This window comes from Pelodiscus sinensis, chromosome 30 (genome assembly GCF_049634645.1).
Source record: "Pelodiscus sinensis isolate JC-2024 chromosome 30, ASM4963464v1, whole genome shotgun sequence".
Lineage (NCBI taxonomy): Eukaryota > Metazoa > Chordata > Testudines > Trionychidae > Pelodiscus > Pelodiscus sinensis.
The window spans coordinates 12,410,317-12,481,328 of NC_134740.1; the positions used below are offsets into that span (position 1 = coordinate 12,410,317).

General features: G+C 48.6%; 5 protein-coding genes across 5 annotated transcripts in view; 2 read left to right on the top strand and 3 right to left on the bottom strand.

The window, feature by feature from the left end:
* Positions 1-14,876: 14,876 nt before the first annotated feature.
* Positions 14,877-15,824, top strand: LOC102456689 (olfactory receptor 6C75-like). The gene has a single exon (XM_006115843.2). It carries the CDS (start codon positions 14,877-14,879, stop codon positions 15,822-15,824), a length of 948 nt encoding a protein of 315 aa, XP_006115905.2.
* A 6,576-nt stretch (positions 15,825-22,400) lies between these two features.
* On the top strand, positions 22,401-31,882 carry LOC102456442 (olfactory receptor 7A42-like). The gene is made up of 2 exons (XM_075912169.1): positions 22,401-22,457; positions 30,908-31,882. The coding sequence occupies exons 1-2, from the start codon at positions 22,401-22,403 to the stop codon at positions 31,880-31,882; spliced, it is 1,032 nt and encodes a 343-aa protein (XP_075768284.1).
* Positions 31,883-43,059: 11,177 nt separating this feature from the next.
* LOC102455940 (olfactory receptor 11G2-like) lies at positions 43,060-44,118 on the bottom strand. The gene has a single exon (XM_014569894.2). The coding sequence runs from the start codon at positions 43,990-43,992 to the stop codon at positions 43,060-43,062; it is 933 nt and encodes a 310-aa protein (XP_014425380.2). The 5' UTR covers positions 43,993-44,118.
* Positions 44,119-55,038: 10,920 nt separating this feature from the next.
* LOC106731286 (olfactory receptor 11G2-like) lies at positions 55,039-55,971 on the bottom strand. Its single transcript, XM_025181106.2, has one exon. It carries the CDS (start codon positions 55,969-55,971, stop codon positions 55,039-55,041), a length of 933 nt encoding a protein of 310 aa, XP_025036891.2.
* Positions 55,972-68,314: 12,343 nt separating this feature from the next.
* The window catches only part of LOC142821306 (olfactory receptor 10A4-like), a 3,329-nt gene continuing 631 nt past the window's right edge, over positions 68,315-71,012 (bottom strand). The window contains 2 exon segments of the mRNA XM_075912170.1: positions 68,315-68,919; positions 68,922-69,308. Coding sequence (XP_075768285.1) covers positions 68,315-68,919; positions 68,922-69,308 — 992 coding nt within the window.

Genomic DNA, 71,012 nt, shown 5'->3' on the forward strand with positions numbered 1-71,012 from the left:
ACACACACCCTGCCCCATTGTGTCTCCACACCAGCTGCAGAGCTCCAAGCACCCCTCGGCCAGCACGTGCCTGGGGCTCTGAGATCCAAAGGGGCAAACACACTGGGCTGGGTTAAATGGGAGCCAGGCACATGCCAGTGGACACGTTCCCTTTAGTTCTGGGGGCTTGGTGAATGTTTCTTATTCACTTTCAGTCTGTCTCACCCTGTTTCATGAGGTGGCTAACTCAGGCATGTCCAAAGTCCGGCCCGCGGGCCAATTGCGGCCCGTGTTCCGGTTTAATACGGCCCCACAGGTAATTTGGCAATATCTATCTTTTATGGCCCCCAACGAATCCATATGTATTGAGATGAATACATTGTAAAATCTCAGTTAATGTCAGTTGGTCTAAATCAGTTATAAATATATTTGGACACAACATGTATACTTGGTGTTATGTTCCTGTTCATATTTTTTTAACTTAAAAGTTGACAGACAACCTTTATTACCAATAATATGTAATGTACTTTACAATGTTCCTGACATATATTTCAGCTTCCTGGATTTTTTTTTCATCTGGCCTTCAGATATGAAAGGCAGAGTGATTTAACACCTGTTTAGATTTGTCATCCATATGACGAAATAAAAAGTATACCGTTTGCAATAAATTTTGCATAAAATAGTTAATTTGCATTTAATTTTAATGGTTCAAAGAATGTCAGGCAACATGGTCGGCCCTCACGCATGTTCACTTCATCAAATCTGGCCCTCTTTGAAAAAAATTTGGACACCCCTGGGCTAACTCAACGTGTGTGGATTCTAATTGACTCAGTTCCATGCACGTGGTTTATCACTATTTTGGAGTCAGAGCCGGATTATAACTGGAATAAGTTTATTCCTGGAGGCTCCAAGTCACAGCTGTAAGTGTGTGCAGGGGTCAGCCAGGTAGAGGAAATTGGATATTCAGTAGAGTAAAGGAGATTTTTAAGCATCGCTGATCTCTACAAGGAGTGTATGGAGAGCTGAAGCAAGAGACCTTCTCATCTAATCCATCAGAAGAACAGAGATTTCTACTGATATCAGTTGTCCGGGCTTCAATTTCCATTGAATGAGACGTTTCTTTTCCTTTTTGCTTTGTCTTTGGGTGAAAACTTCTCCTGCTTCCATTATTCCTCTTTTACATCTATTGTTTTCCTTGCTTTCCCCTTGGGGTTAGTCATACATTAGTCCTATACCATTGTGGTGTGTTTCCATCAAAATAAATATGAACTTTCCTCTCTGCAACTGTTTCCACTTCCCACCCTTAGAAATACGAGATGACATCATTTCAGATGAAGGAGGAATTGCCAATTAGGGGAGACACTAACTTCTGTGGAAAGGAATAAGGACGAAATACACCGAGCAGTGCTGTTGGATTGGTAGGAACCAAAGCTCAGCCTACAGAGATAACTGAAGTCTACCAATGGCAGCAGAGACCGTTTTTACCCTACATTTTTAAATTGTATAAAATTGGAAGATAGGGTTGGGGTCAGAGTGCAGCTGGCAAGGGATCGTAAGTTTGAAGGTGAACATAACATGGGTGCTGTAATTAGAAAGGGAAAGCGCCTACTAAGGCATCCACCATCTCAGAAGGAACGCGATTGCTTGGTCAAGCCGAAGAGGGAGTGGAAGAAGGTAGAGTCTGTGACCCTACACCTCAAATTCTTCAAGTTGTCTGATGATGGGATTGGAGCATGAATATGTAGCATTTCTTCCAGACAGGTCATGATTTCCTGAATAGGGTTCTCTTAGTTGTATCTGTATTTGTGCCTTGTTTTTGTATCTGTACTTATGAGTATAGACTAAGTATCTTTACTTCCAATGTTTTTACAGCTGGGTACCTCCCACTCGGGAAGGTGCTAGTCTGACCGTTGGGAAGGGTTGTTGAGGGCAATCAGCCATAAGGCAAAACAACAGATCTTAGGAGAAGCTTATCCCTCCTGGTGAGTCTTCTTGGGAATGCTCCAGAGAGCCTGTGATTAACTCATGACTCTACAGGGCCATGTGCTCAGCCCATGTGACTTTGGGCTCCATCTTGGGATGTCTGTGTTTTTCCACAGCCCGCTCTAGGGAGCCATAGCTGAAACAAAGGGTCCCCATTTTTTTCTAAAGCTACAAAAGGCAGAGTGAGGTCAGCAGTTCTTCAATCCCTGTGAAGGAGGACTCCTGGAACGTTCGGCGGAAGGAAGACTGAACCGAGGGCCGTGCGGGAACCGGGCGATGGGGATTTCCCGCTGGCATACGGAAGTCTGAAAAACCCAAGCGGCAAAGCAAATACAACTTGTGCTTTGAGAATCTGCCTGGCGGCTGGTTATGACCAGGCAAGTTGGGAATCTGCTTGTTCCTTCTGATTCTGAGACGCTGTTTGGCTTCCTTTGTGTGTGCTGTTTATTTCCTGGTAATCTGCTGTGATCCCTTGTCATTCACAAACTTGTGTGTAGTTTTACCTAAACTGGTGAGCCTTCAAATTTAGTGTGTGGGGGGAAATCTCAGCGTGGCGAGTACAAGTGGTCACCTTCCACTTCACACGGAGGGAGAGGCAAATGGGATAACAAATTCCTACTGGTGGGTGGTTTGACCTGACGAGGGTCGTACAGCGGTGGTGTCAGGTGGCTATCCTTATGGTTGCTTCCCCATTGCTGTTTCATTCCGCGGCTCGTCAAAGAGCCGGTGTGTAACTACAGCCGGGTGTATCCAAACCCGTGTAGATGATACCTAAGAAGATAAGAAGGGCCAGACTGGGTCAGACCAATGGTCCATCCAAACCAGTATCCTGTCAGCCGAAAGTGGCCAATATCGGGTGCCCCAGAGTGAGGGGAAACAACAGGGATCATCACTTGATCCCTCCTCTGTCACCCGCCTCCAGACAAGCAGAGGCTAGGAACGCCATTCCTACCCATCCTGACTAATTTATGGACCTAACCTCCATGAATCTATCTAGCTCTTTTTTGAACCCTTTTAAAGTTCTAGCCTTCCCCACATCATCTGGCAAGGAGTTACACAAGTTGACTGGGCTCTGAGTATTTGGAGAAGGTGTAGGACCAGGAGCAAGTCTGTAGCTTCCCACAGCTGCCTAGTGTGTGTCTGATCCCAGACTGGTGGGTGAGGGCGCTCCATGAAACACCAGTACCAAGTAACAACGTGGGGGCACCGATCACAAATGGGTTACAGGGGAAACATACCTAAGGAAGAGCAACTACGCAAATTGCTTATCTTATTTCAACTCTCTTTTGAAATATCTTATTTTGAAATGTGGGTATCTACACAGAACCAAATTTTCAAATAAGACACTATTTCGAGCCATACTTTATTCCTTGTGCAACGAAGTTTACCAGGGTGGCAAAAAAGCATGCCCACTATATTGAAAAATATTTCAACATAATGGGCAGCTTATGTAGACGCAGGGTAGCTATTTTGGGATGCCGATTGGACGTAATCCCTTTTTCACACTCAATTTTGCACTCTTTGGGTGTGTGTAGGCTACTATACCTGCGTCTACACTGCCGCTGAGTTCTGTTGACGTAACGTCAACAGAACTCAGCAGTTTTGTTGACGGCTGTATACCTCATTCTACGAGGAATAACGCCTTTTGTTGACAGAGTTCCGTCGACAGAAGGCATTATTGCATCTACACTGTCCTTTGCGTCTACACTGCGATGTCGACAAAGCGGCTTGCTTTGTCGACAGAACTGGGTGTAATCTGGATGCTCTTTGTCGACAGAAGCTTTGTCGACAGTATCTGTCGACAAAACTTCTGTTGACAAAAGCCCGTAGTCTAGACATACATTTTCTGTCTATACAGCTCTTCTTTCTTCTCCACTTTTTCACTTTTCACCAGGCACGTTCTCACATCTGGATGAAAACAATCACTTTCTTCTTTCTTTTGTGATGAGTTCTCATGTTTATTTCCTGGATGTGGGTTTGAATTTGAATCTCTGTTCTGCCTATGTAAATCGACATAAACCTGATGCAATTTACGCTGGAGAATCTGAGACCAATTTATAGCCTCTCAAATGGTGCAATAATTTTTCTTTGAACCTGCTAGGATAGGGGATCACTGAAGGACCCCTCATACAAACCATAGGTCTTTAGTATTTTGCTTTTTGTCTTATGATGTGTATCCGTGCTTAACTTTGAAAGGGCAAATCCCTGCTCTGCTAGAGCTGAACAGAAAGTCTTTGTGCTCTTGTGCTCAAAATAGCCATGTAGCATCGGCAGCACAGACCAGATGCCCTGACCCAATGCCATCTGAGATCCAACAGACGTACACAGGGGTGAATCCCATAAAACTGTCTCTGCTGACCTGTTCTCCCTGACAATTTTACCCTGGTAACTAGATCCTAGCTGGGAATGACGCCTCCCAGCTGTAGGGTAGATGTATCCCTGGTTGAACATTAAATATCCTCCATTTCCAATCCACTCATTTTTGCTCTGTCCTCTAGATTGGCCGATAGGACACTGAGATAATGAAGCCTCAAAGTATTTAGTTAAAGACCAAGGCAGTGAGGTAGGGCGTTTCTGTCATTCATTAAGATTCAATATTCTAGGTTCCCCTATTTTGGAAGCTTGCCAGTTTAATGGAATGTGTCTTCCTCTGCTAATGGATAACTTCATTTTTCAAGTGGTGAGATGCGGAGGCACAAAACTACTGCCAAAAGCTTTGCAGGAATGTAGCCAACCGCACCAGCTGTCTATTTCTACTGTGACTATTTCATGCCTTTTTGTTTCTAGATCCAAAACATGGAAAAAGCAGAACAACGGAATCAAACACCCATTGTGGAATTGATCCTTGTCGGGTTTGGAAACGGCCCTGAACTGCAGCCCCTCCTCTTCCTGCTGTTTCTGGTGATCTACCTTGCAGCTGTGGCCGGGAATTTCCTCATCATTGCACTAGTGGTGGCTGATCGACACCTTCACATCCCCATGTACTACTTTGTGGCCAACTTGTCCTCTGTTGAGATCTGCTACGTCTCCACCACCCTGCCCAGGCTGCTGGCCAGTCTCGCGACGGGGGACAGAACCATTTCTCTACACGACTGCTATGTGCAATTCTATTTCTATATTATCCTCTCCAATGCAGAATGTCTCTTGCTCACGGCCATGTGCTACGATCGGTATCTAGCGATCTGCCATCCCCTCCGCTATGCCCCTCTTATGACCGGCTGGGTCTGTTGCCACATGGTGTCCTGGGCCTGGATATTCGGCATTTCCTACTGCATCATGATGCACATATTCATTTTGCAATCAAGATACTGTGGTCCCAAAGACATCGACCATTTCTTTTGTGATTTTGCAGTCGTTGCAGATGCGTTCTGTGGTCCCATCACAAGGACTCTGCAACTGCTGGCTTTTTTTTTGTCCATCATATTGACTATTGGGGTCTTTCTACTGACCCTGATGTCCTATATTTGCATCATCGCCAGCATCCTGAGAATTCCTTCCAGCACTGGGAGGAAAAAGGCCTTTTCCACCTGCTCCTCCCATCTCATTGTGGTGATCGTTTACAATGTGAGTGTAATGGCAGTCTATGTCGTTACGCTGTTCAATGCTCCTGCGATTGTGCACAAAATTATGTCTTTCTGGTTTGCAATCATGATCCCCTTGCTCAACCCTGTCCTGTACTGCCTCAGAAACAAGGAGGCCCATCAGGCCCTGAGGAATGTTCTTCTGAAAGTGGCTGCTTTCAGACACAGGCCTGAAGTGTGAAAGGTCACATTCTGGTTTATAATAAAGTAGATATGAAGTGTTGTATTTCTTTACACATGGCCCATCTGAGTCCTTGAAAACAGGATCTTTTGTTCTTTCGTTCTTTCGCGGCACACCTCCGACTGCACACTGGAGCACAGTTTGAGAAACACTGATCACTGTCTGTTGAACCTGCTCTTCAGTATCTCCATTGATGGTGGTTCCACAACCTCCCCAGGCAATTTATTCCAGTGTTTAACTTCCCTTGCTGAAATTTAAGCTCATTGCTTCTTGTCCTACCCTCAGAGGCCAAAGAGAACAATGTTCCTCTCTCCTTGTAACAGCTGTTTTAGAAACTTGAACGCTTTTATGTCCTCTCATAGAATCCCAGGGCTGGCAGAGACCTCAGGAGGCATCAAGTTGAGCCCCCTGCCCAAAGCAGGACCAACCCCAACTCCATCATTCCAGCCAAGGCTTGGTCAAGCTGGGACTTAAAAACCTCCAGGGATGGAGATTTCACCCCCTCCCTAGGTGAAGGGCCCAAATCCCAGAAGGCCTTGTTTGTAGAACTAGGTATGAAACAAGCTGAGACAGCAGAACGTCAGGTGCAGAGCAGTAGTTGGGACCTTGTCGTGAATGATAGACACAAAACTCGTCGAGAGTGGCCTCAAATGTCTGCTTCTCAAGTTCAGGAGGAGATTGCAGTATATCCTCCCCACATAGCAGCCAGCATTTGGGGAGGGGAGACGGCCACCATGAGTAGCAATAACCACCCCTCACAGATGCCGATCCAATCCAAAGGGGTGTGATCGATCAACAAATTGCCAATGCTGTGTATTGTTTACTCTTCTCTTTTATTTAAGACCACAGAGGAACATACCTGCGAGCAAACCTGTCCGGAAGATGCAACCCATCATTTCAATGGACCTGGAATCAGGATTTAATCTACAGCTGGTCCCCGATTTACGAACGAATTATGGACCAAACACTTGTTTGAAACTCAAAGTGTTCGTAATTCGGACCCCCTGCATTTAAATGCAACTGTGCTGTTCGTAAGCGCGGATCACGTTCGCAACTCGGGGACCGGCTTACAAATGCTAAATGGGAGGTTTGGTCGTAAGTACGAATGGTCATATATCAACCATTCATAACTTGGGGACTGGCTTATGAACGCTTAATGGGAGGTTTGGTCGTTAGTACGAATGGTGATCAGTGTTTCTCAAACTGTGCTCCAGTATGCAGTCGGAGGTGTGCCGCGAAAGAAAAGAAAAGAAAAGAAAAGAAAAGAAAAGAAAAGAAAAGAAAAGAAGTACTTACTGCAAAAATAACACTTGAGCCATAATCCCTGATTATTAGCATACATGGAAACGTGACCCATGGGTAGAGCAATGATGAAATCTTTTAGACTATTGGCTTATTGCATCATTATGTCTCTGTGTGTGACATAGTGGGGGGTACCTTGTTCGTTGCTATGCTGGGCAGTGGGTTGTGAGTGACCTCCACTGGCTGCTGGCTGCAGCACGGCCCAGCAGGGCAGGGGATGAGTCATTATGCAAGGGGGCTTCGAACCTGTCTGACGAGTTATCTCCCAGAGAGCAGAACAATGGGAAGAAGGGGGGTGGAGCCCTGGCTGGGGGCTGGGCTGGAAGTGAGTGAGTTAGTTTTTCTGGCTGGGATCATGGAGGAAGCAGCCTAGGCAATGGGCTGGGATTTAGGGGCCCAGGCTCCCCCATCTCAAGAGGGGCTGAGGCATCCTAGGCCTGCCCTGGAACCAGATTACATCTGTGCTGTGCTGTATCCTGGAGAAGCAATAAACTCCCTCTATTCTACTGGCTGGTGGAGTCTGTGCACTATGGGGGTGCAGGAGATGGGAAAACCCCAACGCGCCATCACACTGTGACGTTGCATCAGGGTTCCCCCCAATCCTGCAGCCCTGTAGCACCCAGAACAGACTCCGCCAGCCAGTCGAATACAGAGGATTTATTGCTTCTCCAGGGTACAGCACAGCATAGAAATGATGTGGTTACTGAAGTCAGGGCCAGGATGCCTCAGACCCCTTGGGGTAGGGGTCCATCGCCCCTAGACTCTCAGCCCTCAGCTTAGGCTGTTCCCTTAATGTTTCCAAGCCAGCAACTGCCTCTTCCCCCGAAACCCAGTGTCCGTCTTCGCCTCCCTCCCTTTGTCTCTCCCTCTAAGAAGCGCCTTGTTATCTCCTCGGGCTGGGCCTGGGTGTCTGTGTTAATATACATTTGGGTGAGTCAGTGGGAATCTCACATCACAGCGCATGGGAACACCGGATTACAGAGCAGACAGAACCTCCCTACGTCACAGTCTCCCTGCTAGAACCTATCCAAGGGGTCGGGAATGCCCACCCTGTTGTTTCTCCCAACCATTGGCACCCTATATAATCTATAGTGATCCATTGTTGCATAGTCTCACTGAGCCTAGGAAGCAAAGTGACACTCCACCAGCACTGTGCGTCATAAACCTTCGTGCTTGTATCGACACAGTGTTGAACTTCTGTTCATTTCACACCCTTATAGAAATACACATCTTACTTGTGTTTCTTATGAGTCAAGTCAGCAGTGTGATTTGAGAAAATGCAGTCTTTACCTTTGCTAAGAGTTTGTGGGATTGGAGTGTTGGTTGAACACATTTGTGAGTCTGTTTTTGTAGGGTCAACTGAAGTTGCCTTAGATTGTCCAATCCTCATTAATACATGTATGGATAAGCCGGACACTGGAAAATGATTGTGCTTTATCCTTTAAACAGTCTTGCGATTTCCTGTCTTCAATCTGACAGCTTTCTGGGAATGTAGGTGCTATGTCCCATAAAATTCCCCCTCTCTGAGTCATGCCTGAGAGCAGGCTTCTTCACACCACACCCTCTCACATGTCTGTCCTGCTACCCAACACCACACCGACCCTGGCTTCATTCAAGAAAGTCCCACCTGGACTGGCTAACTAGGAAGACAAAGGCAATGGCTGATCTCTCTTATGGATCTTGCCGATTCTTACAAATGTTTTCTGGGGACCTCTCGTGTTACTCCAAGACACTGAGCCAGCTGTCCATGTCATGGTGGAATCCCAAATGATGTTTCAAAGAACACATCCATCCAGATATTGCCACTCTGCTCCAAAGTATGAGTTAATAATTGACTAGCAATTGCTAATATCAAATTCTCAAGTATTCTGTAAAAGGTGGATACTTGGAGGATGAGCTCCATATATGAACTCTCATAGAATAGAACTATATTATTATTTTTTATTACTAGTGGTTGTCTCATCACTCTGTTCATAAGACGATCGCTTGAGACAGTCCAGTTCTCAGTAGATGGATAGAAGCCCTTCTGCACTCACCTTCCTGGGCCAGTGAGCAAGAAACTGCAGACACCCAGGTCTCCCAGTGATCTGCGAAGGCTTGGGACACAGAGCCACTAGAGAGACGCCCCTGACCCAGCCCCTCTGGTTTCCTGCCCTCCCATCCGGTACTTCAGATACTGCATTAATCTTCACACTATGGAGCTCTTCTGTAGCTTTCGAATCGAGAGGTCTCACAGTGCTTTATAAAGGATGCCTCTTTCTTTGCCCCCATTTTAAAGGTAAAATCTGAGGGGCAGAAGGAAGCAATGATTTTCCCACCACTAGGCAGCGGGATAGTGGCCGAACTGACAACAGGACTCCGGTCTCCTGCATGGGAGTCCAACGCTCTAGGTCAGTGGTCCCCAACCTGTGGTGGTGGCCGGGCACCAGGGGGCGTGGACGTTCGCCCGCCGGGCGCCAGGGGGCGGGGACGTGGACGGGGGCAGGGCCCCCCCCCATAGCTGCGCCCGGGGCCGGCGCCCCCCCTCCTCCAAGCGCCCAGGGCTGGCACCCCCCCTCCTCCACGCGCCCGGGGCCGGCGCCCCCCCTCCTCCAAGTGGCCGGGGCCGGCGCCCCCCGCCCCAAGCGCCACGCGCCCGGGGCCAGGCCAGCCCCGAGCATGTGGCGGGTGCACACGAATGCCCCCGCGGGCGCCATGGCACCCGCGGGCACCGTGTTGGGGACCATGGCTCTAGGTAGTAGGCCACATTTGCCTTGCGTAGCTACTGTGGCAAAATGAAGAAGCTGGGATAATAAATGAATTTTGTGGTGTGTCCTGGCACTAATTAAACCTAGATACTAATGGACCAGGAGCATCAGGCTTTGACAGGCTCTCTGTGCCACTGGTGGATCCCCAAATCTTCTACTTCTACCACTGGATTGACTCAGCCCCGGTGTCACAGCCCAAAGAGAATGCTCTTTCCTGATTAGTTGTGGCTAAATTAGCTCACATCATATTATATGTATAGTTGGGGTTATTTTTTCCAATGTGCATTACTTTACATTTATCCACATTAAATTTCATTTGCCTTTTTGTTGCCCAGTCACTTTGTCTGGTGAGATCTTTTCAAAGTTCTTCACAGTCTGCTTTGGTCTTAACTACCTTGAGCTGTTTAGTATCACCTGCAAACTTTACCACCTCACTGTTTACTCCTTTCTCCAGGTCATTTATGAATAAATTGAATAGGATTGGTCCTAGGACTGACCCTTGGGGAACACCACTAGTTACCCCTCTCCATTCTGAAAACTTACCATTTATTCTTCCAGCCTTTTCTTCCTTCTGGGTATGTCTACACTACCTCCTAATTTGAACTAGGAGGGTAATGTAGGCATACCGCACTTGCAAATGAAGCCCGGGATTTGAATTTCCGGGGCTTCATTTGCATGAAGCCAGCTGGCGCCATTTTTAAATGCCGGCAGTTCGAACCCCATGCCGCGCGGCTACATGCGGCACGGAGTAGCTAGTTCGGATTAGGCTTCCTAATCCTCATGGAAATTCAAATCCCGGGCTTCATTTGCAAGTGCGGTATGCCTACATTACCCTCCTAGTTCGAATTAGGAGGGTAGTGTAGACATACCCTTTGTTACTCCTGATGATCTTCTTCTCCTTTTCCTTCTTGAACCCCACGTTATATAATTAAACTTGAGTCTTGCTTAGCTATACCGTAACCAATTATTTTAGTATAATTTTACTAACCAATCATAACAAAATTACCTAACCAATCAGACCCCACCACCTTAACTGATTTACACCTAGCAAAATTAATTATCCAGCAGACACAAAGAGTTACAAACCAGACAGAGATCACACAGTCGAACAATAGGACAGTGTAGTGACAATGCTCATAGGGAGAGGGTTCCACAACATCCTCTATTGAGAAGCAGTTTCTTGCCAGACAGAATGGTGTTATGCACAAATTTCTTTACTGATCTTGAGATCTGTTTCTTTATTTGGTGACACTGGGGGACCTCTCAGGGCGATGTCCCTCCTCACAACCTGATGTGACACTTTGTAATACAATTTAGATGGAACTGTGAGGATGTGACTCCAGGCCTTACAGTAATGGCTGCTACTCTTCAGTCCGGCTGCAGAAGGCGGCTTTGGCTCAGGCCTAGCACAGGCCTTCTAATATGGTCAGGTACAATGTTCAGAAACTGCTCCAGGGTGATCAAATGCAGCAGTTTCTCTTAACTCCTGTTTACTTTTGCCCCCCATCACCCACCTTTTAACCAAGCCCATCATCTTATGAGCACATTCCATATAAGAACAATCATTAGACATATTAAAACTCCTGAACTTAACCCTGTGAGATTCTGGGGTAACCCTGAACCGATTCAGAGCATAAACCACCAGTAGTCTAATGCTTCTTCCTCCCCCATGTCACTGAATACCTCCCTGGCCTTGCCAGTCAGTCTGGTCATCAGGATAGGCATGTGCTGCTCATCTGGGATCTGGTTCATGTTGCAAATGCACTCGAAGGTGGCTAAAAACTCCTTAATATCATCCTTATTGTTGAAGACGTGACAGATCTTTTCCCAAGCCCTGTTGGCAAGTGGGGATTGGCTCTCAGGTTGCGTACTTCTTTGTTGCAGATCAGCTAATCGGATTTGGGCTTCCAGCTCTTCCATTCGATGTGCAAGGGCCCTCTCATGTTCCATCTCCACTGTCTTCAAAACCTCTCTCGGAGCATAACTCCTTCAGGGACTCTTTGTCCTGACACTCATATTGTTGCTGACTTATTTCAGCTGCTCTTTAACCAGCCCAACTCTCAAAACCAAAAATCAAATTTAGACAGCGTGGGGTTCTTGATCCAAAGCTCAATTGACCAAGATCTGTGGATCCTGCAACTAAGATTCTCCTAGTTGTATTCTTGCCTTCTTTTTGTGTCTGTAATTATGAGTATGGATTTAGTATCTGTATTTCCAATGTTCTTACACCTGGGTACCTCCCACTTGGGAAGATGCTAGGCAGACCATTGGGAAGGGTGTGTTGAGGGCAATCAGCCATAAGGCAAAACAGCAGATCTCAGGAGAAGCTTATCCCTCCTGGTGCGCCTTCTTGGGAATGTTCCAGAGAGCCTGTGATTAACGTTTGACTCTACAGGGCCATGTGCTCAGCCCACGTGACCCGGCTCCATCTTGGGATGTCTGTGTTTTTCCTCAGCCCGCTCTAGGGAGCAGTAGTTGAAAAAAAGGTTCCTCACCTTTTTCTAAAGCTACATAAGGCAGAGAGTGTGGTTAGCAGTTCTTCACTCCCCGCACTGGAGAATTGGAGGAAGAAAGTCTCAACTGAGGATCGTGCAGGAGCCGGGTAACAGTTATTTCTAGCCGGCGTTCAGAATCCTGAAAAACCCAAGCTGCAAAGCAAATGCAACTCATGCTTTGAGAATCTGCCAGACGGCTGGTTATAACCTGGCAGGGTGAGACTCTCTTCATTCCTACTTCTCGTTTTTTTCATTCCTACTGACTCTGAGGGGCTTGTTCTTCTTTGTTTCTGTTTGTTATTTATTTCCTGGTAATCTGCTCTCATCCTTTGTTGTTTGTAGTTTTAGCTAAGATGGCGAGCCTTCAAATTTAGTGTTTGGGCAGAAATCCCAGCTTGGTTAGCAGTAGTGGGCATGTTCCTCTCCACACTGACAGAGGAAAACGGGATAACAAATTCCTGCAGGTGGGTGGTTTGACCTGACTAGGGTGGTACAGCTCTGGTGTCACGGGCTGAAGAGCTGGTGGCTATCATTACAGTTGCTTCCCTATTGTTGTTTCATCTAGTGGCTCGTCATAGAGTGAGTGTGTACCTACAGCTGGGCGTATCGAAACCCGTGTGGATGTTGGAGAAGGTGTAGGGCCAGGAATAAGTCTGTTCCTTGCCACAGCTGCTCTGTGTGCAAGTGATCCGAGATTGGTGGGTGAGAGGTCTCAGTGAAACCCCAGTTCCAACAGTGCAGGGGAACCGATCACAAATGGGTTACAAGAAAACGTGCCTAAGAAAGAGCAACGAAAGGCTCCCAGATTCAGAACACACTGGGCCAGTCTGAAAGTCCATCTGCCCCAACGTTCTGTCTTCTAACAGCAACAAATGCCAGTTCCCAAAGCCATAGCGTCTTAGATGCTTAATGGTGGAAGAGGAGATAGGAGGTCATGCAGTCTTATCCTCTGCTCAATGCAGGACCTACTGCAGCAGGTCTAGGAGCTTGAGAGAGAATGAATGGATCACGTAATTAACAAGTGACCCTTCCCGTGTCGTCCATCCCCCGATCAGTGGGCACAACCCACTTCTTCAGACATTTGGTGCGGACATCCTTTCAGTAGCCTGAATGTAAGTCAGTGATTACATGGTGTCAATCACTGTGTAGGGGAAAAGCAAGAAGGATTTCAGATGTATTGGCTCTGAGACTTTTGCTTTCATAGCTGAGAACTGCTACTCCAGTTTAGACAGATCTGGTGTTTAATGCTCATCACATTGGGAAAAATAAAAGCTCTCTGGGTGCGTCTACACAGCACCCTACATTCGAAATAAGAGACGCAACTTGCGCTATGCAACTTGCGTATCTTATTTCAAATCTCTTTCGAAATAGCTTATTTTGAAAATTGGCGCGTCCACACAGCGTTACGTTTTGAAATAGCACTCTATTTCCAGTCATCCCTTATCCCTCGTAAAACGAGGTTTACAGGGATGGCGAAATAGTGTAACTGTTATTTTAAAAAATATTTCAAAAGAGCAGGTGGCTGCAGTAGACGTGGGGCAGCTATATTGGGATACCTCTGGTATCCCATAATAGTTGTGCAGTGTAGATGTAGCCCCTGTTTCTCACACTCAGTTGTGCTCTTTCTGACTACACAGCTCTTCTTTCTTCTCCACTTTTTCATTTTTCACCAGGCACGTTCTCGCTTGTGGTTTAAAAAAAAAAACGACTGTCTCCTTTCTCTTTCGATGAGTTCTCAAGTTCATTTCCTTCGCACAGGATTGGATTTGTAACTCAGTTCTGCCTATGTAAATCCACATCAACCTGATACAATTTACCCTCGGGCATCCTAGGCCTATTTACACACTCTCAAATGATGTCATGTTTTTTCTTTGAATCTGCTGGGATATGGGATGGCTGGACAGACCCTCATACAAACCATAGCCTCTTTGGCATTTAGGTTTTCATTTTGAGAGGTGTATCTGTGCTCAGCTTCAACGGTGCAATTCTCTGCTCTGCTAGAGCTGCAAACAAAATCTTTGTGCACTTGTGCTCAAAATAGCCTTGTAGCCTCGGCAGCGCAGACTAGCTACCCTAACCCAATCCCATCTGAGATCCAAGGGATGTACACAGGTTTATATCTCACACCATTGCTGCCCTGTTCTTATTGCTGATTTGATGCTGCTAGCTAGATAAACCCCAGTGCATGTTATCCCAAGTGCAGGGTAGACATACCCTTATTTGAACATTAAATATCCTCCATTGCCAACGGATTGACTTCTGTTGTGTCCTCTGATTGGCTGATAGGACACTGACATGATGAAGATATTTCTAAATACCAGCCTCAACATATTTATTTAAAGATCAAGAGAGTTCAAGTCAGTTTCTGTCAAGGCAAAGACGTTTCTGTCATTCACTAAGATCCAATGCTCATGGTTCCCTTATTTTGGAAGCTCAACAACCTAATGGAACGAGTCTTCGTCTGCTAATGGACAATTTCCTTTTTCAAGTGGCGAGAGGCAGAGGAACTAAACTTCTGCCCTTAGGTTTGCAGGAGTGTGGCCAACAGCACCAGCTGTCTGTCTTCAATTGTGAATATTTGATGCCTTTCTGTTTCTAGATACAAAATATGGAGACATCAGAAGGACAGAATCAAACGCCCATTGTGGAATTGATCCTTGTAGGGTTTGGGAATGACCCTGAACTGCAGCCCCTCCTCTTCCTGCTGTTTCTGGTGATCTACCTTGTAGCTCTGTCTGGGAACCTCCTCATTGTTGTGCTAGTGGTGGGTGATCGGCACCTTCACACTCCCATGTACTACTTCGTGGCCAACTTGTCAACCGTGGAGATCTGCTACGTATCCACCACCCTGCCCAGGCTGCTGGCCAGTCTCACGACTGGTGACAGAACCATTTCTCTTCACAGCTGCTATGTGCAATACTATTTTTATATTATATTGTCCAATGCAGAAGGTCTCTTGCTCACAGCCATGTGCTACGATCGGTATCTAGCGATCTGCCATCCCCTTCGCTACGCCGCTCTGATGACTGGGAGGGTTTGTTGCCACATGGTGGCCTGGGCCTGGATATTCGGCATTTCCTACTGCATCATGCTGCACATTTTCATGCTGCAATTAGTATATTGTGGTCCCAAAGACATTGACCATTTCTTTTGTGATTTTGCACCTGTGAAAGATCCGTTCTGTGGTAACACCAAGATTCTGCAACTGCTGACTTTTTATTTCTCTGTCATATTAACTATTGGGGTCTTTCTGCTGACTCTGACATCCTACATCTGTATCATCGCCAGCATCCTGAGAATCCCTTCACGCACCGGCAGGCAAAAGGCCTTTTCCACCTGCTCCTCCCACCTTATTATGGTTACTGTTTACTATGTGAGCTCAATGACAGTCTATGTCGTCGTACTTTTCAACCCTCCCGCAATCCTGCACAAAATAATGTCTGTCTGGTTTGCAGTCCTGATCCCCGTGCTCAACCCTGTCCTCTACTGCCTGAGAAACAAGGAGGTCCATCAGGTCCTGAGAAAAGCTCTTCAGAAACTGGCTGCTCTCAGATAAAGGCCTGGATTGTGAAAGGTCACATTTTTGGTATATAGTAAAATTGAGATGCATTGATGTATGGCCTTACCCATGGCCCATTTGACTCCTTGAAAACAGGAAATGTCTTCATTCCTTCTGCATTCTGAGCTTTTACCTTTCACACCTTTAACTTCCCAATTCACTGTGCTGTTACTCACCCTAAATCTTTTGGCCGGAGAAAGGGGTGTATAATTGTGCACCACGACACCTCCTGCTGGTCAGCCCTGGAGCACCCCCCTGTGGTCTATTTTCTGCACCTTTGGATCCTTCCCCGCCACAGGACCCTCTCACTGTGGGGTCCTCGCCTCAGGGAACCTCCAACCCCCTACACCTACGTTACCTCAGTGACCCACGGCCAGTCATCACGTAGCCCACCTTCAGCCTGACACAGCCACTCTGCATAGGCAAGGTGGTGGGGTCCTGCTGCCTTCTCCTGCCCTAGCTACCTGCCTGGAGCCCTAGTATGCTCAGGCCTTGCATCCGGCCCTGCAGCCTGGGAGCTGGCCTGGCGAGAGCTGCCCAGCTCTGCTTGCCTTTCCCCAGCCCTCCTCTAACTACAGCCCTAGTATTCTCAGGCTTTGCCGGGGAGTGGGGACAGGCCATAGTTGTCTCGCCTCAGCAGCCAGGTCCCTCCTGCTCCCCGACCAGAGCAAGAGTGTGTGTCCCCGGAGCCCATATTTATACAGCCCCTGCTGGGTCCTCATTGGCTTTCTCTGCCTCAGCAGTGGGCCTTGGTGTTCCTGGGCTTGGACTTGCTTCCTGTCCCAGGAACTGTTCCATGGTAAGAGTGAGCAGGCAGAGCACAGCAAGTGAGCACGACAGCCCGGCCTTGTGGTCCAGCTTTGCTTTCCCAGAATGGCGGGAGACGTGACCAGTCAGTGGCTCACTGAGCTCTAATTGTCGTTTTCTGCCATGGTGCAGCAGGCAAGACACACTCAGTGCCCTTTCTACCCAGGGTTTGGTGTCCTGTGGTTCAGATACAAGTCTGAGAAACACGACTGTTCCTTTCTCTTCTTAGATCGGCCACCCCGGACGCTTGAAATGTTGCAAACTAATTCGTCCTCATCTGGACTGGGATGTATTGAAAACTGTGGTACAATGACACGCAAGCACTTCCAGCAAAATGGTTTTTAAAGCCCTGCTTGCAGACTGGGGAGTTCTGCATGGAATCAAAGGTTGGGGTTGTCGTGAGTCTCTAGCGAGCCCGCCTGGAATGGTCACTTGCCCATTTAGGCATCACCCTGCTTGGTTTGTCTGTATTTGTGTTCTTATTTCTCATGGGTGTAAGCTCCAAGAAATAAAACTTTGTGCAATGTAACCTGTCCCTGTATTTTCACTCCACCTCCATTCCTCCTACCTCTGCATCTTCCCCTCCATCTTAGGAATCCCTTCCACCATGGCCGCCTCTTCTTCCTTGCACTATTTTAAGGCCTTTGGATTATTGTCGATAAAGTCCTGCTCACTGAGGGACCAGAACTAAGGTTTCTCTCTTTTCCATAGAGTCGTAATAGAGAGGTAGCCTTGTTAGTCTGGTCTTGATAAAACAATAGGAAAAACTATGCAGCACTTTAAAGTCTAACAAGATGGTTTAATAGGTGACGAGCGTTTGTGAGTGAGGCTGCACTGGCCTGGCTGCCTTTTCCAGATGTTTATGGTTAGGTTAACATGCACCGTAGACAATGGACCCAACTCAGTCAGTAGCATGGGATCCACAACGGCCCCCTCGGCCGGACAAAGGGAGCTCCTTTGGGTATATTTTTATACACAGACACAAACTAGTTACACAACCCTTCTGACATAACAGGTTGCCACCCTGTGATGTTAGAATCAAAGAATCCCAGAGCGGCAGAGAAATCAGTCCAGCCTCCTGCCCAAAGTACGACCAACCCCACCTAAATCATCCTAGCTAGAGTTTTGTCCAGTTGGGTCTTAAACACCTCTAGGGATGGAGACTCCACCCCCTCCCTAGGGAACCCATCCCAGTGCTTCCCCACTCTCCTAGGGAAATAGTTTTTCCTAATATCCAACCTAGACCGCCTCATCTGGAATATGTTTATGGCCTATTCTTTCCACTGTTGCTATCTACGCCTCAGGCCTCACACCAGGCCTGCCATGCATGGGCTTGTGTTTCAGCTCCTCAGCTTACTATATTTCCCCACTCTTTGTTTTTTCTGGAGACAATGTTTACCCCTTATCCCGGGAAAGCACAAGGCATGGCCTGAAGGTGATGCTAAACACTGTGGCCATCTGACTTTGCTCTTCACACGCTCATGGCCCCTCTGTCCTTTGGCCTGTACATTCCCTCGTATGACCGATGGACCAATTTTATTTGGTCAAGAACTAACACAGCTCCTTTGTTTCTTGGAGTCCTCTTGTGACAGGAACAAAAACCAACCAGTAGAGCACTCCCGGCCTTATGTAGGGTGAGGATGGGAAGGGGGGGGGGTCTTTGCTTTAAAAGTGGATTCCCAGATCAATGTGTGGAAAAATGCAGATATTCCAAGATGGAGTCTGGCACCATTCAGCCTGGTTCCCTGACCTGAGAGGGTATGTCTACACTGCATCCCTCTGTCGGCAGAGGGATGCAGATTAGGAAGGTCAACATTGCAAATGAAGCAGGGATTAAAATATTCAGCACTTAATTTGCATAAAAATGGCCACCATATTTGCCGACTCATCTCTTGTCTGCAAAAAGCAGCAGTCTAGAGGGGGATCTGTTGAGAAAGAAAGCCTTTTTTGAAAGATCCCTTATGCCTCCAGCAAAGAGGTTTACAGTATCAATAGGCAATGCTACCCAGAACAAAATAACTCTTAAAGACCTTACAGACTGCTCTTGTTATCCGGAGATACTCTGTGACTAAATAAAACCTGATGTTTACACATCAAACCACCTTGGATTTAAGATGCTCTTGGAGCGTCAGAGTTAGACGCTCATGTCCCCTTGATTTTCAATGGCAATCTGGTGCCTAATTCTGCTAGGTTTGTTTGAAAATGTCAGCCAGAAAGTAATAGGAAGTTCTCAATGGTTTTCAAAGAAAATGCCCTCCTGGCTAATATGTATTACGGAGGGTTAGAATCATAGAATCATAGAACGATAGAGCTGGAAGAGACCTCAGGAGGTCATCAAGTCCAGCCCCCTGCTCTAGGCAGGACCAATCCCAACTAAATCAACCCAGCCAGAGCTTGGTCAAGCCGAGACTTGAATGAACTGATGCCATTCTGTGTATTCATTAGCACGTGAGTCTCTGTGTACACTTACATGTTCATAGATACTCAACACCTACTGACTCCTACCCAATCAAAGGGTGCAGAGTGCTAAACAAAGAGATGATGAGAAACAGGATAAACAACATGAGATGTGTTAGTGCTTCACCTATTGCTCTCAAGTATCTCAGGCCTGGAGCTGGAGCGATAGGTTTGACACGTGTCCACGAGGATATTGACCAAAGTGTCCTCACGTTTTATGATACTTACATGGAAGCCAAAGCACCTGGATTCATGTCAGTGAAAAGCCCAGCTGAGTGTCCAACCCCTTGAGTTCCCCTGTTAGCAACAAGTGGGGAATTCAGAATTTAAATCACTGATGTGTAAACACCCCAGACATTCCTGGAGGGACTCTAAACTTCAGCTTCACTAATTTATCCCCCTGAGGTGGACAGTTTGCACTGAGGACCGTTGGGTATTCATTAACAGCAACCTTGGTGGCATCACGTCTTCTGAGCTATCAAAAGGAAGTTGCAGGGAGTTTTCAATCGTATGGACCAAATTGTCCCCTGGTGTAACTCCTCTCATTCCATTACTATTCACCGGGCCATCACACACTGTCCAAACACTGCAGCTTCTCAATGAAGTGGATGATACAAGTCTGAAGAGAAGACAGAAGCCTTGTGACCATTCTCACCAATCTATGCTGCACATAGAGGAGAGGTGCAGTCCCAACACAGGCTGTAGAGACAAGCACAGACACGGGGAACTGGGATTGGAGGCCTGGTCCTTTCTGGCCAAAGACTCCGGACTGGAATGTGCCGATAAGAACCTGGCCAGATTTTCAAAGCAGCAGGCCATGTGATACACTAAATGGACTTTGGCTTTGAGCAAGTAGAGGTGCCTAAATCCCAGAATCTGGCCCCAGAGGGATCCTTTAACCTTCCCCTCAGCTGTTCGCAAACTCTGCAAGGGTCTAGCCTCAAATTGCAGCCTGATTTGTACAGTCGGAACCACTAAGGCTTTAGATTTCTGTCTCTGGCCATGTGCTGGGCTCTGGACATGTATGTCCCAGAGTTCCCTCACCTACTTTACTGGAAGGGCTCAATGCGGTAGGTGAGCTGACACAAGAAGTTCCCCAGGTCCAATGTCGGCAGTTCGGCCAATGGACTCAACTCAGTAACATGGGATCTGCCACTGCCTCTTAGGCCGGACAGAGCTCTCTTGGTGAAATAGTTTCTCCAATATACAACCTAGGCCATCCCCCACTACCAAGTGAGACCATTGCTCCTTGTTCTGCTACCTGCCACCTACGTCTTCTCTTTTCTAACCTAAACAAGCCCAATTCTTTCAGTTCTTTTAGTCTTCCCTCATAGCTCATGTGCTCTAGACCTTTCTTCATTCTTGTTGCTCTTCTCTGGACCCTCTCCAATTTCTCCTCATCTTTTCTGAAATGCGGTGCCCAGAACTGGAGGCAATACTTCAAATGAAGCCTAATCAGGGTTGAGCAGAGCGGAAGAATGACTTCTCGTGTCTTGCTCTCAACGCATCTGTTAATGCTGCCCAGAATCATGTTTGCTTTTTTTGCAAGACGCTGACCCCCTAGATTCTCTTCTGTAGGATTCCTTCCTAGACAATCGCTTCCCATTCTGTCTGTGTGACATGGGTTGTTCCTTCCTAAGTGGAGCACTTTGCATTTGTCCTTATTAAACTTCATCCTATTTATCTCAGACCATTTCTCCACTTTGTCCAGATCATTTTGAACTATGACCCTATCCTCCAAATCACTTGCCACCCCTACCAGCTTGGGATTATCTGCAAACTTAATAAGCATCCTCTCTGTGCCAATATCTAAATCGTTGATGAAGACATTGAATAGAACTGGTCCCAAAACTGACCCCTGCGGAACTTCAATTATGATGCCATTCCAGCAGGATTGTGAACCATTAATAACGACTGTATGAGAATGGTTCTCCAGCTGGCTAGGCACCCACCTAATAGTAGCCCCATATAGGTGGTATTTTCCTAGTTTTTTTTATAAAAAGGTCATGCAAGACTGTATCAAATGCCTTACTAAAGTCTAGGAATACCCTGTCACCCAGGAATCAGTCCTTTCAGCTGGTCACCTGGGAACTCCTTCAGCCCTGGAGGCCCGTGTCTCTCCCCCGGTTATGTATTTTCTATTTCACATACATCAGGTGTGTCCCACCTCCTGGTGAGGCTGGGAGAGAGAAGAGAAAGCTAAAATTCTGCAAGACGACCAACAGAATTGGGTGTTTCAATCCCCTAAGCAGCCTGTGAGGGTGGCCTACCCCTCTCTGACCAGAGGGATTAAAGTGGGCTAGAGGGAGCCTGCTCAGAGCCCTGACCAATGAGAGAGAAGCTTGTAGGGAGCAAATCAGAGGGCAGGTTGCTGGGACAGGTGTGTTATAAAGAGGTTCCAAGAAAGCAGAATGAAGAAGGAAGGAAGGAATTTACTGTTTTCAAGGACTCAAATGGGCCATGGATAAGGACATACATCAGTTCATCTCAATTTTACTATGTACCAACACCTGACCTTTCACATTCCAGGGCTGTGTCTGAAAGTAGCCCATTTCAGAAGAGCATTTCTCAAGGCCTGATGGACCTCTTTGTTTCTCAGGCAGTAGAGGACAGGGTTGAGCACGGGGATCAGGACTGCGAACCAGATAGACATTATTTTGTGTACGATCGTGGGAGCATTGAACTGTGCAACGACATAGAATGTCATTGCGCTCACATAGTAAACTGTCACCCCAATGAGGTGGGAGGAGCAGGTGGAAAAGGCCATTTGCCTGCTGGTGTGGGAAGGGATTCTCAGGATGCTGGCGATGATGCAAAGGTAGGATGTTAGGGTCAGCAGAAGATCACAATAGTTAATGTGACAGAGGAAAAAAATGACAGCAGTTGCAGAATCTTGGTGTCACCACTGAACAGATCTTTAACAGGTGCAAAATCACAAAAGAAATGGTCAATGTCTTTGGGACCACAATATACTAATTGCAGGATGAAAACGTGCAGCATGATGCAGTAGGAAATGCCGAATATCCAGGCCCAGGCCACCATGTGACAACTGACCCGGCCAGTCATCAAAGCGGCACAGTGGAGGGGATGGCAGATCGCTAGATACAGATTGTAGTACATGGCTGTGAGCAAGAGACATTCTATATGGGAGAGGGTAGAGTAGAAATAGAATTGCACATAGCACTTGTGAAGAGAAATGGTTCTGTCACTGCTTGTGAGACTGGCCATCAACTTGGACAGGGTAGTGCAGATATAGCAGATCTCCACAGATGACAAGTCCACCATGAAGAAGTACATGGGGGTGTGAAGATGCCAATCAGCCACCACCAGCACAACGATGAGGAAGTTACCGGCTACAGCCGCAAGGTAGATCACCAGAAACAGCAGGAAGAGGAGGGGCTGCAGTTTAGGGCCGTTCCCAAACCTTACAAGGATCAATTCCGTGATGGGCGTTTGATTCCGTCCTTCTGCAGACTCCATATTTTACATATAGAAACAGAAAGGCATCAAATAGTCACAGTGCAACACAGACGGCTCGTGCTGTTGGCAACACTCCTGCAAACCTAAGGGCAGAAGTTTAGTGCCTCTTTATCTCACCACTTGAAAAAGGAAGTTGTCCATTAGCAGATGAAGACTCGTTCGAGCTCCCAGAATAAGGGAACCATGAGCACTGGATCTTAGTAAATGTCAGAAACGTCCCACCCAACTGCCTTGAACTCTCTTGATCTTTAAATAACTATGTTCAGGCTGGTATTTAGAAATATCTTCATCATGTCAGTATCCTGTCAGCTAATCTAGAGGACATAAAATAAGTCAATCTGTTGGTACGGAGGATATTTAAAGTTCAAACAAGGGTACGTCTATTCTGCACTTGGGAGGTGTCATTCCCAGCCAGGGTAGCATGAACTAGCTTTGATCTAGCTAGCAGCATCAAATCAGCAATGAGAACAGGGTAGCAGAGGCAGTCATGTGGGATATACACTCGTGTACGTCCCTTAGATCTCAGATGGGATTGGGTCAGGGTAGCTAGTCTGCACTGCCGAGGCTACAAGGCTATTTTGAGCACAAGCAGAAATCTCTAATGGACTATGGAATTGCACCTTCAAAGTTGAGCACAGACACACCTCAGAAGATGAAAACCAAAATGCCAAAGAGTCTATGGTTTGTATGAGGGTCTGTCCAGCTATTCCCTATCCCAGCAGACTCAAAGAAAGAACATTGCACCACTTGAGAGGGTATAAATAGGCCTAGGATGCCCCAGGGTAAATTGTATCAGGTTTATATAGATTTACATAGGCAGAACTGAGATACAAATCCAATCCCGTGTGAAGGAAAGGAACTTGAGAACTCATTGAAAGAGAAAGGAGACAGTGGTTTCGTTTCTTTTTGAACCACAAGCGAGAACATGCCTGGTAAAAAATGAAAAAGTGGAGAAGAAAGAAGAGCTGTATAGACAGAAAGAGCATAATTAAGAGTGAGAAACAGGGGCTACGTCTGCACTGCACAACTATTTTGGGATACCAGAGGTATTCCAAAATAGCTACCACACATCTACTCAAGCCGCCTGATCTTTTGAAATATTTTTTCAAAATAACGGGCACACTATTTCACCATCCCAGGCTTTGAAAATCTGGCCAGGTTCTTATCGGCACATTCCAATCCGGAGTCTTTGGCCAGAAAGGACCAGGCCTCCAATTCCAGTTCCCCGTCTCTGTGCTTGTCTCTACAGCCTGTGTTGGGACTGTACCTCTCCTCTATGTGCAGCATGGATTGGTGAGAATGGTCACAGGCTTCTGTCATCTCCTCAGACTTGTATCATCCACTTCATTGAGAAGCTACAGTGTTTGGACAGTGTGTGATGGCCTGGTGAATAATAATAGAATGAGAGGAGTTACACCAGGGGACAATTTGGTCCATACGATTGAAAACTCCCTGCAACTTTCTTTTGCTAGTTCAGAAGACGTGATGCCACCGAGGTTGCTGTTGATGAATACCCAATGGTCCTCACTGCAAACTGTCTACCCCAGGGGATTAATTAGTGAAGCCAAAGTTTAGAATCCTTCCAGGAATGTCTGGGGTGTTTACATTCTGTGTATTTAAATTCTGAATTCCCCACTTGTTGCTAACAGGGGAACTCAAGGGGTTGGACACTCAGCTGGGCTTTTCACTGACATGAATCCAGGTGCTTTGGCTGCCATGTAAGTATCATAAAACATGATGATAGTTTGGACAATTTCTTCATGGACACGTGTCAAACCTATCGCTCCAGCTCCAGGCCTGAGATACTTGAGAGAAATAAGTGAAGCACTACCACGTCTCATGTTTAATCTGTGTCTCATCATCTCAGCACTCTGCACCCTTCACTTGGGTAGGAGTCAGTAGGTGTAGAGTAGTTATGAACATGTAACACAGAGACACTTGCACCCAGAGAATGGCACCCGGGAAACCTTCAGTTGTCCTCATGAGCCTGTAGGGCATTTTTTTGAAAAGAGAGTCAGAAATTCCTATTCCTTTCTGGCTGAGATTTTCAAACAAACCTAAACAAATTAGGCACCAGTTTGCAATTGTCAATCAATTGGACTTGAGCTTCTAACACCAATAGGCCCCTTCATAATCCAACATGGTTTGATCGATAAACATCAGGTTATGTTAACTGACAGAAAGTATCTCTGGGGAGGAAGAAGAAAGGCCTGTAAGGTCTTCTAGAGTTATTTTGTTCTGGGTAGCATTGCCTATTATTGTGTGGCCTATACACCTAACGTCTACACTGGTGGTTTCTTGTGCAAGAACAGGTGTTCTTGCGCAAAAACTTGCCAGGCGTCTACAGTGCACGTGCATTCTTGTGCAAGTAAAACAGAAAACAGGGCTTCTTCCGGAAGAGTTATTCCTCTCCCCATGAGGAATAGCAGAGAAACACAAAAGGAGCTGGGGATAGTTCTTGACTAAATAAAACCTGCTCATTGGTCGTACGAGAGAATGTGCAGATTGAGGGGCAGAGGGGCCATGAGCGTGTGAAGAGCAAAGTCGGATGGCCACAGTGTTGAGCCCAATGGCTCACCTTCAGGCCACGTCTTGTGCTTTCCCAGGATAAGGGGTAAGCATTGTCCCCAGAAAAACAGAGTGGGGAAATATAGTAAGGTGAGGGGCTGAAACACAAGCCCACGCTGAGGCCTAGATAGCAACGGTGCAAATAATAGGCCATAAACACATTCTAGATGGGGTGGTCTAGGTTGGATATTAGGACAAACCATTTCCCATGGCAGGTGGGGAAGCACTGGGATGGGTTCCCTAGGGAGGGGGTGGAATCTCCATCCCTAGAGGTTTTTTAAGTCCTAACTTGACCGGCTTGACCAAGCCCTGGCTGGGATGATTGAGTCAGGGTTGGTCCTGCTTTGGGCAGGGGCTGAACCTGATGCCTCCTGAGGTCTCTGTCAGCCCTGGGATTCTTTGGTTCCGACATCACAACATGGCAACCTATTATGTCAGGGGGGATGTGTAACTGGTTTGTGTCTGTGTATAAAAATGTACCCAAGGGAGCTGCCTTTGTCTGGGGGGCAGTGGTGGATCCCATGCTACTGACTGAGTCATGGCCATTGTCTCAGGAGCATGTTAACGTAACCCTAAACCTCGGATTCGGGGAAGCTGTTACTCTGTCGCGTTTCCAGTAAACCAGGCTGGTGCCTTCAATACTTATCTGGTTTGTGGTCTTTGGGAGTCTCTTGGGGTCTGCTCTAGTGGCTCTTTGTGTGAGTCGGCACAACGCACAGAGGAACATATGTACCTTGCAGAATGGCTAACCTCGTGGATGGAGCAGGAGACCCGTCAGGGATACTGGACTATTCCATCTACTTATGCACCATCTCCACCTTCTTGAGAATCCCTTCCACCACAAGTCAGGAAAAGGCCTGCCCCTCCCACCTCATCTCTCTCACACTATTCTATGGGACTTTGACTATTGTCGACATGTTGCCAAGGTCCAGTTCATTGAGAGACCTGAGCAAAGGGTTCTCTCTCTTCTGTACGATGCCCATATCGATCGCCTGCAGAATACAAAGTGCATTTCATTTTAAAAGAGGAGAAGAGGTTCTGCCTGTTGAATACGTTAGAGGAGGGTAGCTGAGTGAACAGAAAAAAAAGATATAGACTCAGGTTGTCAAAGGAGTTCACAGAAGTTATTTAAAGTTCCAGGGAGTTGGACTTGTCAATTCCTTTAGACTTTTTGCCAATCCCACTGAATTTGGAGGAGGACAGAATCAATGGGGAAGAGTCCTGGGTAGATTTGTGCTGCAAGTTTTAGCTTTTTGGTTTATTTTCCCACATTCCAGGAGTCTGGACAGCAATGAAATAGCCCCATGAACCCTCATCTGCTGTCACAGGACAGTTGTAGTTCTTCAGTGCCCTGGGCTATGCCTAGATTGCAGGCTTTTTTTGGAAGGAGCTTTTCCAGAAGAGATCTTCTGGAAAAACTTTGTCCGAAAGAGAGCATCCACACTGCCAAAGTGCACCAATAAAGCGATCTGCTTTTTCAAAGGTAGCGTCCACACTGAATGGACACACTCTTGCATTTCAGCTGTGACTACTATCAACAGAGTGGCCATCAGGGCACCTGTGCTTTCTCCTCTTGCCTCTTCTTCCAAAAGAGCTCCCTCTTCTTTGTCCACACAGGCCTTTTTCCGAAAGAACAGTTTCGGAAAATGTTTTTTTCCCTGTAGAAAGAGGATTACGAATGTCAGAAAACCCTCTCTGTTTTTTTTATTTTCTTCCAAAAGAACGTAGTTGCAGTGCGGACATCATTCAAGTTTGGTAGGGAAAACGGATGTTTTTCCAAAAACATTCAGTAGTGTAGACGCACCCCTGGGAGACATTTTGGGAATGCATTCAAAAATGCCTTGTCTTTCAACCCCGGAAGTAACATCCTGCAGTGTAGCCTGGGGCTTTCATAAGTCCTCAGTTCTGAGCCAACCCTGAGTCACCTTTCCCTGTTACAAGCATTGTTATGAGGACTGGGTTGTGAGGTCACATGGTTAAACTAAACCAGTTGGTCCCACCATCAGTCCCAGTAGAGCTGTAGACTCTCACCACTCGTCCGGCCTGTGCAGCTGTGTGAGGGCCTGCTCTGGACCAGCCTAGCCAGCCACAACTGGGGTTCACAGCCAAGAGCAGACTAACTAATAAGCATACCTGTGAGATCCATTCTTACCGGTACGCTTTCCAGTTACCTATAGAACATCCCTATCTATTATTACAATGCCACCAGAGCATAAATATGAAGCATTTTGTGCCAGACAGCTCACGTCAGGTGTCATCGGCATGGTGATGATTTGGGGAATGTGCTGACACAATTTGTATTCCTGCCTTAGTGTTGTATCGCAAATTATGAATAAGGATCATGTCTCTTTATTCCCCATGTATTTATACAGTGGTACCCCCTCTGGGGAAGGTGCTGTCAGTGCAGACAGATCGCTGAGCCATGTAACAAAACATTAGGGAAATAACAGGCCTCAGGAGAAGCCAAACTCCCCCAGCGTGAGCCTTTCTGAGAACTCTCCAGCGAGCCTAAAATTAACAGTCGTCGTGATTCCACAAGGGCAGGGGATCAGACCGCTTGGCTCCAAGTCTTGGGATATCGCTGTTTTTCCACAGTCCAGTCTGGGGAGCTATTTTGAAACAAAGGATCCTACACTTTGCCAGATTTATATAAGGCAGGGGGTGAAATCAGTGGTTTTCACTCCCCATACAAAAGAATTCCTGCAGAGACCTGAGGAAGATGGACTGACCTGCGCAAAGGGCTGGATCCAGGTTAAAAGCATCGTACCTGCTGTCTGGAGACCGGAAAACCCCAAGCTGCAAAGAAAATGCAACTTGCACCTTGAGAGTCTGCTAGATGGCCACTGTTATCTCAGGGTGAGAATCTGTCCTTCCTACTGACTCTGATCCGGGCATGCTGCTGAGTTTGTCTTTGTTTAGTTGCTGATAATGTGCTTTGACCGGTTTGCTGTCCCATTCAGATTAACTCCAAACAGTGTATCAGCTTGTTTGTAGTTTTACCTAAATCAGTGAGGCTACGTCTACACTGCAGGATTTTTGCACAAGAACAACTGTTCTTGTGCAAAAACTTGCAGAGCGTCTCCACTGTACGTACGTTCTTTCACAAGTAAATTTATAGTAAAGCGCCGGAATATAGGGCTTCCTGTGCAAGAGTTATTCCTCTGCCCACAAGGAATAAGTCCTCTAGTGCAGGAGCTCTTGTGTAAGAAGGCAGTGTGGATGGGCAACAGGGGTTTCTTGTGCAAGACACTCCTATGGCTAAAATGGCCATCAGAGCATTCTTGCACAAGAGAGTGTCCATAACGCCATGGATGCTTTTGTGCAAAAGCACATCTCTTGTGCAAAGGACATGGCAGTGTGGACGTGCTCTTGCATAAGACCTTTTGCACAAGAACTCTTCTGCAAAACAGTTCTTGCACAAAAAGCCTGCAGTGTAGACGTAGCCTGAGTGTTGAAGTGAAATGTCTGGGGGGAAAATATGACCTTGGTCAGCACATGTGAGCGTTACCCCCTCTGCGGTAAGGGGCTGGGAGAAGAGGGTAACAAATTACTACCGATCAGTGGTTTAACCTGGCTGCCGGTAGTTCTCTTGCCTGTAACTCCCCTTGTGCCGTGTCCAGTCAGGGAGCCTGGCTCATCTCTGCAGATGGGTGGGTCCCTGTTGTGTGGGTGCAGGAGGAAGGGCAGGAGTGGGGTGTTGTCTGCCACTGGCCACAGCAGCACAGTGCGAGCGGGATCCCAGGCTGGTGGCTCAGAGGCTCAGTGGATCCCCAGTTCTAGGTAGAACCTTGGGGGCCACAGCCCAGATGAGCTGTAGGAAAACCTGCCTAGGATGAGCAATGGGCGGCTCTCGGATTTGGAACATAAGAACGGCCAGAGTGGGCCAGTCCAAAGCTCCATCTGCCCCAGTGCCCTGTCTCCCAGCACTGGCTGAGACCAGCGGTTTCGGAGGGGATGAACCAAAGAGGCAGGAATCAAGTGATTCATCCCCTGTCACTCTTTCCTTTCGTTTTCTGCTGTATTGGAACTAGATTATGGGGAAACATGTGATTGACGTTAGGTATGTACTTGTACAATGAACCAAACTAGGCAACGTCAGTTCATCTCCAATTCATCCCAAGTCACGTAACACTGTCCGGTGGGGGTGATACTACTGGAGAGAGCCTGGTGTTTGTTGGGCTGCTTTGGGAATGTCATCAGATAGGTGCTTCCCCTCAAGTCAGCTCCCCTTCTGCAGCCTTGTCAATCATTTTTCTTCTAGCAGATGCAAAACAGAGGCCAAACCGCCCTTTACCTCACAACCTCTTACCTCTTATTTTCACGAGACCTTTGCAGCTCCAGCAAAGACGCGCACTCATTGAGTACATTTTTGGGGTCAGGTCCTTTCTAGTGGGAAGGCAACAGTTATTTTCCCCACATCAGTCTCTCCTCTCCACTCTACAAATATACACTAGCAGAGTACAGGCGTGGTTTACAATACAGCCATCCACTTCCTCCTTTCCCGTCCTGCTTACTCAAGTGTTTGCCACTCACCAATGTCCCTGTGCATTTCTACCCCACATGCAGAATGAATTTTGTTAGGTGAGGTAATCTCAAGTCTCTGCAAAACTCATAAGACCCTCACAATCAAGAAATAATCTAGATATTAAACATTTTTTGCAGTGAGAGTGATTACTCCCTCCATGACACATTAGACTTTGGAAAGTTCACTACTCAAAGAATAAAATGGAAGTACGAGATGGATTGCACTGACTAATTCAGAAACTACAGTAAGAACACAAATGACAGAGATGAAATTTGCCACTTATCAATGTTCCAGCACTTTTCTACCCCATGTGGAGAATGAATTTTGTGTTGTGCAGTAATATCAAGGTAACATGGGACTATGCACGACTGTCACAAAAAAAATTGGCCACAGGGGTAATTACTCCATCCAGGATGCATTAGACATTGGAGGATGCACTTCTCAAAGATTTAAATGGAGAATTAAGTGAGAGAGACATTCCCATGGTTGAATGTTCAATAACCATCCTTTCCAATCTACTGACTTTTGTTATGTCCTCTAGATTGTCCGATAGGACACTGACACGATGCAGATATTTCCAAATCCCAGCCTCAAAGTATTTATTTAAAAATCAAGAGAGTTCAAGGCAGTTGGGAAGGATGTTTCTGTCATTCACTAAGGCTGTGTCCACACTCGGGGTTCTTTCGAAAAAAGTACCCTTTTTTCGAAAGAACTTCCCCTGCATCCAGACTCAAGCCACGTTCTTTCGAAATTATTTCGAAAGAACGCGGCTTATCTTTCGATGGCGGTAAACCTCGTTTCACGAGGAAGAACGCCTTCCTTCGAAAGTTCTTCTTTCGAAGGAAGGCGTTCTTCAATGTAAAGAGGCTGTCTTCGAAAGAGAGCATCCAGACTCGCTGGGTGCTCTCTTTCGAAAAAGCGGATTTCCTCTATCGAAAGATCCGCCTGCAGTCTAGACGCGCTCTTTCGAAAGAGCCTCTTTCGAAAGATGCTTTCGAAAGAGGCTCTTTCGAAAGAAGCCTGCAGTCTAGACACACCCTAAGATCCAGTGCTCTTGATTCCCTTCTATTGGACACGCGACCTCTTAATGGAAAGAATCTTTGTCTACTTATCGACAACGTGATTTTTCAAGTGGAGAGATGCAGAGGCACAAAACTACTTCCCTCACCTTTGCAGGAATGTAGCCAGCGACACAACCTGTCTGCATGTGCTCTGTGACTATCTGATGCTTTTTTGTTTCTAGGTACAAACCACGGAGCAAATGGAAGGAGGAAATCAAACGCCCATCATGGAACTGATCCTCTTAGGATTAGGGAACGGCCCTGAACTGCAGCCCCTCCTCTTCGTGCTGTTTCTAGTCATCTACCTTGTGGCTGTGGCCGGGAACCTCCTCATCATCGTGCTAGTGGTGACTGATCCGCACCTTCACACCCCCATGTACTACTTCGTGGTCGGCTTGTCTGGTGTGGAGATCTTTTATGTCTCCACCACCCTGTCCTGGCTGCTGGCCAGTCTCGCAACTGGGGACAGAACCATATCTCTACAGAACTGCTTTGTGCAATATTTCTTGTACATTATCCTTGCCAATGCAGAAAGTCTGCTGCTCACAGCCATGTGTTGCGATCGGTATCTAGCGATCTGCCACCCCCTCCGCTACGCTGCTCTGATGAACATCCAGATCTGTTGCCACATGATAGCAGGGTCCTGGATAATCAGCATTTTATACTGTTTCACGTTCCATATGTTCATTTTGCAATTCAGATACTGTGGTCCTAAAGAAATTGACCTTTTCTTTTGTGATTTCGCAGTCCTTTCAGAGCCGTTCTGTGGGGCTGACATCCAGACTATGCACCTGGTGGCATTTCTTGTGACTGTCATCTTGACTGTTGTGGTTTTTTTGTTTATCCTGACAACCTACATTTGCATCATCGCCAACATCCTGAGAATCTCTTCCAGCACCGGGAGGCAAAAGGCCTTTTCCACCTGCTCCTCCCACCTCATTATGGTTGCAGGTTACTATGTGAGCTCAATAATAGTCTATGTCGTTACGCTCTTCAACCCTCCCGTGATCCTCTACAAAATATTGTCTGTGTGGTTTGCAATCCTGATCCCCGTGCTCAACCCTGTCCTGTACTGCCTGAGAAACAAGGACGCCCATAAGGCCCTGAGAGATGGTCTTCTGAAACTGGCTGCTTTCAGACACAGGCCTGAAGTGTGAAAGGTCAGATTTTGGTGTAAAGAAAAATTGAGATGAAGTGAAATGTTTTCTTACCCATTTAACTTCTTGAGAACAAGGTTGTCTCCTCATTGAACTTACTCCACCTTTTCCTTCCTTCCTTCCTTCCTTCCTTCCTTCCTTCCTTCCTTCCTTCCTTCCTTCCTTCCTTCCTTCCTTCCTTCCTTCCTTCCTTCCTTCCTTCCTTCCTTCCTTCCTTCCTTCCTTCCTTCCTTCCTTCCTTCTACAGCTAGAAAGAATGAGAAAAAAATAAATTTTGAGGAAGGATAGAAGTCTACATATCCGTCCAAATGAAATTTCCTGATGGTGCATATTCTTTGCTGAGTTAAGGCAAGACTGAAATCTTGATATCGTTTTAGAAGAGTCGCCGTGATCGTCTGAATCTGCAAGAACAACAAGAAGTCCTGTGGCACGTTATAGATTAACAGATGTATTGGAGCACAAGCTTTGTTGTTGCATCTGACGACGTGGGTCTTTGCCTAGGAAAGCTTATGCTCCAATATATCTGTTAGGCTATAAGGTGCCATAGAACTTCTCCTTGTTATTATAGATGCTGAGATCAATATAGATATTGCCACATATATAGTAGATGCCAAAAGCAGACGCGTGGCCCTGGTTTTCAGGGCTCATGAGACCCAGCGTCCCTCCCTATCCAAATAAAGAGAAAGGGTTGAATGACAAAGAACAGGAAATGGACATCCAAAAGCCGTAGGCCACTTTACTAATCCCAGCCTAGAGCGTTTCACACGGGCCTCATCTGCCCCAAGCCAAAATGTGATATTTTTACCAAAGAACGTACCATCCATTCTTGACAAACAAGTGACCTAAAGAATAAAATCTAAGAGTCACTCTGATGTTTGCTTGTCCTCCAGAATGTTGAACCTTTTTTTCCTGAAAAGATATCAAGATTCCCCTTCCCTTGTTTCAACTGGTTAGACACCGATTGCTCCCCTAACTATCCCCACCACTGTCCTGTTGTCCCCTAACGCGGGGCCTACAAGGTGCACAGAGGGAGGTGTCTATAACTAGTGGTATCCTTTATCCGGCTTTGTGTGGATGAAGAGTTGGTTTCTTCAGCAAAAATGATTCTTTCATTTAACTGTGGAGTATCTGGTATTGGCCACTGTGGGCAGACAGGACACTGGGCCAGATGGCCCTTTGGTCTGACCCCGTCTGGCCGTTCTGATGTTCTTGTAACTCAAATGGGCTGGATCGTCTTAGCAAAAATCTACGAAAATCTTTCAAGACTTAAATGTTGGGCAGCAACCATGATCCTTTGTGGGGTACAGCGTGTGTGTGTGTGTGTGTGTGTGAGATCCACGTTCAGTATCCCCCCTGCTGGATGAGGAGGAAGTCCTCAGTCTCCCACATTGGGAACAGGTGCCCATCTGTCTCACTCCTGTTAGAGGGTTCGATTTGGTTTCAATAGTTAACAGGGAGTTCCGCTTTTTGGTCTCCCGCAGCCAAATGTTCATCTTAGCTACCAGCCTGCAGAACCATCCTTGGACTTGCTTTCTGGCCCAGTGACTAGTCCTAAGTGACAGTGAGTGGCCATTGGGCAGGGCAAAGAGAGTGAGAGCGACGGCCTAGCCTAGTGGTCAGGTCTTTCTTTCCCAGAACGGCCAGAGACGTGAAATATCAGCCCAGCTGGCAGGACAAAAGTGCACTCTGAATTGCTTGTGCGTAAGAAACCACTGTGAAAAAGAAGACTTCTCAGTTCTCTTCCTAGCTCAGCCACCAACTCGCTGTAGGCCAGTATCTTTGTCACAAAGTAATTCGGCTTAATCCAGAATGTGGTGTATTGCAAACAGTGTTAAAATGACCAGCTTGCCCGCCGAGTGTCAGGGTCTACCCCTTTAATGGCTCCGGGGCTGGGGGAGAGGAGAGTAAGTTTTCCCGGTTGTGCCCAGAGTAGCCACCAAGCCTCCATAGGAAGGACTGGAGGCCCCCTATTTCGAATTAAGTGTCTACACAGCACATAATTCGAAATAGCTATTTCGAATTTAACGTTACTCCTCGTAGAATGAGGTTTACCAAATTCAAATTAAGGGCTCCGCTATTTCGAATTAAATTTGAAATAGAGGTTTGCATGTCCACACTGAGTGGACCCTGAACCGAGGTTAAGGATGGCCGGAAGCAGTGCCGGCAGGGCATCACAGGAGGACTTAGAGCGTGGAGCTGCTGTCTCAGGCTAGCCAAGGGCTGTGCTTCAAAGGTCCCAACCCCCACCCCGGACAGACAGTTCTCAGGGGTTCCCCGCTTGCAAAGCAGTCCTGGCTTGGAGTGCCCTGAGTGGCCACACTCGGCACATCACAGCACTCGGCCATCAGCTCGGCTGCACTTGCCGCAGGCTGCCATCCGGGGGCGGGGGTGTCAATCGGGGGCCTGCAGGAGAGTTTCCACCCCGAGGAGCCCGCAGAACCTCCCCAGTCCTCCTCATCGGGGGCTCATACCCCATTCTTCCCTCACCTCCTTCCACTTACCCCTCCCTAGCCCCGCTTCCTGATGTACAAAATAAAGGACATGTGTGTTCAAAAATAGAAACTCTCTTTATTGAACAAAACTGGGGGAGACTGGGAAAAGGAGGTGGGAGAGGGGAAGAGAAAGGGTGGAAGAGGGGAGGGCAACTAAAATGATCAGGGGTTTGGAACAGGTCCCATATGAAGAGAGGCTAAAGAGACTGGGACTTTTCAGCTTAGAAAAGAGGAGACTGAGGGGGATATGATAGAGGTCTATAAAAGCATGAGTGGCATAGAGAGGGTGTATAAAGAAATGTTCTTCATTAGTTCCCATAATAGAAGGACTAGAGGACACCAAAGGAAAGGAATGGGTAGCAGGCTTCAAACTAATAACAGAAAGTTCTTCTTCACAAAGCAAATAGTCAACCTGTGGAACTCCTTGCCAGAGGAGGCTGTGAAGGCTAGAACTAGAACAGAGTTTAAAGAGAAGTTAGATCAAGTCATGGAGGTTTGGTCCATGGAGTGCTATTAGCCAGGGGGTAGAAATGGTGTCCCTGGCCTCTGTTTTGGAAGGCTGGAGATGGATGGCATGAGACAAATGGCTTGGTCATTGTCTTCGGTCCATCCCCTCCAGGATATCTAGTGTTGGCCGCTGTTGGCAGACAGGCTACTGGGCTAGATGGACCTTTGGTCTGACCCAGTACGGCCGTTGTCAGCTCAGGGCTCAGGGTCGGGGGGTCTCACTGGACCACCTTGATTTTCATGCACACCTGCTCCTGGGTGGCCAGGCTGGCAGCTCTCCTGCCCTAGATGGCCACTTTCCTGTGCCTAGTGCAGAGGTCGTGGATGAGGTCCACGATGTCCGCACTAGACCAGCCTGGTCCCGGGAAGAGGCAGAGGGCTGGGTGGCAGCGGGTGGCTGGCTCGTGCCGTGCCAGGTGCAGGGTCTGCTGACTGGGTGCTGGCAGGCTTGCACCTGGCACGGGCACCATAGCCAGCCCGTGCCCCTTTAAGGGCTCCGGGGCCGGGAGGGGGGCAGAAGAGTTTCCCTGGTGATGCTCAGAGTGGCCACCAGAGCAAGCTGGGGAGGGCTAACCTCCCACTAGTTCGAATTAAGTGGCTACACAGCCCTTAATTCGAACTACTTAATTCGAACTAGGCATTAATCCTCGTGGAATGAAGTTTACCTAGTTCAAATTAAGCGCTCCGCTAGTTCGAATTAAGTTTGAACTAGCGGTTTGCATGTGTAGCTCCTATCAAAGTTAATTCGAACTAACATCTGTTAGTTCGAATTAACTTTGTAGCGTAGACATACCCTTACAGTCCCAATGAAAGTTATTTAAGATACAAAGAGGACACTAAGGGGGGATATGACAGAGGTCTATACAATCATAACTGAGATGGAAAACGTGAATAAGAAAAAGTTATTGACTTGTTTCCATCACAGAAGAACTAGAGGTCACCAAATGAAATTATTGGGTAGCAGGTTTAAAACCAACAAAAGGAAGTTTTTTTTCATGCAGCTCGTTGTCAACCTGTGGAACTCCCTGCCAGAGGATGTGGTGAAGCCTAGGACTTTAAGAGGGTGATAGATTAACAGTAGGTAAAGCAAAGCAGTGCAGTTAAAAAGAGACAATCTAGTTTAGAACAGAGAAATAGCAGTGTAGTTATAATACGATGAGAACATTATTATGAGGCAGTTTCTGCAAAGTGCAACATTGGATGGGACATGGGGAAAGTTCTGATTTTCTGAACATGATCGGCCCATGGGTACGCCTGGCTCATGGTTTTATCTGAAGCGATGAATATGGACGACGTGTCTGTATGTGCAATGTAGTTACACCTGGGTAGCTCTCACAAGGCAAGATTCTTTCATTTGAGATAGGTGGTTAGGAACGGCCAGTTCATATTAATGAGACATTAGGCGAATCAATAGGCCTGAGGAGAAGTTTGTCTCCCACCTGGATCGGCTGTCGAAGACAGGCCAGAGAGTCTGTCAATAATGGTTTCTGTGACTCTCTCAGGGCAGGGGACCAGGCTGAATGGTGCCAGACTCCATCTTGGGACAGCTGTATTTTTCCACACATTGATCTGGAAATCCAGTTTGAAAGCAAAGGGATTCCCCCTCCCCATCCTCACCCTACATAAGGCCGGGAGTGATCTACAAGTTGATTTTTGTTCCCGTCACAAGAGGACTCTGGGAAACAGCAGAGAAACATAGATGGAGCTGGGTGTGGTTCTTGACCAAATAAAATTGGTCCATCGGTCATATGAGGGAATGTACAGGCCAAAGGACAGAGGGGGCATGAGTGAGTGAAGAGCAAAGTCAGATGGCAGGTGTTTAGCCCAACGGGTCTCCTTCAGGCCACACCTTGTGCTTTCCTGGGTTAAGGGATAAACATTGTTCCCAGAAGGGACAAACAAAACAAAGAGTGGGGAAAGAGAGTAAGGTGAGGGGCTGAAACACAAGCTCATGCATGGCAGGCCTGATGTGAGGCCAGAGGCTTATATAGGAATGGTGCAAAGAATAAGCCATAAACATATTCCAGATGAGAAACTCTAGGTTGGATATTAGGAAAAACTATTTCCCTAGGCAGGTGGTGAAGCACTGAGATGGGTTCCCGATGGAGAGGGGGTGGAATCTCCATCCCTAGAGCTGTTTAAGACCTCACTGGACAAAGCCCTGGCTGGGGTGATTGAGTTGGGGTTGGTCCTACTTTGGGCAGGGGGCTGGACTCCTTGACTCCTGAGGTCTCCGCCAGCCCTGGGATTCTTTAATTATGTCAGGAAGGACGTGTCTGTGTATAAATATGTACCCAAGGGAGCTGCCGTTGTCCGGCCGAGGGGGCAGTGACAGATCCCATGCTCAAAAGAGCAAGTGACCATTCCAGGCACACTCACTAGAGACTCACGATGACCAGAGCACTTGATTCCATGCAGAGCTCCCCAGTCTGAAAGCAGGGCTTTCTAAAACCTTACACTGGGTGTGCGAGTGTGTCATTGTCCCACAGTTTTCCATACATGGTTGTCCAGATGAGGATGGATTCCTTTGCGACGACAGTTTGGGCCTCTGGGGTGGCTGATCTGGGAAGAGAAAGGAACAGTCGGGCTCCTCAGACTTGTGTCTGAAACACAGGACACCAAACTCTTGGTAGAAAGGACCTGAAGTGTGTCCTGCTTGCTGCACCTTGGCAGAAGACAACAATTAGAGCTCAGTGAGCCACTAACTGGTCACGTCTCCGGCCGTCCTGGGAAAGCAAAACTGGACCACAAAGCTGGGCCATCATTCTCACTTGCTGTGCTCTGCCCAATCACCGCTCACTCTCATTTACCACAGAACAGTCACTGGGCCAGAAAGCAAGTCCAAGCGCAGGGGGAACAAAGCCCCACAGCTGAGGCAGACACAGCCAATGGGGGCCCAGCAGGGGCTGTATAAATAAGGCTCTGGGGGGAAGGAGACACACACTCTTGCTCTGGTCGGAGAGCAGGAAGGACCTAGTTGGTGGGGTGACCCCACTCTCAGGCTGCAGGGTCTGAGACAAGGCCTGAGGTTACCAGGGCTGCAGGGAGACAGCCAGGGCAGGCGAAGGCATCAGGTCCTGAGTGGCTCTCAGGCTGCCGGTGGCCTCTGAGGCAGGGACCAGATGACGAAAGACCATGGGTCACTAAGGCAAGGTGGGCATGGAAGTTTGGGGGTTTCCTGAAGGGGAGGAACCCAGAGTGAGGGGGGTGCTGTGGTGGGACAGTACCCAGAGGTGCAGAAAATAGGTCACCATGGGTTGGAGACTGGCCAAAAAGGGACGCTCCAGGGCTGGAGAAGCAAATTACTAGGTGAGCAGCAGGAGGCGTCATGGTGCCCATTTACATGTCACGACCAGGAGATTTAGGACGAGTAACCACAGAGTGAACTTGGGAGGTTAAAGATTTGAAACATAAAAGCTCAGAATGTAGCAGAAAGAAAGAAAGTCGTATTTTAAAATGGGCCATGGGTAAGGCCATACATCAGTTCATCTCAATTTTACTATATAGCAAAATCTGACCTTTCACAGTCCATGCCTGTGACTGAAAGCAGCCTGTTTCGGAAGAGCTTTTCTCAGGGCCTGATGGACCTCCTTGTTTCTCAGGCAGTAAAGGACAGGGTTGAGCACGGGGATCAGGATTGCGAACCAGACAGACATTATCTTGTACACAATAGCAGGAGGGCTGAAATTTGTAACAATATAGACTGTCATTACGCTCACATAGTAAAGTGTCACCTCTATGTGTCTTGCTACAACTAACCATACATACCTTCTAGAGATCCACAGTGCCCACAAACGCTGCTTAACTGACCTACATACCCACTTGCCACCAATTTGGTTGAAGATCAGCAATCACATGATAATGTAATAGATTCCCAGGTGTTTCCCAAATGTCTGAAATTGTGAATGTTTACAATAGTGTCAGCAGCTGGTTGAGAAAGAGTAAGAATTAACCAGGGAGGGTTAGGACCTCTGATCCATCCCTAGAACTCGTGAGGAGAGGAAACAGCCTTCCTCAGCATTTGCATGAGGAAGAGACAAATAACGGGGCTAATTTGCTCTTATTTTGGATATAAAAGAGTTCTGGAGCTCCACGCTCATGAAGGACCCTGCATCTGTCTCCCTGAATTAGATTACAGTGTTCCCATTAGTCGGGCCTCACAAAGAGGCCAATGACAATTTTAGGGTCTAGAAGGTCCAGCCAGAATGCCCAGAATGCCAGGGGCCTATTATGTTAGGTTTTAGAAAAGAGCAAATGGTGAGAAATATCCCTAGACTCCACAGACATTGTCCTTCCTGGCAGTGGTTGTCAAAGGAGACTTAGTATATGTCTACACTACAAAGTTAATTCGAACTAACAGCAGTTAGTTCAAATTAACTTAAATAGCGGCTATACATGCAAACTGCTATTTCGAATTTAATTCAAAATAACGGAGTGCTTAATATGAACTTGGTAAACCTCATTCTACAAGGAGTAATGCCAATTTCGAATTAAGTAGTTCGAATTAAGTGCTTTGTAGCCCCTTAATTTGAAAAAGCTAGAGGTTAGCCCTTCCCAGGTTTTCCCTGGTGGCCACTCTGGGCCAAACCAGGAAAACTCCTTTTTTCTCCCCCAGCTTCTGGGCCCTTAAAGGGGTAGACTCTGACCAGATGGCACTTACCAGAGCCAGGGCTGCCAGCAGTCTCTGCCCCTGACCCAGTGGCCCCAGGATGAGGCAGGCAGCCAGTGACAGCCAGCCATCTCCTGCCCAGTCCCCCAGCACCCAGGAGCCAGCCAGGGGCCAGAGATGGTGCGTGCCCTCCTGGACTAGGCACAGAGAAGAGGCTCTCTCCCAGTCTGTGGTGTGGACTAATTGCTCACGGCTAATGTGTTAGACAGGGGAGCACATGTACGCACACAGCTGAGAGATTATCATCATTGACGGAGCAGAAGACCTGCCAGGAACCCATAGGGAAACCAGACTGATGACAGGCTCGGCTTAACAGAGCCCTGGCTGGGATATTTCAATTCTCCGTTGCGGATGAACTTTTCATTTCAGTTTCAGTGTCTGACGCACCATGTTGGGAGATACTTGTAATCAGAATGACACATTTCGAGGCTGCCCAAATGAAACATTTTGATTGCCCCCAAAGGAATAATTTTTCAGAATTTTGTTTTGCGGTAAATCCCCACTTTTATTTTCTATTTCATTCTGGCTTGGAAACCGATGGAAAGTGCAGGATTTATAATGAAACAAAAGCTCTGATGCTTGCGCCTCTCTTGCACTTATAACTGCAAGTATCATGTAGATTCCCCCAACCTTCAATTCATTCCCTTTGGGCTATGACACCAGAATTGAGTCAATCCATCCGGTGGTGGAAGTAGAAGATTTGGAGGTTCACCAGTGGCACAGAGAGCCTGTCAAACTACCACTGATGCCTGGTGCTCCTGGTCCATCAATATCCAGGTTTAATTAGTGCCAGGACACACCACAAAGTTCATTTATTATCCTACCTTCTTCATTTTGCCACTGTAGCTACGCAAGGCAAATGTGGCCTACTAACTAGAGTGTTGGACTCCCACGCTGGAGTCCGGAGGACTGTTGTCAATTCAGCCACAGTTCTGCTGCATAGTGGTGGGCAAACCATTCCTTCCTTCCACCCCTCAGTTTTCCAACCTTTAAAATGGGGGTAGTGAAAGAGACTGTGAATTGGACTGTCTCAAGCGATCTTCCTTTGAACAGGTTGATGGGACAACATCTAATAATCTAATATATAAAGGAGAATGTTTGTATGTTTGTGCTCTAATAACCTGGACACTCTAAGACCTACATCAACCAAACTTTGCATGGGATAACCTTTTCTCCAGGAGAAGGTTTTAAGGTTCTTTTGGACCCGATCGGGGTCCCGCCCTGCCTCCATTGTACCTGTGGCCCTGGGCATGAGCTGGGGCACCCCTCCCATGTGTAGCCTCCCGGGACTCGCACCCTCCCACCCGCGAGGTTACATAACCGACCCTTCCCCCCCTACAGAGCTGCAGTGCTCCCACTCACATGCGCAAAACAGCTCAGGCACCTGCCCTGCCCCCAACGGCACCTGAAGCCTCCGGCGTGAGCTGGAGCGCCCCTCCCATGTGTAACCACCCCTCCACCCGGGATTGCACCCTACCCTGGAGATAATGCAGACCTATATTTTTATCCCTATAGATATCAGTGAAACTTTTCTACCATTCAAAAAAAGATAATGGACTACTGTTTTTCAACATTTTGTTCCTCCGGTTTCTCAAGCAATGCCGGGTAACTCCAGCTAGTAATAATATAAGATAATTCTGTTCTATATGAGTTGATATATGGTGCTCATCCTCCTAGTATCCAGCTTCTACAGAATACTGGTGAATTTCATATTAGCAATTACTAGTCAATTATTAACTCGTACTTTGGAGCAGAGTGGCAATATCTGGATGGATGGGTTCTTTGAAACGTCATTGGGGATTCCACCAAGACATGGACAGCTGGCTCAGTGTCTCGGAGTAACACAAAGGGTTCCACAGAAAATGTTTGTAAGAAACGGCAAGATCCATGAGCGATCAGCCATTGCCTTTCTCTCCCCAATTAGCCAGTCAAGCCGGGACTTTCTGGAATGAATCGAGGGCAGGTGTGGTGTTGGGTAGCAGGAGAGACATGCAAGAGGGTGTGGCGTGAAGAGTCCTGCTTTCAAGCATGACTCAGAGAGGGGGAAATTTATGGGACATAGCACCCACATTCCCTGGTAGCTGTCAGATTGAAGACAGGAAATCTCAAGGCTGTTTAAGGGAGAAAGCACGAACATTTTCCACTGTTCGGCTTTACTTATCCACACACGTATTAATCAGGATTAGATAATCCAACGCAACTTTAGTTGACACTAGAAAGACAGAATCACAAATGTGTTAAACCAACACTCCAATCCCACAAATTCTTGGCAAAGGTAAAGACTGCATTTTACCAAATCACACTGCTGACTTGACACATCAGAAACACAAGTCAGATGTGTATTTCTATAAGGATGCGTTTACACAGTGGCGCTATTTTAGAATAATGTCCGTCATCCTGAAATAGTGCTGTGCACTTCTTAACAACACGGATACAATTTCAAAATACATTCAAAATGACGGGTGTCTTATTCTGGCTTCCTGTAAACCTTGTTGCATGAGGAATAAGGAAAACTCTGGTTTTGTGGGCTAGATTTGGAGCATTCGGCTCTGTTCCTGGCTGTTGGAGGAGGGCAAGATCCATTCCATATCAACACGATATTGCCATGATTTGAGCCCCAGCTGCCAGTCTCAGGACATCACTGGGGTTGCTCCTGACTGACGGCAGAGAAAAGGAGAGTGGGAAGTTGCTCCCTGGATCTCAGGGTGAGCATACGTTTCTGCAGGGAACAATCGTGAAACACACCTGCATGGCAGAGATGGAACCCGGCCTCTGTGTGCACATACTCTGGTTGCTGTCCTACCCTCTTCAAACAACACACTCAGCAGAGTTTGGAGCCTTTCAGCAAGGACACACAAACCCATGGAACTCTGCTCCCTGAACTCCTCTATGGCTATAGCATCAGTAATTGTTCATATTACAGAACCCCGACAGAACACGGAAAATACTGTGTGTGCTCCCCATGCAGCAGGGTTGCCAACCGTCAGAAAATGTCTCTAAAGAAACAGTCAAAATTGGACGTGTCCGTAAAGTGCATAAAACAATTAAGTTGTCCGTAAATTTTGTAAAAGTGCAATAAAATTTCAAAACCCAGCAATTATTCTATAGCAATTCAATTCCTTCTGTGCTACTTCAGGCATTGTACGGTGGAGCAGCAGAAATTGGATGTTTTTGTTGTTTATTTAGCTCAATGGTTGAGGTGATGTAACGTGAATCATGTGCCCCATGTGAAGTTATTACCTACATTATCCCACCGCGTTAGCGTCAGCACATTGTCGTGTATGAATGACAAGGATTACTTTTCACTTTTGGCCATTTATATCCTCATAATATACTACAAAAATTATGTCCTTAAAAAATGTGTCTGTCCCTAAACTTTTCCCATTTTGTCCGTAAATGACATTTCTGTGGGTTGGCAACCTTCCTTTGCAGGGCTGGAACCGACACCCCCTGGAAGAGTAGGGCCCATACCCTTGTCGCCCTGCAGACGGGGGTCACTGCAGAGCCCTCTACCGCTCCCCCAGCAGAGTCCTCCTCAGAGCCTTCTTCATCTCCTTGTTCCTCAGGCTGTAGATCAGCGGGTTGAGCAGCGGGGTTGCCACCGTGTAGAACAGCGTCACCACCTTCCCGCTGCCGCCAGAAGCCATAGGGATGGCATAGTTCACTATGACAGAGCCATAGAAGAGGCTCACGATGACCAGATGGGAGGTGCAGGTGGAGAAGGCCTTGTGTCGCCCAGCCCCTGCAGGCAGCCTTAGAACAGCTGTGAGGATGAGCCCGTAGGAGGCCAGGATGAAGAGGAAGGTGGTGAATAGCGTGAAGGAGGTCATGCTAGAGCAGATCTGACCAGCCCAGTGATCTGGGGAGCAGGAGACCGCCAGTAACGGGCCCGGGTCACAAAGAAAATGGTCCAGGGTGTAGGTGCTGCAGAAGGAGAGCTGGGAGATGAGGACGATGGGGGCTATGTACCACAGGAAGCTGTAGAGCCAGCACGAGGCGACCATGGTCCAGCATCGGCGGGGGGACATGAGGACGGGGTAGCGCAGGGGGTGGCAGATGGCCAGGTACCGGTCCAGGGCCATGGCCGCAAGGAGGAGACATTCGGTGCCCCCCGTGGCAAAGAAGAAGTAGAACTGCAGGAAGCAGGCATGGAAGGAGATGCGGAGGCCGGGGTGCAGCAGATCGTAGAGCATCCGGGGCGCGGTGACAGTGACGTAGCAGATCTCCAGCCAGGAGAAATTCCCCAGCAGGATGTACATGGGCAGACGCTGGAGGCGGGGGTCCCGCAGCACGGCCCACACGATGCAGAAGTTCCCCACCACCGTGGCGGCATAGGCCAAGGAGAGCAGGGCACAGAGGAGCTCGCGGCTCTGCCGGCCCAGGGAGGGGAAACCGAGCAATAGGAACTGGGTCACCAAGGTGCTGCCGTTGGCCAGATTCATCAGAGGACCTTGGAGGTGACAGAAACAAGATAGAGACAGAGTTACTGACTGTCGAACTCTGACACCCCCACCCCTATTACCCAGTATCACCTCAGACACTCACGCTGGGATTCTTCCCTCTTTGGAAACCTTTCAGATTGGAAAAGTTGCTGCTCTTCGGCATTCAGCCGGCTGTTCTTCCTGGGCAATGCTCGCTTGCTCCTCCTTTCATTGCGGAGTCAGCTTTTCTGGGCCAGGCCAGGCTCCCAAACCCCGTCGGCGCCGCTTAGTGTAGCGGCAGGGTGCTCAGAGAAGCTGCATCATGCGCCTTCCTCCCTGGACTTCAAGGCTGAAATGAAATGGCCTCCGCTGGGTTGCATCTTTAGGCACCTAAATCCCTTTGACAATCTGCTCTTAAATTCCTATTGGAAATGGGATCAGGCTCCTAAACCGCTTTCGTCCCTTTCAGAAATGGGATTATTCTCCTAACCCTTCCCCGTCTTACTGCTGCATTTGCAGCCTGCGCTCGAAAGATCATTTAGTGATTCCCCACTTTGCGTTTGCACAGATATGAAAACGACATCGGTCACAGATTGTCGCTAAGGCTCTGTAGACAGAAAATCCGGATCTGATACGGTAAAGTCTGTATTAATACAGTGGTAGGATTAGCCTCTACAAACCATTGTCACATGGAAAATGAAGGTTTAGAGTCAATGAGTAATTAAATAATGAGTTAAGCTATTTTGATTTCAGAAACAGAATTAACATTGCTGAAGTTGCGTAGCTTAACTTGACGTTAGCCCTGCTGTGTAGACAGATCCTAAGAGAGCAATTCATAATTTTTGTTCGAACAAATGAATAACTGCCAATTGAAACAAACAAATAAATTGTCTTTAATACCAGTTATGAATAACATAAGAAGTTAAGATTTAGAAATTGTATTCTTTGCTACAACCAATGAAATCTTAGTAGGATAGTAAGTTAGTCTTCAACATTAGGTGCATATTATATTGATTTCTAGGTTAACTGCGCCTGCTAAATTATCATTGTCTCACGTTCATTCCTTGTTTAGATTAAAACCTTAAATTAATCATTACCTTTTTAGGTAATTGCCAGATTTGGTAAACATGTGACTTTCATAATTGCAGAGCATGTGAATTCCTACTATGCTTACGATCATTTGAATGTTATATTCCGGGTTTTCATTAACACGGTGATTTGGGACTTCGGTATTAGACTTGTTCCCATTTGATTAAATGTTGAATGAAGACATGTGGTGTGTGTGAAGTCTCCCGGGCTCTCGGGGGCAGCATCCCAGTCTTCAGATGAGCAGATCTGGAGATCATCTGAAGACCACCTCATCTGAGGAAGTGGCTTTTACCCATGCAAGCTCATTTAATTAAATATTCAATTGATAATGACACACATTGTTCGATTGGGTTAACAGCTTACATTTGTCCTATTCCTTTTACCATTGAGCAGAAAGTCAAGTATCGAGCTAATCGAATCCTAGAATCTTAGGGCAGGCAGAGACCTCAGGAATCATCGAGTTCAGCCCCCTGCCCAAAACAGGACCAACCCCAACTCAATCGTCCCAGCCAGGGCTTGGTCAAGCCGGGACTTAAACACCTCTAGGGACAACTAACACCCTTACTAATTTGGTCCAGGACATATTTCCAGCCCTGTGTTCAGAGCAGTGTATTGGATCAATTTCTGGGTTACAAACAATTGGGAAGTGTCAAAAAGAGAGTCTTGATTCCAGTTGGCAGGCAGTAAGCAGGGTGAGGCACCCGGGCTCGGCTCTGGACCGGTTTGTGGGCAGGACAGAGCCGGTGTCGAGGAGAAATGGCAGCGAGAAGGATGCTGTGTGTGAAACCCACCTGTCCGGGAGCTCGCTCTCCATCTCTGCTGGGAGGGAGATGGGCGAGGGGCTGATATCTGCTTTCCCAGCCACTGGGACTCGGGCTCTGGAGATGGGGGAGGTTTGTGGGCACCCAGAGGAGCACCGAGGAGCAGGAACAGCCTCTCAGCACAGGGCCAATCACAGCCAGGGGCTGGAAATGCGGAGGCAGCGTCCATCCCCTGGGACGCACCGGGCTCAGCAACCTTCATTCCTTCCAGCAGCGACAGAGGGGCCTTCCCCTCATGCTGCTTCCTCCCCAGATTTGGCTGCATCCTAACACCCGGCAACCACCTCCCTGTGCGGCTGTTACACAGCGACCCCTCCCCAGAGGTGGCTGCATCTCAGTGCCCGGTACCCACCTCCCTGTGCGGCTGTTACACAGCGACCCCTCCCCAGAGATGGCTGCATCTCAGTGCCCGGTACCCACCTCACTGTGCAGCTGTGGAAGGCAAAATGCTCCATGATCGCAGGCTCTGGGGGGCGGAGGGGTCGGGATTTTCGTGTTTCTCCTTCGCCAATCGGTGTGAAGAGCAAAACCCAGGAAGGGATCCCAGTGTGTGGGTCCAGGACTCAGCCGGCTCCTCGTTAACCATTGTCGTTAGTGCACTCATGGATTGCCAAGGGGCCGATGTGGGGCCTGGCTGCAGCATGGGGGCTAGAAATGCCAAGGCAGCGTCTGGGACGTGCTGGGCTGTCTCAGCCTCCGAAACATGAGTGCAGGGGACTGGACTCGCTGATCTCTCAAGGTCCCTTCCAGTCCTGGTGTCCTATGATTCCAGGATTCTAACCTTCATTCCCTCCAGCAGCCCCAGACGGGCCTTCGTTCACCTACGGGCAGAACTGTAACCGTGTTGATTTGCCTAAAGAGAATCTAGTGAGATTTCAAAAAGTCAGCGGGGGTGAGATAAAAAAAAGGACTTTGTCTCCTTCATCACTCTAGGGGTATGTCTAGACTACAGGCTTTTGTCGACAGAAGTTTTGTCGACAGTACAGTGTAGACGCAAAGGTCAGTGTAGGTGCAATACAGAACTCTGTTGACAAAAGGCGTTATTCCTCGTAGAATGATATTTAGCGCTGTAGACAAAACTGCCGAGTTCTGTTGACGTTATGTCGACGGAACTCAGCCGCAATGTAGACGCAGGTATCGTTTTGTTGACAAAACCCTGTAGTCTAGACACACCAGGAGACGGGGGAAGGTTCACTGGCCGAGTGAGAGGCTTCAGGCCTAGACAGCCATGATTAAGACTTTGTTAATATAAAGCAGAGTAAAAACTGAGCAAGAAGCAAGTTTCATTTGCAAGTTGGTAAGAAGTAGGCATGCACAGGGCTGATATTACAGAGACACTCAAACCTTAGCGGTACTAGGCACATGCCATGAGCACATAGCAGAGGGGTCATAACAGAACACCTCATTAAGAATCACCTTGGAACAACACCCCCACCCTCAGATTACAAGAAGACACCGACGCAGGTTCAGGACTGGCTCTAACCTAATGGATAACAATTGAGCCCCTCTTGTGCAAGGTATGGGGTGGTAATTAGGCAACAGAAGGTGGCAACCTGATACATCAAGAGCGATGTGCAACGTGTTTGTAGCTGTCTATGAAAGTGAGCCCCGAAGGGTGGTTGTCGACTAACATGGAGGCACTACTGAATCTATAGTGTTGATTGTTGGTCCATTGTCTCGGCTTACATAAACTGTAGTGGCACAGTAGTAAGTCTCTTCGCTGACAACTATTGTTGTATCTCACCTGGCAGTAAACCTAGTTGGGTGCTTTCAATCCTCATCTGATTTGTGGTCTCTGGGGCTCTCTCAGAGTCTGTTGTGTTGACTAATGTGTTAGACAGGGGAGCACATGTACGCACACAGCTGAGAGTTTATCATCATTGACGGAGCAGAAGACCTGTCAGGAACCCATAGGGATGACAGACTGATGACAGGCCCAGCTTAACAAAGCCCTGGCTGGGTTATTTCAATTCTCCATTGTGGAAGAACTTTGCATTTCAGTTTTAGTGTCTGATGTACCATGTTGGGATAGAGTTGTAATGGGAAGGACAAATGCAAAATGCTCCACTTAGGAAGAAACAATCCATTTCACACACAGAGAATGGGAAGTGACTGTCTAGGAAGTATCCTGCAGAAGGGGACCTAGGTGTCAGAGTGAACCACAAGCTAAATATAAGTCAACAGTTGCAAAAAAAAGCAAACGTAATTCTGGGAGGCATTAACAGGAGTGTTGTGAGACAGACACGAGAAATCATTCTTCCACTCTAGTCTGCGCTGATCAGGCCTCAGATTCAGCATTGAGTCCAGTTCTGGGCCCCACCTTTCCAGAAAGATGTGGAGAAATTGGAGAAGGTCCAGAGAAGAGCAACAAGAATGATGAAAGGTCTAGAGAACATGAGCTATGAGGGAAGGCTGAAAGAATTGGGCTTGTTTAGTTTAGAAAAGAGGAGACTTAGGTGGCAGGTAGCTGAACAAGAAGAAATAGTCTCACATTGCAGTGAGGGATGGTCTAGGTTGTATATTGGGGAAAACTATTTCACCGAGAGGGCTCTGTCCGGCCTAAGAGGCAGTGGCAGATCCCATGTTACTGAGTTGAGTCCATTGGCTGGGGCACAGATTCTTAGCCGAAGCCATATGCCACTTTACTAATCCCAGCCTAGAGCCTTTCACACAGGCCTCATCTGCTCGCTGTAGGCCAGAAACTTTGTCACAAAGTAATTCAGCTTGATCCAGAATGGGGTGTATTGCAAACGGTGTTATAATGACCAGCTTGCCCTCCGAGCCTCAGGGTTTTCTGGCCCAGCTTGCAGACTGGGGAGCTCTGTGGGAAATCAAAAGCTCTAGATGCGGTGAGTCATTTGGCAGCCAGCTGGCATAGAATGATTCCTTTTCCATGCAAGGCACAGCCTGCTTCGCCCCTCCATTTGTGTGCTCTTGCACGCGATGTCTCCGGCATCTCAGAAATAAAGTCATGTGACATTGGGGCCTTGGCCTGTTTTTTCACTCTGCCTTGCTGTCTTCTTCACTTTAATGTCCTATGTGTTCATCGCCTCCACTGTCCCGACAATCCCTTCCCCCGCTGGGAGGGAGCCAGCCCAGTTGTGTTCCATGTGACTTGCGCTCTCCTGTTGGCAATGACTGGAGAATTAGGGATTCGACTAAACGATGTACAAACCTGGCCCAAGAATTTCTCATTAGACTCTGAGGAATATGTCTACACTACAGCTCTATTTCGAATTAACTTAATTTGAAATAGTTAATTCAAATTAAGCTAATCCAAAATAACGCATCTGCACACAAAAACTATTTTGCTATTTCAAAATAGCAAGTCCACATTGAGTGGACCCTGAACCGAAGTTAAGGCTGGCCAGAACCAGTGCCGGCAGGGCATCAGGTTAGGACTTAGTGTGTGGGGCTGCTGCCTGAGGCTCCGTGCTTAAAGGACTCTACCCCCACCCCAGACAGACAGTTCTCAGGGTTCCCCGCTTGCTTGTCTACCTCAATGAGGGACAGCAAAGCAGTCCTGTCTTGGAGTGCCCTGAGCGCCCGCACTCGGGACACCACAGCACTCAGCCACATGGAGCCAGAGCTGCCCCTGGGCATGCTGGTGCATCTCGTGGGGTCGTTGCCCTCAGCCCGGCTACACTTGCTGCAGGCTGCCGTCTGTGAGTACATCGGGGGGCTTTCAGGATCCAGGAGGCCCTGAGGGAGAGTGTCCACCCCGAGGAGCCCTCAGAGCCTCCCCGGTCCTCCCCACCAGGGGCTCGTGCCCCATTCCTCCCTCACGTCCTTCCACTTACCCCTCCCTAGCCCCCTTCCTGATGTCAAATAAAAGACACGTATGTTCAAAAATACAAACTGGGTTTATTGAACAAAACTGGGGGGGTGGATGAACCTCTGGGGAGACTAGGAAAAGGAGGTGGGAGAGGAAAAGAGAAAGGATGGGAGAAGGGTGGGGTAAACCTGGGAGGAGGGATTTGGAAGGGGGAAGCCAGGGGAAGAAGGGGGAGGGAAAGCTCAGGGCTCAGGGTTGGGGGTCTCACCGGACCAACCTGACTTTCATGCAAACCTGGTCATGGGTTCGCATGTGGCCTTTGGTGGCCAGGCTGGCAGCTATCCTGCCATAGAAGGCCATTTTCCTTCGTCTAGTGTGGAGATCATGGACGTTGGGGGCATTCCCCCAAACCTGAATAAGGTCCATGATCTCCACCCTGGACCTTCTCCAGCCCCTGTCAGGCTCCTGGGAGCTGGCAGACTGCTCCTGGGGAGCGGTGGAGGGCTGGCTGCCAGTGGCTTGCTGGCTCATGTTTTGGGGCCTCTGGGTCAGGGGCCCCCGTGGCCACTGCTGGCTCTGGGCTGGCAGGCTTGGAGCTGGCACAGGCACTGTGGCCAGGGTCTACCCCTTTAATGGCTCCGGGGTTGGGGGAGAGGAGAGTAAGCTTTCCTGGTTGTGCCCAGAGTGGCCACCAGGGCTCCCTGGGAAGGGCTGGAGGCCCCCTATTTCGAATTAAGTGTCTACACAGCACTTAATTCGAAATAGCTATTTCAAATTTGGTGTTTCTCCTTGTAGAATGAGGTTTACCAAATTCAAAATCAGTGCTCCATTATTTCAAATTTATTTCGAAATAACAGTTTGGCTCTGCAGATGCTATTAAAGTTAATTCAAAATAACTGCTGTAGTGTAGACATACCCATACTTTGACTTCATTAACATGTCCCGGGAGTGTTTTCAGTTGAGACCTCTAGGTGTTACAGCAAGACTGATTGGTCACGTCCCTCATATAGTGTCAGCAAGTTGCTGTGAGTTTTCAGTAACATGGGTAACTCCTCTCTTTTCCCTGTGCTTACTCCAGGGCTGTGTCTGCAGCATTGATGTGATGACTCATCACAGAATACGTCTACACTGCATCTATACAAGCTGGTTATTTTGGCTTCCCTGCAACCCTCATTCCACAAGGTCTAAAAGATGTCTCGAAATACCACGTTATTTCAAAATTTGGCACTGTGTAGACATACCAAATTTCAATATAAGCTATTTACTTATTGCGTATCTTATTTCAAGTAGAGAGTGGCCGGACCCTGTGTAGACGCAAGCAGGCTCTGATAACAGACGCGCCACAGGAGTCAGTGGGTTGACGCCATATTTACATGGGTGTAAAGGGGATGAAATTCTGGACCACTAGGCACACAGTCCTCCAGCATCTGAGCAGACTTGGTGACACAAACACTTCAGGCCACAGGAGGACACGGGAGAATCGCTACGTGTCGAGCATCAGCTGTAACCTACTCCTGCAGCACATCGATGAGAGGTGCGGTTACAACGCAGAGTGTGAAAACACACCCCCTGAGCTGGGGAGCTGGGTTTACGGCCCTGGTCCTTTATTCCCAAACCCCCAGGGGCAGAATTGTAACCATGTTGATTTGCCTAAAGAGAACATAGTGAGACTTCGAAAAGCAGCAGGGGGTAAGATTAAAAAAATGGACTTTGGCTGCTTCATCACTCTAGGTGCCTAAATCCCCTAATCAGACCCTAATAGGATTCTTTAAACCTCCACTTAGCACTCACCTTGCAGCCTAGTTTTTGCTGACACAGCCCTTAGAGGACTGAGGATTCTTTTTCTGGGCATGCACAGCCTAGCCACAGACTTGATGGGCAGACACACCTCCACCTAACTCATCTTAGGGATAGAGAATAAGACAGAGCACACCTTATTGCCTCTGTATAAATCCATGGTACACTCACATCTGGAATGCTGCATACAGATGTGATCACTCCATCTCCAAAAATCTCTTGCCATTGGAAAAGGTTCTGAAAGGGGAATCAAAAATCACATATTAGGGTGCATTAAGAGGAGTATTGCCAGCAGATCCAGAGATGTCATTATTCACCTTTATTCGGCTCTGGTGAGGCCACATCTGGAGTATTGTGTCCAGTTCTGGGCCTCCCACTACAAAAAGGATGTGGACGCATTGGAGAGGGTCCAGCGGAGGGCAACCAAAATGATTAGGGGGCTGGAGCATATGACTTATGAGGACTGAAGGACTTGGGTCTGTTTAGTCTGCGGAAGCGAAGAGTGAGGGGGGATTTGAGAGCAGCCTTCAACTTCCTGAAGGGAGGTTCCAAAGAGGATGGAGAGAGGCTGTTCTTAGTAGTGACAGATGGCAGAACAAGGAGCAATGGTCTCAAGTTCTGGTGGGAGAGGTCCAGGTTGGATATTAGGAAAAACTATTTCACTAGGAGGGTGGTGAAGCACTGGAATGGGTTCCCTAGGGAAGTAGTGGAGTCTCCATTCCTAGAGGTGTTTAAGTCCCGGCTTGACCAAGCCCTGGCCGGGTTGATTGAGTTGGGGGCTGGACCTGATGACCTTCTGTGGTCTCTTCCAGTTCTATGGTTCTATGATTCTATGAAATTAAAAAGACTGGGACTTTCCAGCTAAGAAGAGAGGGGACTAAGGGGGGATATGACAGAGTTCTATAAAATCATGACAAGTGCAGAGAAAAAGAAAACGTTATTTACTTGTTCCTGTAACTTAAGAACTAGGGATGACCAACTGAAATGAATTGGTGATAGGCTTAAAAAAATAACAGGAATTTTTTCTACATGCAGTCAGCCTGTGGAACTCCTTGTCAGGGGAGGCTGTGAAGACCAGTAATTTAACAGGGTTCAAGAAAAAAAAACTAGATAAATTCATGGAGGTTAGGTCCATCAACACTTATTAGCCAAAATGGGTAGGACTGGTCCCTAGCCTCTGTTTGTCAGGTTAAATGAAACAAGAGGAGCAATGGCCTCCAGCTGCAGTGGGTGAGGTCAAGGTTGGATATTAGAAGAAATTCTTTTGCTAGGAGAGTGAGGAAGCCCTGGGATGGGTTCCCTCGGAAAGTGGTAGAATCTCCATCCCTGGAGGTTTTTAAGGCTCTGTAGGAAAATGAAGGCCTGAAATACAAGGCCCAGGTATCACAGGCCGGTTGTGAGGCCTCAGGCCTAGATAACAATGGTTAAGACTTTCCAAATATAAAGCATAGTTAAACCGAGCGAGAGGCAGGCACTGCTCACAGAAGTTGGCATGCACAGGGCTGATATTACAGGAACACTCACACCGAAGCGTTACTAGCCACAGGCCGTGAGCACATTCCAAAGGGGTTGTAATAGAAAAACTTGTTAGGGAACACTTTGGAAGCAGCACCCCCCCCACAGATTGCAAGAGGACACCGACCCAAGTTCAAGACTGGGTCTAAAATGATGGATAGCAATTGAACCCCCCCTTGTTCGAGGTAAGGGGACTGGACTCGATGAGCTCTTGAGGTCCCTTCCAGTCCTAGTATTCTATGATTCTATGAGCTAGGCAACAGAGGTTGGCAACTTGATATGTCAAGAGCGATGTGCAACTTGTTCGTACCTGTGTATGAAAGTGAGCCCCAAAGGGTGGTCATCAACTGACAGAGGGGGCAATGCTGAAAAGTATTGATTGAGTGTTAGGCCATTGTCATGGCTTACATAAATTGTTGTGACACAGTGGTGAGTCTGTTCGCTGACAAGCATTATTGCATCTCACTTGGCTTAAACCTACTCGGGTGCTTTCAATCCTCATCTGATTTGTGGTCACTGGAGGCTCTCTCGGAGTCTGTGGTGTGGACTAATGTGTTAGACAGGGGAGCACACGTACACACACAGCTGAGAGTTTATCGTCATTGACAGAGCAGAAGACCTGCCAGGAACCCATAGGGAAGCCAGACTGATGACAGGCCCGGCTTAACAAAGCTCTGGCTGGGATATTTCAATTCTCCGTTGCGGATGAACTTTTCATTTCAGTTTCAGTGTCTGATGCACCATGTTGGGAGACACTTGTAACCAGAATGGCACATTTCAAGGCCGTCCAAATGAAACATTTTGGTTGCCCCCAAAGGAATAATTTTTCAGAATCTTCTTTCGTGGTAAATCCCCACTTTTATTTTCTATTTCATTCTGGCCTGGAAACTGATGAAAAGTGCCAAATTTGCCATGAAACAAAAGCTCTGATGCTTGCACCTCTCTTGTTCATATGCCCCCAGCCATCCTATAGATCCGTGGTCCCCAACACGGTGCATTTCTCGGCGCCCGCCAAGTGCTCAGGGCTGGCTTGGCCCCGGGCACGTGGCGCATGAGCGGTGCCGGAGCCGGCCCCGGGCGCGTGGCGCACTGTGAGCGCCGGCCCCGGGGGTGCCGCGGATTCACCCCCCGCGGCGCATGGGGGGGGGAGAGCGCCAGCCCTGGGCGCGCTGCGCTTGGGGGAGGGGGGCGGAGAGAGCGCCAGCGCCGGCACCCGGGCTCGCGGCGCTTGGGGGGGGGAGAGCACCAGCCCCGGAATGCGGCTATGGGGGGGCCCCGCCCCCCGGGCGCCCGGCGGGCGAACGGCTACGCCCCCTGGCGCCCGGCAACCCCAAACAGTTGGGGACCACTGCTATAGATTTCCCATGGAGGAGGTGAAAGAGGCCTCCTTTAGAAAGCACTGTGAGATCTCCTGGCTCAAGAGCTACAGAAGACCTTTATAGTGTGATGGCTAATGCAGTATCTGAAGTACCAGACTGGAGGGCAGGAGACAAGGGGGCTGGGCTAGGGGTGTTCTTCTAGCGGATCCATGTCCCAAGCCTGAGCAGATTACTGGGAGACGTGGGTGTCTGCACTTCACTGGGATGTGAAGCTCAGTGCAGAAGGGCTCCTATCCATCTACTGAGAACTGGACTGTCTCAAGCAATCGTCATTTGCTCCGGGTAATGAGACAACCACTAGTAATAAAAAATAATAATATAGTTCTATTCTATGAGGCTGTGTCTACATTGGCACCCCTTTCCGGAAAAGGGATGCTAATGAGACACTTCGGAATTGCAAGTGCCGCGGGGGATTTAAATATCCCCCGTGGCATTTGCATGAACATGGCTGCCGCTTTTTTCCGGCTCGGGGTTTTGCCGGAGAAAAGCGCCAGTCTAGACGGGATCTTGTGGAAAATAAGCCCTTTTCCGCAAGATCCCTTATTCCTACTGTGTGTGTCTCTGTATGTGTGTGTGTGTGTCTGCTCCCTTTGCAGGGCTGGGACAAACACCCCCTGGAAGAGTAGGTCCCATATCTATGGCCCCCTTCTCCCCAGCCTGGCCCTGCAGACAGGGGTCACCACAGAGCCCCCTACCGCTTCCCCAGCAGGGTCCTCCTCAGAGCCCCCTTCATCTCCTTGTTCCTCAGGCTGTAGATCAACGGGTTGAGCAGCGGGGTTGCCATCGTGTAGCACAGCGTCACCACCTTCCCACTGCCCCCAGAGGCTGTCGGGATGACGTAGTTCACTGTGAGGGAGCCATAGAACAAGCTCACGATGACTAGGTGGGAGGTGCAGGTGGAGAAGGCCTTGTGCCGCCCGGCCCCTGCGGGCAGCCTCAGCACGGCCCTGACGACAAGCCCGTAGGAGGCCAGGATGAAGAAGATGGTGGTGAAGAGCATGAGGGAACCCATGATGGAGCAGATCTGATCAGCCCAGTGCACTGGGGAGCAGGAAGCGGCCAGTAATGGGCCTGGGTCACAGAGAAAATGGTCCAGGGTGTAGGTGCTGCAGAAGGAGAGCTGGGAGATGATGACGATGGGCGCTATGTACCACAGGAAGCTGGCAAGCCAGCACAAGGCAACCATGGTCCAGCAGAGCTGGGGGGACATGAGGACGGGGTAGCGCAGGGGTTGGCAGATGGCCAGGTACCGGTCCAGAGCCATAGCTGCAAGGAGGAGATTTTCGGTGCCCCCCGTGACAAAGAAGAAGTAGAACTGCAGGAAGCAGGCATGGAAGGAGATGGGGAGGCCGGGGGACAGCAAGTCATAGAGCATCCGGGGCGCGGTGATGGTGACGTAGCAGATCTCCAGCCAGGAGAAGTTCCCCAGCAGGATGTACATGGGCAGGCGCTGGAGGCGGGGGTCCCGCAGCACGGCCCACACGATGCAGAAGTTCCCCACCACCGTGGCAGCGTAGGCCAACGAGAGCAGGGCAAAGAGGAGCTCGCGGGTCTGCTGGCCCAGGGAGTGGAAACTCAGCAGCAGGAACTGGGTCACCGGAGTGCTGCCATTGGCCGAATTCATCAGAGGTCTCTGGAGGTGATAGAAATGGGACAGACACAGAATCACCGGTCGTCAAATTCTGACACACCCACAGCCCTGTATCGAATCTCACATTCATGTTGGGTTTCTTCCCCGTTTTGGGCTGGATAAAGTTCCTGACCTGAGGCGTTCAGCCAGCTGTTCTCCCTGGGCAACTTTAGCTTGCTCCTCCTTTCATGGTTGGTCAGCTTTTCTGGGTCAGGTCAGGCTCCAAAACCCCATTGGAGCCACTCAGCCTAGTGGGGGATGCTCAGAAAAGCTGCATCATGGTCCTTCCTTCCTGGACTTCAAGGCTGAAATGAAACGACCTAGATTGGTCTGCATCTTAAGGCACCTAAACCCCTTTGATAGTCTGCTCTTAAATATGTATTGGAAATGGGATTCGGCTTCTAAACCACTTTCATTCCTTTTGGAAATTAGATTATTCTCCTAACCCTTCCCCTGGCCTCACTGCTACATTTACAGCCTGGGCTCAAGAGGCCATTTTATAATTGTTCACTTTGGGTGCATGTAGACTGGCAAGATGTCTACACTGGCCACTTGAATTTGTGCAAGAGCACTGACTTTGTAATGTACAAAATCAGTGTTTCTTGCACAAATACTTTCACGCTCCCACTCGGGAAAAAGCCCTCTTGTGCAAGAATACTTGTGCAAGAGGGCCAGTGTAGACAGGGAAGAACTGTTTTGCGCAAAAAAACCCCGATAGCTAAAATGGCAATTGGGGCTTTCTTGTGCAAAATCGCATCTAGACTGGCCACAGATGCTTTTGTGCAAAAGCACTTTTTGTGCAAAAGCATCCGTGCCAATCTAGATGCGCTTTTGCGGAAATACTTTTAACGGAAAAACTTTTCCGTTAAAACTATTTCTGCAAAATCATGCCAGTCTAGACGCAGCCTTTGTGTTTGGACAGATCTGAGAACGACATCAGTTATCGATTGTCCATAAGGCCCCGCAGACGGAAAATCAGGATCTGATACGGTAAAATCTGTATTAATACAGTGGTTGGATTAAACTCTACAAGCCATCTGTGACAGACCGGGCCGTGTCTGGGCACAGCTGAGGGCGTCCGCTCAGGGTGAATTGCTCGAATCCGGGGCTCCTTACAGCCCCCCGACTGGTGACCTCTCCACACAGGCCACAAACCAGCCCCACAGAGCGCTTCAGCAACCTGCCTGAAGCCTCACGAGCAAAACCCCTCCGACACCCCAGCAATAACCGTGCCCCAGATGGCCCCAGACCTCCTAGCACCCAATCCCACCTACCCCGAACAAGTTCTGTCCGGTTCCAGGAAACCAGCCACAGATCTCTGGCCAATTTATCCTTTGGACCTTACCCACAAATCACGCTGGGCCAATCCTTTAGCATCTAACAACTAAAGGTTTATTAACACAAGAAAGAAAAGCATGAGAGTAAGGTTATTAAAGTACAGTATGTTACATGCACCGAATCTCCCAGTTCTCGATGCAGGCTCTAGCAGAGATGTTGCAGCTGCTGGTTTAAAAATTCTTATTGCGCATCCTAAGATCAGGATGGGTCCACAGGTCTTCCGGGCTCTTAAATCCCTGCAATGCTGCCTCTGGGATGAAGTGCTGAGCTGAAGACAAAATGGCATCGACCACATGGCCTCTTTATACCCCCTTCCTGGCCTCCTCTGCTCTCAGCCGGTCACCTGGTCCTCAGCCTCTCTCTGCTGGCAGCTCTTGGGTCTCCGCCCTCCTGCTTTAGGTGTGTCTTTGGGCCATCAAGGGCCATTGTTCCACAGGGCTTCGCTACTCAGCCTGTCCATAGCAATGCTCAACCACATTCAGAGAAATATTCAGCTTCCATGCAGATTACAGATTCCTATCTACTCACACAGACATTATACACTCACATAAATAGCGTACACGGGATCAGCAAACAACAAGCTCCCATTCAATACCCCACATGGCCCCCTTCTATATCATTGTTGGGGCCAGCACCCCCACCTATGGGTGCAGCCACGATCCGGCTGCTTCCCTCAAATTCCAGAAACGTGACACCCCCAACGCAAAATTGATGCAGGAAGTGGTGCCAGTAACATCACTGAGGGCATCACATGGGTTCCCCCGCCCTGGACAAGGCGTCCGCCACAATGTTCTCCTTCCCCCTTATGTGGACTATGTCCATGTCGTATTCCTGCAGGGCCAGGCTCCAGCGCAGCAACCTGGAGTTGGTCCCCTTGGCCTTGTGCAACCAAAGCAGAGGGGCATGGTCACTCAGCACAGTGAATCGCCTGTTGTACAGATAGGGTTTGAGCTGCTTGACAGCCCACACGATGGCATAACACTCCTTCTCAATCGTAGCGTATTTCTGCTCCGCGGGGGACAGCTTTTTGCTGAGGTACGCCACAGGGTGTCTCCTGTCCCCCGCCCCGTCCTGCATCAGCACCGCCCCCAACCCAATGTTAGAGGCGTCGGTGCACAACCAAAAGGGCTTGTTGAAATCCAGGCTGGCCAGCACGGGTTCCTGGGCCAAGGCATTCTTTATGCTCTGGAACCCCTCCTCACAGGCCGCTGACCACACCACCCGGTCCGGCCTCTCCTTCTTGGTGAGGTCCGTGATCGGGGCTACAACCTCACTGAACCCCTTCACAAACCTCCTGTAGTAGTTGGCCAGGCCCACAAACGCCTGGACCTGCTTCTTTGTTTGGGGAACCGGCCAATTCTTAATGGCCTCCACCTTCAGGGGCTCGGGGCGCACCGCCCCACTGCCGACCCTGTGCCCCAGATAGGTCACTTCGGCAGCCCCCATCCTGCATTTGGACACCTTGACAGTCAGGTTGGCCTCCCCGAGTCGCCGCAGCACTGCCCCTATGTGATTGAGGTGGTCCCGCCAGGAGTCACTGAAAATGGCCAGGTCGTCAATATAGGCCATGGCGAAATCCCCCAGCCCTTGCAGGATCTCGTTGATCAGCCTCATAAAGGTGGCCCCAGAATTCCGCATGCCGAAGGGCAGCACCTTGAACTCATACAGGCCAGACTCCACTATGAATGCAGATTTCTCCTGAGCATCCACATCCAGGGGGATCTGCCAGTACCCCCTAGTCAGGTCCAGAGTACTTATAAACCTTGCCCCCCCCCAGCGTGTCTAACAGATCCTCTATCCTGGGGGTGGGGAAGGGGTCAGGCTGCGTGACAGCATTTAACTTCCTGTAGTCTACGCAAAACCTCATGGTCCTGTCCTTGTTAGGCACCATCACAGTAGGGGATGCCCAGGGGCTCCGGGACCTGGTGATTATGCCCATGGCCAGCATGCTCGCCACCTCCTCCTGAATCTGCCTCTGCATCTCCCCCTTGGCCCTATAGGCTCTGCTGGGTGCTGGACGGGGCCCTGTCGTGTGGATAGAATGTGATATCCTGTCTGTGAGCCCCGGCCTGTTGGAGAACGTTCGCCGGTGGTGCTTCAGTAGCGCCAGCAACTCCCCCCTCTGCAGGGAGGTCAAACCCTCCCCCATCTCTATGCTCTCGAGGGGCGTCTCTTCCCAACTCTTAGCCACCCTATCCACCAAAGGGACGGACATGGCTTCCTCCTCAGCACAACAGATCATGTTCACATTCACCCCCCTCTCCAGGTTGCCTTCATCCTGTTCACGTGCACCGTTTGCACCCCACCCCGGCCACTGGCCTTCCTCACGTCATAGGTCACTTCGTTCACCCTCTCCACCCCCTCATAGGGCCCGCCCCAAACATCCTGCATCTTATTCCTCCTCACCGGGTCCAGCACCAACACCAAGTCCCCTATTTCGAATGCCCTCTCCACGGCATCTCTGTCATACCAGGCCTTCTGGGCCCCTTGGCTGTCACTCAAGTTCTCCCGAACTAACTCCATCATTTCCTTCAGCCTGTCCTTGAACTGTGTCACATACTCAGTCACCGGCTGCTCTGCCACTTCTACATTGCCCTCCCAGGCATCCTCTCCCAACTCTTGTTGGCAAGCGGGGCTGGGCTCGCAGGTTGCTGGACCCTTTGTTGTGCCTCCAGTATCTGGAGTTGGCGCCGCTGGGAATTCTCCTCCGCCGCCCTCTCCTCCATGTGCCGTGCATGGTCCTGGGCACGTATCTCTGCCAGGGCCCTCTCGTGTTCTAGCTCCCTTTCCCTCGCTGCCTGTTGCCTCTTGATTTCCTCCGTAACCGCATCTGTAGCCTCGGGTGGGGGCCGCCCCCTGGCCCGCAGGTCGTCCTGCAGCAGCAAAATTGTCAGCTGCTGCTTAGTAGTCTTCTGTAGGAAGCCAATGCCTCTCTGTGAGCACAAATCCTTCAGAGCCTCTCTGCTCAGGCTCTCATACGGGCGCTGCTGATTCATTTCAGCTGCCCTTTAACCAACCGCACTCTCAGTACTAAAAATCAAATTTAGACAGCGTGGGGTCCTGATCCCAAAGCTCAATTGACCAAGATCTGTGGATCCTGTCGACTACGCCACTGTGACCGACCGGGCCGTGTCCGGGCACAGCTGAGGGCGTCCGCTCAGGGTGAATTGCTCGAATCTGGGGCTCCATACAGCCCCCCTGACTGGTGACCTCTCCACATAGGCCACAAACCAGCCCCACAGAGCGCTTCAGCAGCCTGCCTGAAGCCTCACGAGCAAAACCCCTCCAACACCCCAGCAATAACCGTGCCCCAGATGGCCCCAGACCTCATACACAGGTGGGGGGTCCTAGCACCCAATCCCACCTACCCCGAACAAGTTCTGTCCGGTTCCAGGAAACCAGCCACAGATCCCTGGCCAATTTATCCTTTGGACCTTACCCACAAATCACACTGGGCCAATCCTTTAGCATCTAACAACTAAAGGTTTATTAACACAAGAAAGAAAAGCATGAGAGTAAGGTTATTAAAGTACAGTACGTTACATGCACCAAATCTCCCAGGGTATGTCCACACTACCCTCCTAGTTCGAACTAGGAGGGTAATGTATGCATACCGCACTTGCTAATGAAGCCCGGGAAATTCAAATACCGGGCTTCATTAGCAAGTGCGGTATGCATACATTACCCTCCTAGTTCGAACTAGGAGGGTAGTGTAAACATACCCCCAGTTCTCGATGCAGGCTCTAGCAGAGATGTTGCAGCTGCTGGTTTAAAAGTTCTTATTGCGCATCCTAAGATCAGGATGGGTCCACAGGTCTTCCGGGCTCTTCGATCCCTGCACTGGTGCCTCTGGGATGAAGTGCTGAGCTGAGAACAAAATGGCATCGACCACATGGCCTCTTTATACCCCCTTCCTGGCCTCCTCTGCTCTCAGCCGGTCACCTGGTCCTCAGCCTCTCTCTGCTGGCAGCTCTTGGGTCTCCGCCCTCATGCTTTAGGTGTGTCCTGGCCCATCAAGTGCCATTGTCCCACAGGGCTTCGCTACTCAGCCTGTCCATAGCCATGCTTAACCACATTCGGAGAAATATTCAGCTTCCACACAGATTACAGATTCCTATCTACTCACATAGACATTATATACTCACATAAATAGTGTACACAGGATCAGCAAACAAAAAGCTCCCATTCAATACCCCACATGGCCCCCTTCTATATCATTGTTGGGGCCAGCACCCCCACCTATGGGTGCAGCCACGATCCGGCTGCTTCCCTCAAATTCCAGTAACGTGACACCATCGTAACATGGGAAATGAAGGTTTAGAGTCAATGGGTAATTATATTCTTTCTTCCTTCCTTCCTTCCTTCCTTCCTTCCTTCCTTCCTTCCTTTCTTTCTTTCTTTCTTTCTTTCTTTCTTTCTTTCTTTCTTTCTTTCTTTCTATATCTATTGGTGAGGTGACCTCTGAGAGCCCCCATTGTACCAGAACCTCATGATGCCAGGTACTGCATAGACACAGAGGGAAAAACCTTAAAACATCTGCCTTACACCAAATATTTTCCAAAGTGGATTGAATTGAGAAATTGTGTTATTGTTCCTATTGAGTTCCAGACTCAGAATGTAAAATTAAACACTGCATTCTAAAACAGTTCCTCGATTTGACTAGCATGTGGAGTTCAGAAATATATTATAATTTTATTAATTTAAAAAGCTACCTTAGGGTATGTCTACACAGCAGCATTATTTCAGAATAACGAATGTTATTCCATAATAATTTAGGGTATGCCTACACTTGCACCCTCTTTCGAGAGAGGGATGCAAATGGAGACATTTGAAATTGCAAAATGAAGCTTGGATTTAAATATCCCACACTTCATTTGCATATTTGTGTTATGGCGCTATTTTGAAATAACAGACGCGGTTCAAATGTGGTTATTTCGAGAGAAAACCCTTCTTTCAAAATAACCCTTATTCCTCATACAGTGAGGTTTACCAGTTATTTCGAGGACCATCTGGAACCACTGAGAACAGCCTCTCTCTATCCTCTTTGGAACCTCCCTTCAGGAAGCTGAAGGCTGCTCTCAAATCCCCCCTCACTCTTCTCTTCTTCAGACTATACAAGCCCAAATCCCTCAGCCTCTCCTCGTAGATCATGCGCTCCAGCACCAGAATCATTTTGGTCACCCTCCGCTAGACCCTCTCCAATACGTCCACATCCTTTCTGTAATGGGGACCCAGAACTGGACACAATACTCCAGATGTGGCCTCACCAGTGCCGAATAAAGTGGAACGATCACTTCTCTGGATCTGCTGGCAATGCTCCTCTTAATGCACGTTAATATGCCATTAGCTTTCTTGGCTACAAGGGCGCCCTGTTGACTCATATCCTGCTTCTCACCTACTGCAATCTCCAGGGCCTTTTCTGCCGAACTGCTGCTTAGCCAGTCGGTCCCCAGCCTGTACCAATGCTTGGGATTCTTCTGTTCTATGTGCAGGACTCTGCATTTGTCCTTGTTGAACCTCATCCAATTTCTTTTGGCCCAAACCTCTAATCTGTCCAGGTCACTCTGGACCCTGTCCCTGCTCTCCAGCGTATCTACCTCTCCCCCTAGCTTAGTGTCATCTGCACGCTTGCTGAGGGTGCAACCCATCCCCTCATCCTGATTCCTAATAAAGATGTTGAACAAAACCGGTCCTAGAATGGATCCTTGGGGCACTCCGCTAGAAACCGACCGCCAACCTGACATTGAGCCGTTGTTCATTACCCGTTGGGCCTGAGAATCTAGCCAGCTTTCTATCCACCTTCCAGGCCACTTATCCAATCCATACTCCCTGAACTTGCTGGCAAGGATAGTTTGAGAGACTGTATGAAAAGCTTTGGTAGAGTCATGTCCACTATGTTCCTCCTAACAATTCTGTGCCGGAGAAATTACACCGAGTCCAACCCCCTACCCAAAACAGGACCAACCCCGACTCAATCATCCCAGCCAGGGCTTGGTCAAGCCGGGACTTAAACACCTCTAGGGACAACTAACACCCATACTCATTTGGTCCAGGACATATTTTCAGCCCTGTGTTCAGAGCAGTGCATTGGACCAATTTCTGGGTTACAAACCAATGCTAAGGTTCAAAAAGAGAGTCTTGTTTGCAGTTGACAGCCGATTCGACCCTGGTCTCAGCCCTGGGCCGGTTTGGGGGCAGGACAGAGCCGGTGTCGCGGAGAAATGGCAGCGAGAAGGACGCTGTGTGTGAAACCCACCTGGCGGGGAGGTCGCTCTCCGTCTCTGCTGGGAGGGAGCTGGGCGAGGGGCTATATCTGCTCTCCAACGCTGGGGCTCTGGAGAGGGGGGAGGTTTGTGGGCACCCAGAGGAGCACCGAGGAGCAGGGACAGCCCCTCAGCACAGGGCCAATCACAGCCAGGGGCTGGCAATGCGGAGGCAGCGTCCATCCCCTGGGACGTGCTGATCTGTCTCAGCCTCAGCAACCTTCATTCCCTCCTGTAGCGACAGATGGGCCTTCCCCTTGCGCTGTCCTCTCCCCAGAGCTGGCTGCATCTCAGCACCCGGCAGCCACCTCACTGTGTGACTGTTACATTGCGCCTCCTCCCCAGAACTGGCTGCATCTCAGCGCCTGGCAGCCACCTCGCTGTGTGACTGTTACACTACGCCCCCTCCCCAGAACTGGCTGCATCTCAGCGCCTGGCAGCCACCTCGCTGTGTGGCTGTGGAAGGCAAAATGCTCCATGATCGCAGGCCCCAGGCAGCCAAATATCCAGCATGGTGCTATGGTCAGACCGGGGCTGGGGAGCAGGGGACTGTGGGTCGGTGTTGCAGGATGTGGGGGGAACCAGGAGGATGACAGAGTTGGGTGATGTGGTCAGGCCGGCTGGGGGCTATGAGTCGGGATTGTGGGACATGGGCGGGGTCTGTGAGGATGACAGAGCAGGATGCTGTGCCGAGGCCGGGGCTGAGGAGCCGGAGGCTGTGGGTCGGTGCGGAGGTCACTTCAGAGCTGTGTGCATGAGAGAGCCAGTGAGTGGGAAATGGGGAGTGTTATCAGGGCTGTGAGGGGAACCAAGGATGGGAAGAGAAGGGGCCTGGCAGCTGCGGATTGAGGGACACTAGCGGGGCTGTGTCCGTGTGTCCATGGGAGAGACAGCGCCGGAGCAGGAATTGTCCATAGTATTCCAAATGGCTAATATGTGTGCCAGGAACTGTGGCCAATAGGAGCTGATGAGCTGACACACAGGATGGGGGCAGTGCACAGAGACTCCCTGGCCACCCCTGCACGCACGAGCCAGGCAGGGCAGCTGCTGGAGGGAGCCGCGGGGGCCCAGGCCATGCAAGGAGCTCTGTGGGATCTAACGCCTCTCCCCAAAGCCTGGCCTGGTGTCCACACCAACAACCTAGTGCCTCGGCCCAGGGCCGGGCCTGCCCCCGCCCCACACACTAGGGGTGCATCTAGACTGGCAAGATTTTGCACAAAAGCAGCCACTTTTGCGCAAAAACTTGCCAGCTGTCTACACTGTCTGCTTGAATTTGTGCAAGAGCACTGACTTTGTAATGTACAAAATCAGTGCTTCTTGTGCAAATACTTTCACGCTTCCGCTCGGGAAAAAGCCCTCTTGTGCAAGAATACTTGCACAAGAGGGCCAGCGTAGACAGGGAAGAACTGTTTTGTGCAAAAAAGCCCTGATGGCTAAAATGGCTTTCTTGTGCAAAATCACGTCAAGACTGGCCACGGATGCTTTTGCACAAAACCACTTTTTGCACAAAAGCATCCGTGTCAATCTAGATGCGCTTTTGCAGAAATACTTTTAACGGAAAAAAGTTTCCGTTAAAAGTATTTCTGCAAAATCATGCCAGTCTCGACGCAGCCTAGAGGTCTAACTTCACCCACCACCCAGGGTCGGGCCTGCCCCTCTAAAACTTCAAGGCTTAGACCCCCTTTGGCCTCTCCCCCATCCCCACCCACCTTCAGGGAACAAGGTTTGCTTGCAGGAGGCATAAGGATGTTGCTTTCAGTCGTGCGGTGCTATCAGACCCACAGCCGTGTGGTGCCGACAGAGGGGAGGTTTTTACAGTCTTGTGTGAAGGGTTTTTGGGGGCAGCCCCAGCGCTTTTGTAAAGACTTTGCGCTCCATTAAAAACTCCATTAGCCACTAATGAGGTTGACGAGCCGTCTCTGCCTCGCCCCTGCTCTGTGTGGGAGACCCCAGCAACCCACAGGCCTGCCCCATCTGACGGAGCATGAGTCCGTGGCGGGAGTGAGCCTGGCAAAGGAACCACGTTGTGGGGAGGGGGCGTGAGTGTGACACCGAGCACCGCCGCAGAACCGGGGCTCTTGGGCAGCGCAGCAAGGCCTGGCCCATTACCGACAGGTCGGCTGATCTCCGGGTCTGAGTCCTAGGCCTGGAGTGGCCTTTCTCTCACCATGGCTGGGCCAACCCCCGGTGTGTTTACAGCAGTGTCATTGCAACCCACATACACACCCCCTTGTGTTCCCTGCCCAGCTGGGACGCCGGTGGAAAGTCTGAACGAAGGGACCAGCTCTCCCGGGAGCTGGCCTAACCTGCCTGACCCCTGTCACTCTACACCTCCAGGGCTACGGTCCAGAGGACCAAACCTTCCCCTTTCTCATGTCGAACTCTAATCAAGGCCTGGGCTGTTCTTTCTAATCAGCCCAGCCGGGAGGGCTGCCTGCCAGCTGCGTTTCCCACCAGCGGATCTGTTCCAACGGCCTCCCGCAGGACCCGTTATGAGGACGGGCAAGTAACTTCGGTTCTGCCATGGGCCCTTAATTCCTGGCGAGGTTTGTCAGCGCGCCGGGCCGGGCCTCCTCCCAGCTGGGGTTAACGTTGCTCAGCGCTGATTAAGGCATGAGAAGTTTTAATGACCAGCACGGTGCTACATCCCTACAGAGATGCCGGGGCGGCAGGGCTAATCGGAGCGCTTTGGTTTCAGTAGCTGTATAGCTCACGAGGACGAGGCTCACGAGCACACAGGGAAACAGGGCTTCCAAGCAGATTAGTAGGACTATGGTAAAGGAGCGACAATGCAATGAGCATATTTGAAATGACCTGGTGCCGGGGTCCGTCCAGCACCGCTAGGGAAACAGCCACTTCCTTACGCTCAACCCTTGGGCAAACTTCAGCCATGGGCTCCTTGCCTCTTCTCTCACCAGCCAACCGACAGACACGGCGCCGGGTACAGCCTCCCCCCAGCCACCCTGCCCAGTGTCGCAGGCACGGCGCCGGCCGCCTCTCGGCTCCGATTCCCGCCAGCAAGACTGTGCCAGAGCTACACAGAGCCAGGAGGAGTCTGCAGTGACCAAAAGCCATGATGGGGTTTCCAGTAGACACTGGGGCCCATGGCTGTGAAATGCATCCCCGCGCCAGCCACTGCCACTACCACGGCCACAACCAATGCCCTCCACTTTCCACAGAGACGGGCCCATTAGCAAGATAGATAGATAGATAGATAGATAGATAGATAGATAGATAGATAGATAGATAGATAGATAGATAGATAGATGGGGTGTGGAGATACAGCCAGTCCCCAACTTACGAACGCATCGACTTACAACCATCTGTACTTTCAACCAACCTCCAATTAACCCCATTACAGCCGGTCCCCGACTTACGAATGCACCATCTGCACTTACAAACAGCATGGTTGTATATAAAAGCATGTATTTCCAACTTAAAAACAAATCAAATTACGACCAGGTGTTTGGAACGTAACCCGTTCGTAAGTCGGGGACCAGCTGTAGATAGATAGATAGATAGATAGATAGATAGATAGATAGATAGATAGATAGATAGATAGATAGATAGATAGATAGATAGATAGATAGATAGATAGATGTGCATATATGGTGACATATCATTATATGTTGACAGATTCTATTAGTTTGGGGCACGGCTAGTATTTTAGGGTGTGTCTTAACTACAGGGTTTTGTCGAAAAAAGTTCACTTTTGTCGACAAAACTATACCTGCGTCTACACTGCTGCTGAGTTCTGTCAACATAACATCGACAGAACTCAGCAGTTTTGTTGACAGCTGTAAACTTCATTCTACGAGGAATAACGCCTTTTGCCGACAGAGTGCTGTCGACAGAAGGCGTTATTGCATCTACGCTGTCCTTTGCATCTACACTGACATGTCAATAAAGCAGGTTGCTTTGGCGACAGAACTGGATGTAGTCTAGACCCTCTTTGTCTACAGAAAACCCTGTAGTCTTGTTGTACCCTTAGAGATGTCATATAAAGAGGTATAGTGCTTCTTGGACTCACAAGCCAACAGGTGTTAGTTCTGCCTGGATGATCAAAAATCATCCCGTCGGGCTACTTATTCAATGAACCTCTGAACCCTTTGCTGCTCGCATGTACCTCTGACCAGCGCAAACTACCATGGACCTAATAGGAAGCCCCTGATACGTTCTGATAGATGTTATTGAAAATGATTCTGCACAGAACTTGGGAGAAATACAATCAAGAGAGGGTAAACAGAAACAAAAACAAAGGAAAGGAAAAGACACTAAACTAAAAATGTGGTGCTGGACTGCCAGAACCACAAATGGAGATGCCTAAATAGGCATTTCTGCGGCGCTCGTTGAAGTCTGTCCTGTATTAAAATTATGCTGCAATTTGTAGAATTTGCACATCCCGAGGTGACCATTTTATGAAATCATTCTCCTTTAGTGCATTTTTTTCCCCCTATGACATTTCAAAGTCTGCAGATGTCAAATCAGGACACTACTAGACTAAATATTTGCACTTGATTTTTCAGTGAGGTTTAAAATTGGTTCAGTACCATTTTTATGAAAAATTGTATCCTTAACATTTAGGTTATTTTTGCTAAGAAGCGTTTCTCGTCCAGTTTCCCCAACAGGCTTAGAAAAGGTCAACGTTTTTCAAATGCCAAAACATCAGTGACAAAAATGAGGGACATCCGATATGTTTTTTTAAGAAGTTGCTGCATTTCACATATTCCTCTGTTTTAATGAACTCTACTTTCCATTCTCCAATGTATCCGGCGGTGAGCGAAGATGCTCTTCTCTACTGTTTTTCTCAAAGCTCCCTTCACCTCCTTGTTTCTCAGACTGTATATAACAGGGTTCGAAACTGAGATCAAAATGGTGTAAACGAGGGAAATTATTAGATCCCTCTCTGGGAAGGAGCTAGATTTGGGCACCAGGTAGGTGAAAAGGCCTGTTCCATAGAAGAAGGCCACCACCGTGAGGTGGGAGGAGCAAGTGGAGAAAGTTTTACGCCTCCCCTCTGCCAATGGCAGCCTGAGGATGGTGGAGATAATGCAGATGTAGGACAGGAGTATCAGCAAAAAAGGGCCCATGATGAACATCACCGACACGATCAATAGCATGATCTCGTTTTTCGATGTGTCAGTGCAGGCCATCTTCACCATGGATGGGATGTCACAGAAGAAGTGGTGGATGCAGTGGGAGCCGCAGAAGGGCAGGCTGAAGAGCCACATGGTCTGAGACAATGCCATTGAGATCCCGATAAGCCAGGAAGCCCCCGCGAGCTGTGCACACACCCGGCCGCTCATGATGGTCGTGTAGTGCAAAGGGTGGCAGATGGCACGTAGCGGTTGTAGGCCATGGCTGCAAGGAGGCAGCATTCTGTAAGGCCCATGATGGTAATGACATCCATCTGGGCTGCACAGCCCAGAGGGGAGATAGTTTTTTCCTCCACTAGGAGGTGAGCCAGCAGCTGAGGGAACACGCTGGTGGTGAAACACATTTCCAGGAAGGACAGGTTGACCAGGAAGAAATACATGGGGGTGTGGAGGGAGGGGTTCAGCTTTATCAGGAGAATAATTAGCAGGTTCCCCATGAAGGCAATGAGGTAGATGACCAGCAGCACAAGAAACAGAAGGATTTGCAGCTCATTGAGGAAGGAAAACCCCACCAAGATGAACCCATCGGCGATGGTCTGGTTCTCGCCAGGGTCGCTCCCAGAATAGAGTGCATCTCTGTCGCCCCTGCAGATGGCCTGAGAAATATCAAACCGGTAATGTGTTGGACCTTTCAGACTTAGACCTACTGCTATTCTGCAAACAAATAAGTCACCAGGCCTAGTCACCATTGTCTGCAAATGAGTGTCACCATTTTGATGTCAGTGAAGCCAGGTCACTATGGATCCTTGGTGATAGAGCCATATTGATTCCCAGCAGTGCAGGATCCTTACCTTATCTCTTTGCGAGGAAGAATTTTAGAAAAGGGAGGAGCCTACACCGCACGAGGAAATGCTTTGCACGACATTTTACTAAAAGGTTATTTGTTCACAAGTAACATCAGTAACATCAGAACAACGGGCCTGCCAGTGAAATATCAAGTTGAAATAAAAACCAGCAATAACCAATATCACATTTTGCATACCATGAGCATCGTTCATATGTGGGTCTTGAAGCCAGGCATCATAGAACAGAGAGCTAGAAATTGTGAGAATTTCCATCTAGTGGCACAGTCTACGTTTTCCAATATTTCCTTAGATCTTGAATCTGCATGAAAAGTTTCAAGAGCAAAAACTGCTGCGTCCAGGGAACACGTCTGATCTTCCAAACTGTATTTGGATGAGTAGCCGTGCTTTTTTGACATCCCTGTAAACCTTGTTTTACAAGGAATAAGGGATATTCCAAAAAAGTTTTTTTTCCCAACATTTGGCCCAGTGTAGACGGGCCAAATGTCGCAAAAACCTTTTCCAAGAAGAGAAGCGGAAAAAGCTACATGAACCACAATTTACGTAGCTTTTTCCAAAAGAACAGTGCCGTGTAGACATAGCCGCACAGAGCAGGCCACAAGAAATACCATGAAATGGCATGGAAAATTGAAAACTGACATCAATGTCCACATTTTCTCATCAATATCATCAAGAAAGACAAAACCCTTATTCACAAGACGTTTTGATTGATTACAAAATTTGCTCCTAAAAATAGAATCTGGATAAAACCTTGTTTTCAGAAGGAATTTTTAATTAAAAAAAAACTTTGGTGGACGTGTGAACTGGCTCTAAATAACTGGAGAAATTGACTCACCTTGCGGAATAAAGTCGCTATTGATTTGTGCCACTGGCAGGGATGACTTACTTAGAGAGCTCTTCATGGCATGAGGACACACCGCCGATGTAGAGGAGGACAGGACAGAAGCTAAGAATAAAATTCTGTGGAGAAAGGGTTGGGGTAAACTCAGCTAAAAGAGTCACCATTAAACTCATGGGCTGTGTCTAGACTGGCATGATTTTCCGCAAATGCTTTTAACGGAAAAGTTTTCCGTTAAAAGCATTTGCGGAAAAGAGCGTCTAGATTGCACGGATGCTTTTCCGCAAAAGAACTTTTTGGGCAAAAGCATCCGTGGCCAATCTAGATGCACTTTTGCACAAAAAAGCCCCGATCGCCATTTTTGCGATCAGGACTTTTTTGCGCAAAACAAATCTGAGCTGTCTACACTGGCCCTTTTGCGCAAAAGCTTTGCGCAAAAGGACTTTTGCCTGAATAGGAGCAACATAGTATTTCCGCAAGAAGCACTGATTTCTTACAGTAGGAAGTCAGTGTTCTTGTGGAAATTCAAGTGGCCAGTGTAGACAGCTGGCAAGTTTTTCCGCAAAAGCACATGCTTTTGCGGAAAAACTTCCCAGTCTAGACACAGCCATGGGGACGAGGTGCAGATTGTAGGTCA

What these genes read in the sequence shown, in the direction of transcription:
- LOC102456689 (XM_006115843.2), top strand. Translation starts at nt 14,877, where the DNA reads ATGGAGACATCAGAAGGACAGAATCAAACGCCCATTGTGGAATTGATC.
- LOC102456442 (XM_075912169.1), top strand. Translation starts at nt 22,401, where the DNA reads ATGCCAATCAGCCACCACCAGCACAACGATGAGGAAGTTACCGGCTAC. An exon ending in TTACCGGCTACAGCCGCAAG is followed by an intron (nt 22,458 to 30,907) that starts GTAGATCACCAG and finishes TTTTGTTTCTAG; the next exon opens with GTACAAACCACGGAGCAAAT.
- LOC102455940 (XM_014569894.2), bottom strand. Translation starts at nt 43,992, where the DNA reads ATGAATCTGGCCAACGGCAGCACCTTGGTGACCCAGTTCCTATTGCTC.
- LOC106731286 (XM_025181106.2), bottom strand. Translation starts at nt 55,971, where the DNA reads ATGAATTCGGCCAATGGCAGCACTCCGGTGACCCAGTTCCTGCTGCTG.